We start from the raw sequence: 63,994 nt of genomic DNA, 5'->3' as shown, positions 1-63,994 counted from the left end.
CCCTCCCGCCCCCCGTCTCCCGCAACCTCAATGCCCCCCCCCCCTTTTGTTCGAACATCTTTGGGAAAAATTCTGGCTTTCAACTAAATTATTTACCCAGCCCCCTCCTTTTATCAAACCACCTTCCTAACAAATAAGGAGGGGGGCGTCTCCTCAAAAGGGTGCAACCTCCTTTTTAACTTTCCCTCCCAAATTACCCCCCGGAGGGGGGGGGGGGGCCCCTTCGTCCGCTGTGGGCGCTGGTCCTGGCGGCTCCCCGGGGACGGCAGGCGGTCCCTTCTGGAGGCAATAAAACTTAATTTCCAGGCCACAGCACTTGACACTCTGAGCTGGGGAGCCCCACTCCCCATGAACTCCCCACAAGTTGCACAGCGTGAAAGCGCATCTGTGAAAATAACATGGACATTTAAATCCCTGGTTGTCGAGGAGGCGCTCTCATTCCTGCCTGAAACGTGGGGGTGGTATGTTGGTCTTTGCTCCCCTACCACTCATGGCCTCCTGGACCCCCCCCCCCCATCTTGGTAGAACGATAGTTTAGAACAGTTATATTCTCCTGCCCCTCCCTTTTTGGAGGCTTGCTTTAGATTTCAGTTTGCGAAGCCCGTTGTTGGAAATGAGCTTCTACTTGTTGTAATAAATTTTTCCAGTGTAATTGTGCCTCCGAAGGTGGTGGGATGGTTAACGAGGAGGCCAGCTGAGCCTGGACTGGGACTAGAAAGGCGGGGACAGAGGTGATCTCAGCCAAGGGCTCTCTAGCCGCTTCGTGGTCGCGCCCATGCAGATCTTGACAACTGACCCAAGGTCTGGGCGGTCACTTCCCACTGTCCTAGTTTTCACTTCTGTTTCTTTTGAATAGAGGTTCTTAAGCCTGGTGGAATTTGGGAGAGTTTTACACAGAGTCTCTGTACTCTTAAATCAGATTAGGTTTTAAGACCAGGTCGAGTAAACCTTTCCCTGCTGCCTAGCCTTATCAAATGTCTTTATCTTTAGATCTTTTTGAAACGACTTTTTCAGTTTGGAATACAGCTTTTCCCACTTAGGAATCTCCCTACAGCAAGTGGTCACTGCTCTCCATTTAGATTTCTGTGCAGATGGCAGGTGTGTATGGTGAAAGGTCTACTTCTCCACGAAAGTTCAGTTTCCACCCTCACTGTTCACTAATCTTGATTCTGTCCGGTACTGTTCAGTGACCCTGGGCAAGTTTAGCATCCCTGCCTCATTTTCCATATCTGGTTTTGGGGATGGTAATGTCTGCTCTACCAGGTAGTTTTTGAGAGCAAATAGTTTGCCTAACTTTGCATCATGGCAGTTAAGAAGTGCTTAATGAGTGGTGGACATTGTGTCATCAGTAGAAGTTCCTCCATGCATCAACTTCCCCTTGAAGGAAAAACAGAAACTGTTGTGGAAACCGTTTGGATTTGTCTGACTGAACGATACTAAAGTTGCTAAAAATAGGAAAGTGAAACTTGATAATTTATGGTTGATTTTTTCCCTGTACATTTTGTTTAAATGGGTGGCTTTTTTTTTAAAATAAAAGAGTTACATTAGGAAATTAATGTGTCTAAAAATTCTTAATCATTTTGCTTTACATGAGGCACCGCTGGAACAAAGCTAAGATATTCTCTTTTTTTATTGTGTTTTATTGCTTCAAGTATTACAAAGAGTATTACATGTCTCCTTTTCCCCCCCTTGACATTCCCCCAGCCTCCCCTACCCCCCAGTGTCTTGTGTCCATTAAGCTAAGATATTCTTGATAGAAATATGTGGGTCTTTTCCAACTGATTAAGGGATAAGAGAAAAGGTGGTGACTCTTTAGTTTCACAAAGAAACTTTGAAACTTTAAGTTTTAGTTTTCTGGTAATGCTGGTTTAAAAAAGCAACGAAAAGAAACATAATTTGGGGATACTGACCCAGAGCTGTGAAAGTGCCTGAAGCACTTTCTGTTCTTAACATACTGGGTCAGTGCTTTTAATTCTTTCTGATTTGCTTAATAGCTACAATATTTGACTCAGAGGTTTTTTGGGACAGTTTTATTGGGCATTTTATGAAAGACTAAACATTAATAAATGCAAATAGTTACTTTTATAAACATTGAGATTTTTGCATCTGGGATAACATTTGGTTATGTAATCTATTACAACACATCAATTGTGGTATATAAATTACCAGTACTGAAAAATTTTCATAAAAGGCCTTTTGATCTTCGATATGCAGATAGATGCCCAGGGGAAACAAAAATCATTTCAGTCCATTGCCTGCCATTTCTAGTGTGCACAGAAGGCTAAAATGTGAATTAAATTGGACTCTGACAATTTGCAAGTTGGGTTTCCTGAAAGCACCTAGGAAAGACCACAGCACATAACCCCAACAGGTGTGGATCCAGCTGCCTTCTCCCTAACCCCCAAGGTGTGATAACTGTTCCTAGGTGCTTGCCAAATATGTCTCCACTTTGTAGGGAGAATAAATTCCTCTCTCTGGGGAGGCAATTACTGTAAGAGGTGTGCGCGTATGTGTGGGATAAAGCTTTTGAGAGAATTGATGTAATAATTTCATCATCAAAGGCCGGTGATGAGGCTTTGCTAGTCTGAACAAAACTTCTGTGGGAAGAGCTTGTTACCCGGTGAAGAATTTGTTATTAGAGCATAGGTTTCACAATTACCTTACTGCTGGGAAAAGTTATTTGTATGAGTTTTCTGTTTGTTACAACTCTTAGTTGAGATTTTGCACTCACTGTGAGTTTTATCCTCCTTGCCCATTAGCTTTGTCTTCTTGTCTTGTTTTAATTCTTGTAACAAAAAAATAAAACTTCTTTTGAGAGTTAGCATTGTTGATAAAGTTATAACATAGGTCTTGAAATATTTGCTGTAATTTTAGGTTTAGGTATTTGCATAGGTAGCTCTACGAATATTGTTACAAATTATTCTGTGCACCCATGAACATTCCCTTGGAGCAGGGTTTAAAATTGTTTTTATTCAGCCTGGCTGCTGTTGGTTCAGTGGTTGAGCGTAGGCCTTTGCACCAGGAGATCACCCTTGGATTCCAGCTCAGGGCACATGCCTGGGTTTCTGACTGGATCCCCAGTAGGGGGCGTGCAGGAGGCAGCTGATCAATGATTCTCTCTCATCGATATTTCTCTCTCTCCCTCTCCCTTCCTCTCTGAAATCAATAAAAAATATATTAGAATAAAATCAATAAAAAATTGTTTTTATTCTGATGTGGCTACAGAGGGGAAATTCCCAGTAGCCAGGAAATTGATACTGTCTACTTTTCATCTTGTGGCATTTAAAAATACACTTATTATTCTAATTTCTTCACTCTGGCATGGTTAGGATGTATGTTGCTTACCAGAATGTTTTAAAAAACTGATTATCTAAGAGAATCAATTTTAGATTGTGGCTATGTTCCGTCAGTGTGGCTATGTGGTGATTTAGTGGTTAAGAGCTTGGAGTCGATCAAATGAGGATTTTTTTTTTAGCTGGAGGTAGAGCAAACAGTAAAGTGTGTGAAGTGCACTAACATTAAGTGTGAAACTCATGGATGTGTGTCCACCACCCCTCACCAAGTAAGTGTTTTCAGTAGCCCAGAATGTGCCTGTGCTCCTTCTGGTCAGTGTTCATTCACAGGGGGAACTGATATTCTGACATATCATCTTAGGTGTGACTCACGTCATCACAGATTGGTTTTGTCTGTTCTTGAACTTCAAATAAGTGGAATCACAGAATCATACAGTGTGTAGTCTTTTGTGGAACAAACCTGGATTTGAGTTCCATTTTGCAACTTACCGTGTGACTGTGGTTATGGTGTGACTAAGTTACTTACCCTCTCTGAATCTCAGTTTCTCATTTGTGAAATGAAGAATTAAAGCCCTATCGTAGATTTCCTAAGAATGTTAACGTGATGAAACATCTAAAATACCTAGCACTGTACCTGACATGCAGTTTCCTCATTCCCCTTTTATTTCTTTAAAAAGGTGATAACTAAAGCAGCTATACAATTTGTTTTGATATGCTGTTTCATTTTAAAGTTATAAAGGTTTCTTATTGAAACTTAGAGGCCAAATCTTGATTCAACACTTTGTTGATCTAGCATTTAGCTTACTAGTAAATAAGGCATATTATTTCTTAATAGTTGATCCCTTATTCTTTTTAATTGACATTTCCTCTGTAAGTCATGAGATGACAGTCATTGAAATGTCCCATTCAGAGCTGGTGGGTCACCTGTGTGATATGATCTGGGGTGGAGGAGGGTGCAGCGATGACAGCTAGTTTACGCTCTACTAAGAGGCCCATGGAAGAGTTTAGTGTCAGTGAGAGGCATCAGTAAGTGCCCAGGATGCCCGGAACAAAATTTACAGCTTTATGTTTTGTGAAATAATTATTTCAGAAGTGAAAGCACCGGGCCAGTTGTTAATGTGTGCTTCAGACAAGCCACTTAAAACGTTTTCAGCTTTTATAATCTTACTCTATAAGTGGTATATATTCAGTGGGCTCATGTCCCCAGTGTTCTGATGGTTTTATTGGATACTTTTTTGGGAGTCCTTTTACAAATTTTTAATTGAATTTATTGGGGTGACATTGATTAATAAAATTATATAGGTTTCAGGTGTACAGTTCTATAATACATCACCTGTATATTGCGTTGTGTGTTCACCACCCCAAATCAAGTCTCTTTGTGTCATCAACTATCCCCTCTTCTACCTACACCCTCCCACCCCACCCCTCTCATTTTCTCTGGTAATCACCATACTGTTGTCTGTGTATATGAGTATCTTTTTTTTTTTCCTGCTTAATTCCTTCACCTATTTCACCCAACTTCCCAATCCCCCTCTCCTCCAACAGCTGTCAGTCTGTTTCTATATTGAATCTGTTGTTTGTTATTTTGTTCATTAGGTTCCACATGTAATTAAAATCATGGTATTTGCCTTTCTCTGTCTTATTTCACTTAGCATAATACTTCTCCATGTCCATCCATGTTGTTGCAAATGGTAAGATTTCCTTTTTTTTTTTTTATGGCCAAGTAGTATTCCATTGTGTAAATGTACCACAGCTTTTTTATCCACTCATCTACTGATAGGCACTTGCACTGCTTCCAAATCTTGGTTATTGTAAATAATGCTGCAATGAACATAGGGATGCATATATTCTTTTAGATCAGTGTTTTGGGTTTCTTCGGATATATTCCCAGAAGTGGAATCTCTGGGTCACATGGCAGTTCCATTTTTAAATGTTTGGGGAAACTCCATACTGTTTTCCACAGTGTCTGCACCAATCTGCATTCCCACCAACAGTGCACAAGGGTTCCCCTCTCTCCACATCCTCACCAACACTTATTATTTGTTGATTTATTGATGATAGCCATTCTGACAGATATGAGGTGATATCTTATTGTGGTTGGTTTTAGTTTGCATTTCTCTGATGATTACTGATGTTGAGCATCTTTTCATATGTCTACTGGCCATCTGTATGTCTTCTTTGGAGAAATGTCTGTTCAGGTCCTTTGTCCATTTTTAAATTGGACTGCTTGTATGTCCAAGATTTCACCTCCTGTTTTTCATCTAGGATTTTTATAGTTTTGATTCTTACATTTAAGTCTTTAATACATTTTGAGTTTATTCTGTATGGTGTAAGAAGGTGGCCTAATTTCATTTTTTTTGTATATATCTGTTCCATTTTCCCAACATCATTTATTGAATGGACTATCTTTATCCTATATGTTCTTGTCTCTTTTGTTGAACATTAATTGACTATAAAAGCATGGATTTATTTCTGGGCTCTTCATTTTGTTTCATTAATCAATATGTCTGTTTTTATGCCAGTACCATGCTGTTTTGATGTCCTTGTTGTTATATCAGGTAGCGTGATTCCTCCAATCTTGTTCTTTCTCAAGATTGCTGTGGTTATTTGGGTTTTGTGTGGTTCCATATAAATTTTTGGAATATTTGTTCTAGTTCTGTGAAATATCATGATAGGAATTGCATTTAATCTATAAATTGCTTTGGGTAGCATTGACATTTTAATAGTGTTGACTTTTCCTATCTATGAACACAGTATGTGTTTTCACTTATTTGTATTTCATTTTCTTTCTTCAGTGTCTTATAATTTTTCAAGTACAGGTCTTTTGGTATTTTAAATGTTTAAATGCAATTGTAAATGGGATGGTTTTTTTAGTTTCCCTTTCTGGTAGTTCATTATTGGTGTATAAAAATGCAACTGATTTCTGGATATTTATTTTGTATCCTGCTACTTTACTGAATATATTTATCAGTCCTAGTAGTTTTTTGGTGGAATCTTTAGGATTCTCTATACAGTATCATGTCATCTGCAAATAATGACAGTTTTACTTCTTCCTTTCCAATTTGGATGCCTTTTTATTTCTTCTTGTTTGATTGCTGTGCTTAGAACTCCCAGTACTATGTTGAATCAGTGGTGAAAGCAGACATCCCTGTTTGTTCCTGATCTTAAGGGAAATGCTTTTACTTTTTGCCCGTTGAGTATGATGTTGTCTGTGAGTTTGTCATACATTTTATTACATTGAGGTATGTTCCCTCTATTTCCACTTTGCTGAGAATTTTTAATATAAATGAGTGCTAGATTTTAACAGATGCTTTTCCCGCATCTATGGATATGATCATGTGTTTTTTATTCTTCATTTTGTTTATGTGGTGTATCACATCTATTGATTTGCGAATAAATGTACCATCCTTGCATCCCCAGGATAAATCCCACTTGATCATAGTGTATGATCTTTAAAAAAAAAACATATATAAATTTTAACTTCAGAGAGGAAGAGAGAAGGAGAGAGATAGAAACATCAATGATGAAAGAGAATCATTGATCGGCTGCCTCCTGTACGCCCCCTACTGGGGATTGAACCCGTCACCTGGGCATGTGCCCTTGACCGGAATTGAACCCGAGCCCTTCAGTCCACAGGCCACGCTCTATACACGGAGTGAAACCAGCTAGGGCTGCATCTGTACACTTCTTAAATGAGCTTAGGAAAGACACATTGCCACCACTTGAGACAAATTGAAAACAGATTGTGTGGCCCTGTGTAGAGAAACCTGGCAGAGAGGGCAGGAGGCTCTGAAGGCCTAGGTTCAAGTCTATCCTCACCCTGGCTCCTACTTATGGCTATATCATTGTCAGGAGTGCTGGGCCGCAGTCCCTCAGAGGGACCCTGGCTTCAGATTGCAGTAGCTGAGGTGGAAAGCCTGTTCTTGGAGCGCCCCGCCCCATAAGACCTCAAGTTGATATATAATGAAATGGCAGTTCCTTCGCTTAGAGCATGCATTGATTGAGTACTTAGTGTATGCTTAGCACAGTGCTTCGCCCCATGTGTATTCCTAGGTGGGTCAGGCACAGTTCTTGCGCTCAAGGAATTAGCAGTCTGGTAGAAACTAACCAGAAACTGATGAAATCCTGCATACTAGAGGGAGAAGCAAAGTGCCATCCATGTTGGGGCAGCTATGAAAGGCTTCCCGAGGAAGTGGTGTTTGGGCTTAGCCTTCAAGGGGTGAATACTCCTCAGGGGCAGAGAAAGGAGGGTGGGGCCCTGGGGATGGCAGGCTTGTGGCAGTGTGTCTGGGGGAAACAGCAGATGTGATCCCCTGGGTTTTGGGGGCAGGGTGCTTAGGAAGGGGTAACAGGACACAGTGCAGCCTCGATGACCCTGCAGAGAAGTGGCACTTGATGGTTATGGAGGTCATGGTGAGCTGGGAAGTTCTCGTGGAGAGGGTGTAGTGACCTGTCATGGTCAGGTGTGTGTTTTGGAAGATGAGCTTGAGGTGAAGGAGAAGCAGGTGTGGCCGTGGGTCTGGGTCATGTGACGGCCTCCTGGTGGGCTCCCTGCTTCCTATTTGCCCCACAACCGTATATTCTCAGAAAGAAGTTGGAGGAATCTTTAAATGTATAAAGTGAAATTACTTCATACATTTCTCTATTCGGAACCACTGCTCTAGTGGTTCCTCATCTCCCTCTGAGTAAAGCCAAAGTTCTTCGGGCCCTTGGCTCAACTCACTGCAGCCACATTGGTCTCCGAGCAGGCCTGCCTCTGGCCTTTGTACTGGCTGTTCCCTCTTCTTGCAATTGCTCTCCCCTGCCCACTCCCCCCGCCCCCCCCATGAGAAGAGAGGTTTTCTCTGACCATCCTTATCCTCATCTCCTCTTCTCTGCTTTGTATTTTGTCTAAGCACTTGTCAACCTTATAAAAATTGACCACATAACTTTATTCTTCATTGTCTGTTTTCAACGCTGCTGCATTTAATTAGGTGCTTGATAATCATTGAATTAAATCACTTTATCAGTCTTACTGGGGGAAAAATGGAGGGCTCAAACCCAGTCAGGGATGATATAGGATTAAAGGGAGTTCAAGTGTAAGTGTGTGTGTGTGTGTGTGTGTGTGTGTGTGTGAGAGAGAGAGAGAGAGAGAGAGAGAGAGAGAGAGAGAGAGAGAGAGATTTATTTGAAGGGGAGTGAGACATAAAAAGACTCTTATGGTGGGTGGGATGGGATTTGGAATCCAAATTCAAGGAGGTGTGGAAGAGGAAGCTACAGATACAGGTAGATTGGGGCATTGTTTAACATTTAGGACATGGAAGGCTGCAGTGCTATCTAAGAGGGCCCAGGGACAGGAGTATGGGGGTAGGGAAGACCCAGCAATAGGCTTGAGCCCAGAACTGTGGAGAGCTCCCATTTGGGGTGATGAGGCCAGGAACAAAGGTGCAAAAGAACAAGGAAGAGGAGAATCAGGATTAGGGGTGGTCTTGGACTTGGGGCGGGAGTAGAGGTGGAGGCCAGCAGTGTTAGGTATCCTGGACAGTCAGGAGAGGCCAAGGACTGCGAAGGTTCTAGAGGGTGAGGGGGACTGAGAAAGTCATGGCACAACATAGGACGTGACTCTTTGAGGAGGTTGGCAGAGAGGGAAAGAGGAGCCTGTGCCTGAGCCCCTGGAGGGAGAGCTGGAGCTGGAGACAGTGGAGGTGGCCACTGAAGCAGGACCCCAGGGAGCAGCCAGAGATGGTAATCTTGGGGCAGTGACTTACTGAAAGGGTGACGACTGGTCCATGTGGAGAACTTAAAGTAGATTTTGGTCCCAGAGCTGACCTCAAGTAGTTTTGTAACCATGACAACCACTTAGTAGCTTCTGTTCCCTCCTTCCACCCCACCCCTGAAGAAAAAGCCTGCATTGCCAACCTCACCTACTGATTGTTTGAATCCAGTGCAGTCGTGAATACGAAAGTATTAGCGCTCCAGCAAGGTTATCTCTATGAACCATAAGTTGGCTGTGACTTAAAATTTGTGCTTCAGAATTCTGTTGTTTATTTTCTTTAAAAAGCTCTTAACATCCACCTGCTTCTCTGATCAGGCTATAGCACAATTGTGTTTAAAAAAAACAAAACACAAAACAAAAACCTTCAAGTCGCTCAGATTGTTCATTGGGAAGCCTGGTGATGTTTCAGAATAAAATATATTTGTTTAGAATTGAAAGAGTCAAAGTGGGTTTGTTATAACTACCATTTTTTTCTAAATATTTAACATTTGGAACAAATGGTATATGTTTTTTATGTATTATTTTTATGGTTGAATTTGACACTGCTTTATAAGGAATGTATGTCGCTTTTATTCTTGAAGTACCAGTAAATGAGATGCAGCCATTTAAATTTTCTTCTTCCTCCACCGAGTAAGGAATTATTTTATTCAAATGAACTTAAAATACCTCTCATGAATACTCCTATTTTTAACTGAATGTTTCTCTTTTGATTTTTTTCCTTCACGGTTCTGATAGATTCTCTCTCTTTTTTAAAAAAAAAATCTTAATAATGAAAAGTTTCAAACAAGTACAGACACAGAGAGTGATATAATGAGGCCCTAGGTGGCCATCACTGGTTTCAGCATGATGGCCTCTTTTCTTGTCCCCCTTTTCTTGTCCCTCCCCCACACAGACTAGGAGGTTGTGTAAGCACCACCCAGAGCGGGAGAGCAGGTCCATGCTGGACTCCAGGTGAGGGAGTCATCAATGTAGAGACAGTAGAAGCTATGGGAGTGAATGGACCCCCAGGGGGAAGTGGGCAGAAGGTGGAAACTCAATACAAGGAAACGCCAGGATTGTTACCCCTGTGATATGTGAAGGTGACATTCACAGACATACTTAAAATTAGGTGACTTAAACTGCACTTAAACCTGGTAATTTCTAAGGCCCAATTTCTAAGCTGCTCAGTAGTGTGTCCATATATATTAAGCAAACAACATGTTCTCTTTTATTTTGGCAAGTAAATTTTTCTTGGCAGGTGACCACAGAGAGCGATGTTACTGTTTTATCTCTCCTTTAAATATGCAGTCAGAGGTCTTGGTTGAACAAACCAACACCCCGCCCCCCCCCCCAAACCCCCATTGGACATTTGGATAAAAGGCCACTGTTTTGAGGATATGTATTTTTAATCCATATGACTTTGATATTTTAAAAAACAAGCACCTGTCAGTAACTTGTTGAAATTTAACAACACTTGAGAAAGGGAAAAGGGTCAGGAACGGAATCTGGGATCTGGGCAGAGGGGACACCATTTTGCTTGTTTGGTACCCCATTCTGAAGTTGCCACCCCAGGGCCGTTTGTCACTAGAAAGGTTGTCTCCTGGGCGGAGGATGGTCCCTGACTCAGGAGCAGGAGTGGCTTCCCAAGGGAGCCCAATTTATTTATTATTTATTTATTTATTATTGTTATTTTTAAATACGTTTTTATTGATTTCAGAGAGGAACGAAGAGGGGGAGAGAGATAGAAACATCAATGACGTGAGAGAATCATTGATCGGCTGCCTCCTGCACACCCCACACTGGGGATCGAGCCCACAACCTGGGCATGTGACCTGACCGGGAATTGAACCGTGACCTCCTGGTTCATAGGTCAATCACTGAGCCATGCCGGCTGGGCAGGGGAGCCCAATTTAATTGGGTACTCACTGTGTGTAGGGAGCAGTGCCTGGTGCTCATTTCATGGTTACAGCACGTGTAGGGTGGGGCGCCTCGGTCCTGCATCCCTCAGAGTTGAGGAGAGTGGATCTTGGCTCACCTGGAACCAGTTGGGCTGGGAAGCATTGATGGGGTTGGGGGTGAGTTCTAGGTAATGGGCTCTTGGTATTCCTTTTGAGAGGCTTATTTGGAGGGAGGGCTAAATGTAATGCACTGAGGGAATTGAGGCGGAGGCAGTGGGATTTGAACCTGGACCTTCAAGAATGGGGATGGGATTGAGAAGCAAGAAAATGGACGTTTTAGGCTGGGAGGAGCTACATAAGCAAAGGTGTGGGTGGGGAGGACAGCAGTTCTTAGGGGTGCTGAGGCCTCTGGAAGGGGACTTGCAGGTGGCTCACCTGGATCTAGGATCAGGTCTTTGTGAGAATGCTTAGGGGAGATGCAGATGCTGACCTCCCCTCCACCCTGGCTGTGCCAGCCATTCAGTTCATGCCTGGCTTCAGGTTTGACAGCAGCTGGGATGGACTTGCTGGCTGGGGCGGCCCATCTGGGCCCCAGATCCTGCCCCCTCCACCCACTCTGTCTTGGGAACCTCAGACAAGTTTTTGGGAACAGTTCACTTATCTGTAAAATGAAGATACCTCAGTAACCACTTCACAGAACTGTATATCCAGTGAGATCCTTGACGTACTTTCTGGCACATGGACAAGCCCTCTGTGGATGGTGGGGGCTGGTGTGCTGTTGTTAATTTGTCTTGTTATAAAAAGTGCCCCTGGCCCTAACCGGTTTGGCTCAGCGGATAGAGAGTTGGCCTGCGGACTGAAGGGTCCCGGGTTCGATTCTGGTCAAGGGCATGTACCTGGGTTGCGGACACATCCCCAGTAGGGGGTGTGCAGGAGGCAGCTGATCGAAGTTTCTCTCTCATCGATGTTTCTAACTCTCTATCCCTCTTCCTTCCTCTCTGTAAAAAATCAATAATATATATGTATTTTTTAAAAGTGCCCCTGATAGCGCCATCCCATTTTTTCATTCCTTGTCTTTTTTCTTCCTCCCCCAAAGCATTAGACCTGTTGATTCCTTTTAGTTTAATACAACATTATTATTATTTTTTTAAAAATATATTTTATTGATTTTTTACAGAGAGGAAGGGAGAGAGATAGATAGTTAGAAACATCGATGGGAGAGAAACATCGACCAGCTGCCTCCTGCACATCTCCCACGGGGGATGTGCCCGCAACCCAGGTACATGCCCTTGACCGGAATCGAACCGGGGACCTTTCAGTCCGCAGGCCGACGCTCTATCCACTGAGCCAAACCGGTTTTGGCAATACAACATTATTTAAGTCTCTGCACATGCAAGTTCTGCACAGTGTTCTGTGATTTTCGTGCATGGTGTTAAAGAGCGAGTCAGGCAGTAATCTCAAGGCTGCTTCTCTAAGGCACTCAGCTTGGGGTCCTGGAGCCTGAGGGCGTGGTGCCTGTTGCTCCTTGGTGTCCCCGTCATTGTAACCAAAGGCAAGTGCTCACTAAGAAAACATGTTACTGGAAGCCTTCATTCTAACAGCCGAGGAATTGAGACTTCCCAAAGCAGTTATTAAATTATGTAAAATATATACAGTGAATGTCATTGGTAGTAATTTAAGTATTTGTTGAAGTTATAAAAGAAGGCTAACTTTAATATGCTATATGCAATCCTAACTTGCAGCATGTTTTCTTGATTTGGGGAGGTTATATTTTGGAAGGAAGACACATGTGAACTTTTATTTATTTGATGAAGATGCTCTCAAACTCTACATTTGATTTGTGACAAGAATTGCCAAATGTAATTTAATAGGATTGGGCTGGTCGGTGGTTGATTTGAGAGTCTGTAGGATACCTGTTGGAAATGACATAAGTGAATCTCTGTGCCAGGGGAAATGGCAGCTTGAATTTGGCTGCTCAAGTGCTGAACATTTGGTGATTGTTTTAAAATCTGAAGTTTCGACTTCTGTTTGTGGTCATTCATCACAACCCATGGAATTAAGTGGTGGGGAATGATGTAATTTTTTAAAGCCAATTTTAAAACTTTGAGGAAGTCGCCCTAACCGGTTTGGCTCAGTGGATAGAGCGTCGGCCTGTGGACTCAAGGGTCCCAGGTTCAATTCCAGTCAAGGGCATGTACCTTGGTTTCGGGCACATACCCAGTAGGGAGTGTGCAGGAGGCAGCTGATCGATGTTTCTAACTCTCTATCCCTCTCCCTTCCTCTCTGTAAAAAATCAATAAAATATATTAAAAAAAAAACAAACTTTGAGGAAGTCAACTTTGTATTTAATTCAATTAGTCTTTTTTAAGTTTTTAATTTTTATATAGTTGACTTTATCAATTTATTTTTATTGCTTTTAGAGAGAGGAAGGGAGAGAGAAACATCAATGATGAGAGAGAATCATCAATCGGCTGCCTCCTGCATGCCCCCTACTGGGGATCAAGCCCGAAACCCAGGCATATGCCCTGACCAGGAATCGAACCGTGACCTCCTGGTTCATGGGTCCAGGATGGACCACTGAGTCACACAGACCAGGCTCAATAGTCTTTAATTGAAATTTGCATGTATTTACTATGTAAAATGATACTAATCTCTTTTCCAATACCTGTATGAAAATATTCTTTCTTAATCTATTTTCACCAGCTTTTCTATGTATCTATAGGATACAACTGCCCACATAGCAGGCACCAGATAACCCCTCCCCCTCTTCCTGCATCAAGATTGCAAACCATGGCCGAGGGCCTACGTATTTCCAGAAGCATTTATACAAGGTCACTTTGATAACTTGGTTTATATAATGGAACTTTGTTTCTAGTCCAGCCCTGTAATTTATGCTCATGGGTTTTTATTAATTTTTAAATTTTTATTCATTTTTAATTGCCTTCTTCCTCCCCTCCACCACTCCTTGGGCCTAAGTTTATTTACAGATTTAATTGTATGGGACTGTTTCCTGCGATGTTGTTGTAATGTACCCCGAGAATCACAGAAGGACGCCTCAAGAAGTCGAATTAAAGAGTCACATTTATTGCAATCCGGGACTATGAGGGGCCATTCCCCAAATCTCATAGTAACAAGATGGTCGCAGCTCCAAGGTTATATAGGCAAAAAATCACAAAGGTATTGATTACATCCCAGGGTTTGTAATGAGGAACTTGGCTCGCAAAAAGCAGTTTACAGAAGCAGAAGCAGCATGTTAATTATAGTTTTGGGTCTGGGGGTCACTGAATTGACAGAAATACATTATCTAGAGCCCTCGGGTCTGGAATGAGGAACCTGGGTTAAACTTAGGCATGTTATCTAAATTACAGTTTTGGGTCTAGAGCCCTCTGACCTTGGGATAACTGTGCTGTCCTTCCCAGGTGGAGGAAAAATGTGCTTTCTAAGACCAGTTTGACCACAACCCATGGGATATTCACATTACAATCAATAAGGCATTTAATCGAATGGGATGATTTATGTAATTCAGAAAATCAAAATAACCTGTCCATTGTTAAACAAAGCAAATAGGTACCATACTTCAATGTGACCTCAGGTAATGCTGTCCCAGTGGGTGAGGGATGAGGCATTGAGGGGAAAGCACAGACTTGGAAAAGGCTGATGACCCTTATGGTGAGAGGTGGTGGGGACCAAGGAGGGGTGGAGGGGAATGAGGGATCGGCAACTAGACAGCCAGGGGTCTGGCGGGGCCTGGAAATGTAGGGCCTGTGTGTGAAATTATTCAGCAATGATTTGTCTAGAGCAGTGTATCAAAAAGATCAAAGAATAAAAGTTGGTATTCCTTCCTTTACTGCTCCACCCCTTTTATGTCCTTTTGTCCTCAGATTTATTGCCTGATTGTCTGAGAGGCAGACACCAGAGACGTAGAAATGAACATGGCCCAGCCCCCCTCCTGGAGGCCCACACTCCCTGTAGGTGTGTCAGACTTAACAGCAAGGTGTGATAAGTCAGGTGAATGTGAGTGTGAGGTGGAACAGCTGAGGGGAAGTAATAAAAACACACCCACCTGGTGGGAGAGATCCAGGAAGGTGCCATAGAGGCAATGCTGGGCAATTGAGCTTTTTGTTTTTTTATGTTGGGTGGCTTAGAATTGAATCTGTAGACGGTGACAGAACAGACTTTGTCACTAATAATTCTCCCCACCCTGGTTCTCCTTCCTGTGGGTGAATCTTGGTTTCCTCTTCTGTAAATGAAGTGGTTGGAGTAGAGGAGCTTATACTTAAAAGAAGCTCATCTGCTGGTAAAGATATTCTTGTAGCTTCTTTCTGGTAATGAAACTGGATTACGCTCTGAGTGTGGATTGTTGTGTGCATGTTACAGAGAAAACAAAGGGTGAGATGGTTCGGTTTGTGGCCAACACGTGTTTTTTTGCACAGGTGACAACCTTTCTCTCCGAGGCAGGAGAGCTGGGCTCCAGACCACTTCTGCACTAACCTGCAGCAGGCCGAGGGACTGCTGGGTGCCCTTCACTTCAGGCTGTGGTGCTGGAAGGGAGGGGAATGAAAAGGCAGCATTTTCTCTGTGTAAACAGCTCTGCCAAAGGGTTTGCCTGGACTTGTTTGTGATTAGCCAGTTTGAGCCCTGCCAATCTGTCATTCTTGAGTGTGGATAAATACCTAACACCTCTGTAGGGATGTCACCCGTGGTAAGGAAGGCACTGCGTTACCAACCAGGACCTCTGGGTGCCTGAAAGCAGGGAACAGTTCTCAACCTGCAATTTTATCTCTATTACTAGAGGCCCGGTGCATGAAATTCGTGCAAGGGCCCTGGCCCTGGCCCCCAGCCGCTGTGGCTTTGTCTGGAAGGAAGGATGTCCGGAAGGACGTCCAGTCTAATTAGCATATTATGCTTTTATTATTATAGATTCCCTTCACATGCTGATTAAGCTTTAGAATTGTCTATATCTTCTGGGTATCCACAAATGTAATGATTTTAGCTCCTAAATTATTTTTTTAAGTGCAACTTCTTGAAATCCTCTTTGAGTGACATTGTGTGGAAGAAAGAGTAAGAGCTTAGACTTGGGGTCGGGGCCCAAGGTTGAAGTGCTGGCTCCACAGGGATTAGCTCTGTGACCCCAGACTGGTTGCTTCACATTTTGAAGCTTGTGAAGATTAAATGAGATGGAAACATCCCAACGTAGAAAAATTGGCAAAGGGCATGGGGAGTAGGAAAATCAGGAAGGAAGCATATAAAGAGAGGGTGCAAATTAAAGTAGAAGATGCCTTTTTTGTAAAGATTATAAAGGACAATGTCCACAGTCAATGTGGACAGCTCCATGCTCATGGGTGTACAGTGTGAGGACAAATCAGTCTGGCCTTTCTTTTTGCTTGGGGGATGGCAGGGGAAGGAAGGGGAGCTATTTGATTATATTCTAAATGACTTTAAAAAATTGTGTTCTCTTTGTAATTTTTCCAAAGGAAATATAAGACAGGAAAAAGATACACGTGAGGTTGTTCATTGTTTGTTGTGTTTTTTTTTAATTATAGGGAAAATTAGAGGCCTGGTGCACAAAATTCATGTGCCGATAGGGTCCCTAGTCCTGGGAAAATCCCTTCTTCCTGCAGCACCCTCTCCAGAGCCCTCAACTTACAGAGGGCAAAAGAAAAGGATTTGAAGGGTTCCTATCCCTCCTGCTTCCTGGTGTATTGAGTGCGTGTCTTTAGGCTCCCAGAGAGCCTGCTGCTTTTCCTGCACTCCAAGGTGCCTGCCAGACACAGCTTTTTCTAGCATTTGGCTGCTCTGGCAGCAGCAGTGGCATGGGGAGCCTGCACCCAGCCCAGGTCACTGCTTCTCTGCACCCTCTCCTAGCCCCATGTGTGTGCACATTGTGAACCCCATGGTCCCAGCCATCTAGTGAGCTGGCCACCCAATATTTGTCCTGAGCAGCGGCCCTGAGCTGCTCCTGGACAAGCCATGCATTGATGTGCTGAGCTCCTGCAGAGAGAGGCCCCTCCAGGTCCAGTTCCAGCAGCACCTTGACTCCCTCTGTGTGCATGATTCCCTCTGCACCCTCATTCTGTCTGCACACCCACACAGCAGTCTAGGCTCACCTGCATCCCCAAGGTTTGTTTCCTGTAGCCCTCTGATGGGATGCTGTGTTCCAGGCTTTCTGCCTGCATCCCAGAGGGATGCTTTCCTAGTGAGTGGACCATCTCTGGCCTGTGCCAGGGACTTTATGCCATCCTACCTACTTCAGCAAGCTCCGAATGCCCCTTCTACATTTGTCTTTTTCGTGTACTTTTCATCTGTAGGCCTAGAGTTTTAGTGTGTCTTTACCGTTACTCAATTATATTCTTTTTTTTAAAAAATATATTTTATTGATTTTCCACAGAGAGGAAGGGAGAGGGACAGAGAGCCAGAAACATCGATGAGAGAGAAACATCGATCAGCTGCCTCCCGCACGCCCCCCACTGGGGATGTGCCCGCAACCAAGGCACATGCCCTTGACCAGAATCGAACCTGGGACCCTTGAGTCCGCAGGCCGACGCTCCATCCACTGAGCCAAACCGGTTCGGCTCAATTATATTCTTTATACTTGCCCCGACCTGTAGGGCACGCATCGTGGGTACTCCACACCAAATCCTGCAAAGGAATGAGAGGATAGGAGACGCGAAGAAATGGAGGCAAGACAAAGTTCTGATCAAGCCTCAATTTTATTTTTACAGCGGGTAGTATTTATGTTGTTCTAGAGGGAGGGGGTGGGCAAGGGGGTAGCCTATCACTAGGGATGTAGGAGGCTCTGGAATGTCGCAGCTGTGAGCTTATCAGCGGAGATGTAGCAGCTTTGTGCTTAGGGTGAGGGTATGTTATCTTTTAACTCCAGGCCAAACCGGGAGTTGGCTTGGAGGAGCCATAAACCTATTATGCTATAAACTGGAGCTGTATATGTGATTTATAATGGCTCCCAACATATACTAAACTTCCCCTGCTTAAATTACTGTTGGTTTTTTTTGCCTCCTGGTTGGACTCAAATTGAAATGCAACCCATATGAACTAACTGAGCAAACAGAAGAATGAATCAGAAATCTTTTAGGGCAGCGATTTTCAACTGGTGTGCTGCAAGAATTTTAAAAACATGCAATACCTGACTATTTAGTCAGGGCACTGACTTCTTTTCCCGTACATTGTCAAATTAAAAAAAATGACAATAGCCAACACAACAGTAGCCATCTGGTATGAAGGAATCAAAATTGTACCTCATTTTCTTGTCAAATCGGCAAAAAATCAATATATTTTCTGATGTGCCACGGAATTTTAGTAATTTGTTTATGTGTGCGAAGAGATTAAGAAGATTGAAAATTGCTGTTCTAGAGATTTCTCTGAGGGCTCATCGAAAGCCTGACAGATTACACTTGTTGATACATCAGTCCTGGCGCTTGGAGTAGGAACTACCAAGCCATAGCCAGAAGTGACAACCTGTATTGCAGCATTTCTTCCTTAAAATGATTTCCCACCTTAGGTGAGTAGATGTCCCCAAGTTTTACATCTCTATTAGGGGCCTTCCTTCCTTTAGGCATGTTCACCCTGCCCCTGAACTGTCATGGCCTTGGTGGGAGTAACAATTACTGGAGGTCCTCCCCTCTCCTATTTTGGGAGAGGGTGGAGGAGGGGTTGGCTTGGACCTGCTGCCGGAGCATGATGGAGCCCTCACCTGGAAGCACTGCTGAATCCCTCGCACCTCCATTCCCACACACAGGGTCTGTGCAGTCAACACATCCGCATGTGTGTTGGCTTTGGTGGATCTGAGGCTGACTGTGGGAGATGAGGGACTGGGCTGTACTTCCCACCCCAGTTTACCTCTTCAAATCTTATCCCCACCCTCTTCGTCTAGGTGGACTCCCTACGTGTGGAAACTCTTATCTCCCTTCACTCGAGAAAATTCTTTAAATTATTCTATTGTACTTTAGTACTCAAAATAGGCGAGACAGATTTTTATAAATATATGTATATCATTTACCAACACACATATAAGTGCTTTTGCAGTGTCATCTCTTTGAAGAAAGGTGTGTATATTTAATTAATCCCGTTTCTACTGAGCACCTCTCTATATTCAATGAACTTGACCAGATGACCAAAATGTTGGTTCAGCAAATGCTGAATGAGTTTCAGGGCTGTGTGCTGGGGTAATGGTGGTACAATGTGGAGACCTTGCTTGTGGAAGGAGCCCAGGAGTGGATGCCCTAACTCCTGGGAGGTGAGTGCTTCAGCCAGGAGGTGACACGAGCTAATTTGGAAGGAGTAGCAGCTCTCCAAGAAGGTACAGCAGCCGAAACCGGTTTGGCTCAGTGGATAGAGCATCCGCCTGCGGACTGAAGGGTCCCAGGTTCGATTCCGGTCAAGGGCATGTACCTGGGTTGCGGGCACATCCCCCGTGGGAGATGTGCAGGAGGCAGCTGATCGATGTTTCTCTCCCATCGATGTTTCTAACTATCTATCTCTCTCCCTTCCTCTCTGTAAAAAATCAATAAAATATATTAAAAAATAAAATAGTTTAAAAAAAAAAAAAGAAGGCACAGCAGAAGGCAGAGAGAAGCTGGGATTTTCTGGAACAGAAACATGTCTGCTCTGGTTAGAGTCTAAAGTGTGTCTTGTGGAAATGGGAGGCGTTGGCAGGAGGTGATGTGAAGGGAAGCATACAGATCATCATAAAGGGTCCTGGCTGGGACCAGATGGGCATATGAGTTGAGATAATTGGAGGAATAAGGCTGGTCCTCAGGCTGGGACATATCCTTGGGCAGGAGATCTCTTAGAGGGGAAGAAGGGTGAAGCTCTGAGCTCCAGCTCTAGAAGTGGAAAAGAAGAGAGGAGCTCTAGCAGACAACACTCACTTCCAGCTGAGAATAGCGCGTTGTGGTGGTCTGACCAAACCGGGGGAGCAGTGTGAGTAGGGATTGTACACACAGGGGACTGAAGACTGAGGGGTTGGGGAGTCGGGCATATTTGGGAGCATGGCAGGAAATGAGGCATTAGGCTTCTGCAGTAGTCAGCAGCAGAGCCTGAATGGAATAGAGGAGAGGTGAGGAGAGGGTGCAAGTGGCTTTATGGAGGTGGGAGCACTGGTTCCTGGCTGGATGTGGAGAGCAGGGAGAAGAAGCAGATCAAGGTCATGCTGGGGTGTGCACCCAGGTGCTTGGGAAGTTGATTCATTGCAAATAGGGGTCTGGGAAGAGGGTCTCCCCAAAGCATTTAGAAGCTAATGTCTAGAGCAGTGATGGCGAACCTTTTGAGCTCGGTGTGTCAGCATTTTGAAAAACCCTAACTTAACTCTGGTGCCGTGTCACATATAGAAACTTTTTGATATTTGCAACCATAGTAAAACCAATACTTATATTTTTGATATTTATTTTATATATTTAAATGCCATTTAACAAAGAAAAATCAACCAAAAAAATGAGTTCGCCTGTCACCTCTGACACGCGTGTCATAGGTTCGCCATCACTGGTCTAGAGTTAGCCGGATTGACTTGTAAGCCTCCTTTTGGAGGTGATATTTAAGGCAGTGGATATATGGGTTTCTACAAAGAGTAAATTAAAAAAAATTTTTCTTTCATTTACAAAGAGTAAATTTATAAAAGAGGCAGTGAACAACAAAACTTTAGAAACGTACTTTCATTGAGTATTTGGTGGAGAAGTCAAACTTCTGAAGGAGAACTATTGAATGCCCATTGCGAGGCAGACAACAAATTGGTGTGGGAGGTTCTATCATCCCATTTTACAGAGGAGGAAACCGAGGCTCAGAGAGGTCAAACAGTTTGCCTGTAGTCACATAGCTATGTGGGTAGCAGAACCAGAACTTTGGGCTGCCTAACACCAGATGCCAGGCTGACTTTCCAAAGTGAAAAAGGATCTGGGATTGTAATCTTTTTACACTGAAGATCTAAAACTCTTGTTAGTTTTACTACAGGCAGGGGCGAGATGGCCTCTGGTAGGGTTAATTCTCTGTTGTTAGCTAAATGTTCTTCTTCCCCTTTTCTGAAAGTTCTATATGTACTTAGTGATCAATTTTATTTTAAATGATGAATATAACTTGAGGAAAATCAGCCATGCTGGGCTTTGGGGGAATTTAATCAGTGGGCACCAGAATGTGTCCTGCCAGACACTTGGACGTATAATGTTGCCTGTGGGGATGTGTAGGTGAAGAGATTGATTGTATGTGCTTTTCCCTCTTAATTTTGAACATGAAACATACTAGTAATGACTAGGAACCAAATTCCTTGAATTCAGCTAGTTCCAAGACTTACTGACCAGAAAGCAGTCAGACACATGTTCTTGCTTCAGGCCCGTCTCTGGGTGAGGTTGTGAGGGCATTCCTGAGGCTCCCTTGCCCCAGGGCTGGCAAGAACCAAGGCCAGGATTCTTGTTCCTATTAAGAAACAAGCTTTCTAGGTATGGCCCAGCTCTCTGGTCCAGCTGAGTTGCTTCATTCGAACCTTATCATCCACTGCTTGCCTTGCGTGCTAGAAGCTGTTTTCTCCCCCAGAACCATTCAGCTGCAATCTGTCCCTGTCTCTGTTCATCTGGGCAGAACCTAGAAAGGGCTGGCAAGGGCCAGGCAACAGATGGGAGCAGCCTGGGAGGAAAGGATTTGGGAAAGCCACTCTGGCCAGGCTCCTGGAGGGTGGGGAGGGCAGGGGGCAGGCAGAATGATGGACAAGTTCTCCAAACAGTAAACACATTTCTTCCACCTTTCTCTCTTTGAGGGTTTGTATGTCAGGTTTGTGCAAGAGGGTTATCCGGAAGCAGGATCCTGTGGACACGGATGCTACTAGCTCAGTCTCCTGTGGTCGAATTGGCTTGGATTTCAAGTCTCCTTGTCTCAGCCTGATTGGATGGGAGATGGGTGGTCATTTTATTGCATGATTGCAAGAAGGACCTGGTCCTGCCTTTCTCTTATCCTTAATCTTGGTACTTGAGGGCCTGGGTGTGGTTGCTGGCTCTGTGTGACTAGCTATTGGTGGCCACCAACCTCACTTACTGGAGCCCCTTGGGGGATGGGTGTCAATCACTGACTCAGCATTTTGTGAGAATGAGTCCTTGTGGCTGTCGATGGTCACATTAAGGCGTCTCCTGACCAGCACTTTGCCTCAGTGATGATAGGGCTTCCAGAAATGGAGGGGACCTTTTGGGATTGTCCTCTTCAGTGCTTCCCAGTGTAGTAGTGTCCATAATAAAACATTGGGATTGTTTGAACTGCATATTGGGAAACACAATGAGGTATGTGAGGTGTTTTGCCCAGAACTTGGCCTTAGAGCAGGGGTGGGCAAACTTTTTGACTCGAGGGCCACAATGGGTTCTTAAACTGGATCGGAGACCCGGAACAAAAGCATGGATGGAGTGTTTGTGTGAACTAATATAAATTCAAAGTAAACATCATTACATAAAAGGGTACGGTCTTTTTTTTTTTTTTAGTTTTATTCATTTCAAACGGGCCGGATCCGGCAGAGTAATCATTCAATGAATGTTAGTTATGATTACCACTCTGCCTCCCATATCTATTTTTGACTCATGGTAGTTTTTGTCAGTTAAAATGTACAAAGCTTTAAAATATGTAATACTCTTAAAGAAGATCATCCATCGAAAATAAGACTTGCATCCCTGCAGTTCCTTTAGTCGTAATTCTGTGTGGCAGCATTCACTTGCATCACGGTTTAAAACTTGGATTCTGGAGCCCAACTGCTTGGGTTTGAATCCTGGCTCTGCCATTTACCAGACGTGTGACCTTGGGCAAGTGAAATCCCTTCTGAGACCATCTGCCTCATGGGATTGCTAGGTCCAGGCAGGTACCTGAATATTTATTAAAATAAAACAGATGCTCATATTTTACTATTATGTTTAGGAACCCTTTCTAATTGAGGGCTTCAGGCAAATAGCACAGGCCCAAGGAGAGGTGTGTAGGGTCCATACAGTGATGGAGTGTCTGTGGCACGGTGAGGCCATGACACAGGCTAGTGACGTGGGCTGCAGAAATGAGAACCCCATGTCGGGAATTCTGTGTGATGTGCTCCACACCCGCCCCAGGCAGTCTGGATGTGTGTGTGGTAGAGGCTGTTCAAGGAGGGAGGTGGTGTGGTGGCAGTAAAGAATGTTAAAGTAGCCTGTAATCCCAGCATCCTGATTAAACCGGTCTTGTTTTTGTGTGGTGTTTTATCTGGATTTTCACATAATCCGTACTATTTTGTAATCCACTTGCAGCTATAACAAATATGTTTTTCTGCCTCTGCTTTGCCTTTCTAAATATTTTCATTACAAAATAAAGGAGGAAGTTGTTTTTCACGAAACAAATAAAAATCAACTGATGTGTTTTAGAAATTTCAAGACTATTGGGTCCTTGTTGGAAGACTTTATGCCGAAGCACAAGTTGAAAAGCTAAGATTGTTCCTTGTCTGGACGTGGGGTTTCCTCCTATTTCTGTTACTCACAGTAAAAATTCCATGTTTTGCAGTGAGGGTTGTATAAAATCTTCCCCAGGGTTGGGGTAAGTTAAGCAGTGTAACTTCCTGCTCAAAAAAGGACACGGAATTGGTTTTATGTTTGCAGTGGGAATATTTAGTCAGCTATTCATAGAGCTTTTTCCCACAGATACTTTTATGGGAGGTCACTGCTTTATCCTCCTTTCCATGAACTTGGGTTTGTTGTAGAGCTCTCGTGCAAGGGACTGTGCCCGGTTCACAAATGGAAGATGACATTTAAGCCTGATGGATAAGTACAACTGAGAATCTCGGTTTTCCCACCCTTCCTTCTTGAGTTGGTTGGGGGAAAGTGCCATTCAGCGAGTAGTGGTAAGAGTTAGCCCCAGCTGCATGCTTGGCAACTTGGACAAGGAAGACTGGCCCATTCTCAGAAGGGGAGCCGGGAGCTTAATCTAGACCAGTGATGGCGAACCTATGACACGCGTGTCAGAGGTGACACGCGAACTCATTTTTTTGGTTGATTTTTCTTTGTTAAATGGCATTTAAATATATAAAATAAATATCAAGAATATAAGTCTTTGTTTTACTATGGTTGCAAATATCAAAAAATTTCTATATGGGACACGGCACCAGAGTTAAGTTAGGGTTTTTCAAAATGCTGACACGCTGAGCTCAAAAGGTTCGCCATCACTGGCCTAGACGGTCCCATGTCCCTTTCTTTGGAGAGTCTTGGTAACATCACATGTACCATGACCCTGTGCCTTGGGTCTTTTCAGTCTTGAGCCTTCACTGTTGACCTGCGCGTGCCTTGTAGAAAAAGGAGGAGATCCAAAGAGCCCCGGAATGGGAGCCAGGAGGCTGCCATCTCAGCTTTGTCACTTAGCTCTTCTGTAGCATTAGGCAGCCCCAATGAACTCTCCCTTTGAGCCTCCATTTTGCTCACTGGTGAAGGGCTATCCTCTCACCTTCCCGCAGTGGGTGCCAATGAGAAATGGGCAGGGAAATGCTCTGCAGACGAGAATCCTTGAGGAAGCAGAAGGCGAGGGTGGTGCTCCTTTGAGAGCTACACAGGCAGGCCTGTCTTAGTTGAGATGATGGGATGTCTTGGCTGGGTCTTGGTTGAGGAAATAAAAGCCTCAGTTGCAGTGGATGAAGTTGTAAACCTTGCCCAAGGTCAGCGAGCACAGTGTACTCAAAGTATTCCCAAAAGCAGGATCTGTGCTTTCCATGATAGAAACTCCAAACCATCTCTTCAGGTGGTTCTGGCTGGATCTAGATATCCACGCCCTGCCCCATAGCCTGAAAACACAGCTGGCTCATTCATCTATCATCTCACATGTTTTTCACTCTGAATCTTTTCCTACGAAAATTAACTTAGCAAAGTACTGTGCTTCCCTTAACCCCCTTAAACTGTCTTGTTTAAAACTTCCTCTAGAATTTCAGAAACAGTCTACTGATACTCATATTCTTTTTCTGAGTTGAAAACTTCTGCGAAGTAGTTAGCTATTCATAGTGTATGCTGCTTGTTTCTGAGGATCCTTCCAAATCTTTTTCCTCATTGTGGTCTTTCTCTGTTCGATATATCTCTCCTGCATTAATGTTTCTCTCTCTCTCTCCCACCCTCCCTTCCACTCTCTCTAAAAATGAATGGAAAAAATATCCTTGGGTGAGGATTAACCAAAAAAAAAAAATTGCCTATAGAGTGAAATCTGTTTGTGGCCTTTGATATTTCACTAAAATACCATTTTCATTTCTCTTTTCCTTTTTGCTATAAACAGCAGAGATCTTAAGTATACACTTAGGGTTTTGACAAATGTATACACCCATGAAATTCTCATTCCAATCAAGACATACCTTTCCTTGTTGCCATTCTTTCAGCCTGTTCAAACGAAGGGCCTAAGACCTAGAGATTGGAGCTACTGGGTTAAGTGCTACTTTAGCTTTAGGAGATGTATCCCAATTTAGAGAGAATTGTTTGTTTTTGAAAAGTGTTTAGTCTCAAATCTGCAAGCCAAAAATAAAAAAAGCTTAAAACTATCAATGATTCATTTTTCTAAAGAAACGACTAATGCTTTTAACTATGAGAAATGCTCATGCAGATACATTCCAAGTGTCTATTTGAGCTCTCTTGTCCTTTCGAGTAAGACCAGTAGCAAAGCGGTTTAAGTTGCCGAAGGTGGACTGGACTTGGACCTCAGTTTGATCGTAAGGTTTCTCCAGAAGCTTATTTGAAAGGAACTGACCTAAAGAGGGTGTGGACCCTCAGCTTAGGTGTGGACATTTTGAATTATTCAGGTTGTGTGTGACTTGGGTCCTTTAAAACTGTAATTAAGGAGTAAGAAATGTCTTGTGGTTTTTTACTACCTTCCTTGAAGGAAGTTTAAGAAGGCCTTTTTTTGGTAGCTTAAGAGACACAAGATAGCTTGGGAATTCAGATTGATTAATCTGGGCTATCCAACATGTAATGACTTCACAGCATTCTCAACAAGACAAATACTTCTACCTTGGAGCTACTTGTTAGAACCCAGTGAACTTAAAAATCCTCTTACATTAAAAAAGAGTAAACACTGCCCTTGATTAAAGTGTAGTCACACAACTTTGTTAGAGAGGTTGGAGAAGAGTGACTACCATTTGACATACCTCATTGCTTTGGCTGGAATTCCAGCTCTGCCCTTAACACAGTTACCTCTTTAAATCTGTTTCCTCAGGTATAAAATGTAAATAAAAGTAACAATCCCTGCTTCATAGGCTCACCTTATCAAGACAGTGCACAGTGCTTGGGATGCAGTACTACTTTGGGATTCTTCTTTACGGATAAAGTCCCAGTCATAATCTGAAAATAAACATTTTTACAGTGTATTGCCATTCTACTTTTGTGGGTTGTCTTTTAATGTCAAGCTTATCTAAATGGTTGTTCTGGTGTGGGTCATCCATCTCAATAGTGTCAGAACTCTGGAGTTACATCCCCAGCAAACCACGCCATTACTCTTTGTTCTTCTATTGCCCATAGACTGAAATCTGTTTGTGGCCTTTGATATTTCACTAAGATGTCACTTTCATTTCTCTTTTCCTTTATTTGCTATAAACAGCATGAAATTCTCATTCTGATCAAGACATACACAGTAAAAATATTTTTTTTTGGTCAATCCTCACCCGAGGATATTTTTTCCATTCATTTTTAGAGGATGGAAGGGAGGATGGGAAGATTGGGAGGGAGGGAGGGAGGGAGGGAGAGAGAGAGAGAGAGAGAGAGAGAGAGAGAGAGAGAGAGAGAGAGAGAGAGAGATACAAGAGAGACATATTGATTAGCTGCCTCCTGCATGCACCCTGACTGGGGCTGGGATTGAACCCACAACCTTTGGTGCTCGAATTGGAGCGCCAAGCGCTGAGCACACTGGCCAGGGCTCATTTCTATACTCTAGAACATTCCCTCCTGCCCCTCTCCAGACAAAACCTCTACCCCTGTCACTTTCAGACATCTAGGACCTGGGTTAATTTTGCCTTCTTGAACCTAACATAAATGGAATTTGAGGTCTGTCTTTCACTCATATGGTACTCTTGTTACTAGTAGCAATAGTTTCCTTTTTATTGCTGAGGGTTATTCCATTGTATGAACATACTGAAATTTGAAAATCTATTTTTCTGTTGGTGGTATATGAGTTGTTCTCAGTTTTTAGAAATTAGGATAAAGCTGGTATGACTCTTGTCATTTGATTTCTCTGAGCACTCAGTGTGGTTACTGGCTCCTTCACCCCTAGCCCTCCAACTCTGGGCAGGCGTCTTCATCTCTCTGCCTTTGTTTTCTAACCCATGAAATGGTGGGTTGGGAAACAATTCAGACTTGGGACCACCATTAAAAATAATAAAAAATAAAATCTTGGAGTGAATTCCATGAAACTATACACATCGCCACACCTATAAATACATACAGTTATATGTGTGTGCACATATGTGTACTGGATCACAATATAAAATGTATTTGATATTATGAATTGTGGGAAAATCAATTTGTAGCACATTGAGTTGTATGTGTCCTTGTAAGCAAGGAAGTCAAGCACCTGTGAGGTTATTTAGTAAATGCATGTTTCTGCCCTCCGGTGTCTAAAACACCCATAGTGTTAACAGCCACTTATATACTGCTTCCTATGGGCCAGCCACGGTTTTAAAAGCTTTACATATAAAATCATGTAGCCCTCACACCCATCCTGTGAGGTAGAATTCAGTGGTTGGCAAACCGCGGCTCATGAGCCACATGTGGTTCTTTGGCCCCTTGAGTGTGGCTCTTCCACAAAATACCGGCTTATGCGCATGGGCCACGAAGTTTCAATCGCACTGTATGTGCGCGCCCCCACGTGGTATTTTGTGGAAGAGCCACACTCAAGGGGCCAAAGAGCCACATGTGGCTCTCGAGCCGCGGTTTGCCAACCACAGAGGTAGATTATTATCTCCATTTTATAGGTGGAGAAGCTGAGACCAGTTATACCACTGGCCCGAGGTCCCACAGCTAGAACGGTGAGGCCGCGATTGGAACCTAGGCCATCTGCATCTAGAGTCTGTGCTCTGAACCACTCTTCCAGGGGGAGGTAAAGTCCAAGAGGCAAGTGACATATGTGAGCCAACGCAGATGAATAATTATTCAATTAATACAATGCTCCTCCCTTTTGTTCCAGATATGAGAAATGAGTGTTGGACGTCGAAGAATAAAGTTGTTGGGTATCCTGATGATGGTAAATGTCTTCATTTATTTGATTGTGGAAGTCTCCAAAAACAGTAACCAAGACAAAAATGGAAAGGGGGAAGTAATTATACCCAAAGAGAAGTTCTGGAAGATATCCACCCCTCCCGTGGCATATTGGAACCGGGAACAAGAAAAGCTGAACAGGAGGTACAATCCCATTTTGAGCATGCTGGCAAACCAGACGGGGGAAGCAGCCGGGTTTTCCAACATAAGCCATCTGCATTATTGCGAACCTGACCTGAGGGTCACATCTGTAGTCTCAGGTTTCAGCAATTTGCCGGACAGGTTTAAAGACTTTCTGCTGTATTTGAGATGTCGAAATTATTCGCTGCTGATAGATCAACGGGATAAGTGTGCAAAGAAACCCTTCTTACTGCTGGCGATTAAGTCCCTCACTCCACATTTCGCTAGAAGGCAAGCAATTCGGGAATCTTGGGGCAGAGAGACCAGTGTGGGGAACCAAACAGTGGTGCGAGTCTTCTTACTGGGCCAGACCCCCCCGGAGGACAACCACCCCGATCTTTCAGATATGCTGAAATTTGAGAGTGAGAAGCACCAAGACATTCTTATGTGGAACTACAGAGACACCTTCTTCAACTTGTCTCTGAAAGAAGTGCTCTTTCTCAGGTGGGTGAGCACTTCCTGCCCAAATGCCGAGTTCATTTTCAAGGGCGATGACGATGTTTTTGTGAATACCCATCATATCCTGAATTACTTGAATAGCTTATCCAAGAACAAAGCCAAAGATTTGTTTATAGGGGATGTGATCCACAACGCTGGACCTCATCGGGATAAGAAACTGAAGTACTACATCCCAGAAGTTGTTTACACTGGCGTCTACCCGCCTTACGCCGGGGGAGGTGGGTTCCTGTACTCCGGCCACCTGGCTCTGAGGCTGTACAATGTAACTGACCAGGTCCTTCTGTACCCCATTGATGATGTTTATACTGGAATGTGCCTTCAGAAACTCGGCCTCGTTCCAGAGAAACACAAAGGCTTCAAGACATTTGATATAGAAGAGAAAAAAAGAAATAACATTTGTTCCTATATAGATTTGATGTTAGTACATAGCAGAAAACCTCAAGAGATGATTGATATTTGGTCTCGATTGCAAAATGCTCATTTAAATTGCTAAAATGTATACAAACTAAGTTTTGCATAGAACGTCATATCTTGGGTAGTTCCCAGTTGGGTTCTCTCATTAGGGGTAATTTCTATGTTAAACCATCAAAATTGCCTTCGTAAGTAGTAGCTATTTGAGGGCCTCTACACCCTTTGATGTACTTTCTGAAAAAGAAAAGCAGAAGGTCATAATGTTTAAAGGAAGCTACAGCAGGATGATTGGTTCTGATTCTTCCTACTGGCTAGTGGTCATTATTTTCTAATTTACCCCCCTTCTTGTCTGAAATCATGTTTTTGGAATTTGACTATATTTTAAGTTATTTTTTATTTGACCTAATATTGTAATATTCCAACTTTTTGTTATAATGAGTAAATTGTCCGCAATGTAGGTGTTTAAAACCTATTGGCTACAAATGATTTGTTATATATGATTCAATGATTTTTGTGATGATATTTGAATTACATTTATTTTCGTAGAATTTAGACAAATTTTAAAAAATTATCTAGAAAAATTGACCTCTGTTGAAATTTCCTGCCACCCCAACAGTATTTTCTTGCGTTAATATAATCAGTTAATTTTGCAAAACAAAGATCACTGTGTGATCCAGTTTATCTTGCTATGGTCTTATGGTCATAAAGAGATTATGACATAGGAACATAATAACTGTTCTTGTATTTGATTTGCTGGGTGGTATAATAGTTCACTATTTTTAGTATTTGAAAATAATGAGTATGATTCCATAATGACCAACTAAAGATTGAATTGACCCTGGCAGAAATATTATGTTTATGATTTTTTTTTTTTTTGATGTGGACCAGGAAAACATATGTAACTTTTGAACTTTAAGGGAAAAGATTGAAGTTATAGACCTTTTCATGACTGGTTTGTCAGTTTAAAACTCCAGGATTCTGTTCTTGCCATATTTTCACATGTTGCTTAGACAAAATTATTCTGAGTAGTAAGTGAGTAGCTTCCCTGTCTCAGTGTAGAAGTGCCTGTGTTTTTATTTATTGTTCAGATCAATGACCAAAAATTTTCTTAAATATATTTTGTGTAATATTTTATTTGTATACAGTGTTGTTGATGAAATATTTAACTAGAGCATGATATTTTAAATGTAATGTGTAACATATGTAAAATAAAGTTGTTATTTTTGAATTTTAAAGTTCTTTTTTTTTGAGAGATATGAATGCTAGAGTTGAGAAAATTCTGCCAAACTGTTGCTTGTATATACCATCTTGTAACAATGCTTTCTTGAAAAAAATTTTTGTGTTTATAGAGATGAGGCTTCTTACCAGATGTGATACTTGGAACTGTAAGAAGATAGAAATAAAGTCATTGTATTTTTAATTGTCATGTGTAATAATCTATGAACTTTTTTCATTTTCCATATTTGGTTACATTTTCCCTAACGAGGCCATTGTTCTCTTCAGAAACTATATTATAGTGATATTGAGCGATAACCTTTTCTCTGTATCAATGGGTCATCTATCTTCACATTTAAAATTCTTAAAAGTGCTTTCCCACTTGATTCTGTAAAGAGGAATATGAGTATTTATTTATGCTTCCATTTTTAGTAAGTATAAAGAATTTAATTAGGAGATGGAGCAGCATTAAAAAAAACATTGTATTGTCCTAAACCAGGGGTCCTCAAACTTTTTAAACAGGGGGCCAGTTCACTGTCCCTCAGACCGTTGGAGGACCAGACTATAGTTTAAAAAAAAACTATGAATAAATTCCTATGCACACTGCACATATCTTATTTTGAAGTAAAAAAACAAAACGGGAACAAATACAATATTTAAAATGAAGAACAAGTAAAGTTAAATCAACAAACTTACCAGTATTTCAATGGGAACTATGGACCTGCTTTTGGCTAATGAGATGGTCAATGTCCGGTTCCATATTTGTCACTGCTAGTCGTAACAAGTGATGCAAGTGTGCATCAGTTAGTCTAGATCTGGTTGGAGATTTCAGATGTTTCATTCTGGAAAAAGGCTCTCCTAACTTCAAAAAAAAAGGCCCTACTAACTGCAAAATAAAATAAAAAATAGACCTCCTAACTTCAAAAAAAAAAGGTCCTACTAACTGCAAAATAAAAAAAAATAGACCTCCTAACTTCAAAAAAAAAAAAAAATCCTAACTTGTTCTTACCTCGGTCCTCAGGCAGCAGCAGGCTCTGCACAGGCAAGCTCGTGACTCGTCTGATCACACCGGAGACTGAGAGGAGGAGTCGAGAGACAGAGAGAAGGAGGGGAGTCAGAGAGTGCGGCGCACATTCCACACATGTGCACTGCGGCCCGGGAAGAGTCGGCTGCTAAGCAACAGGCAGTGGCGGCAAAAACACCCGGATAAATGTTTTCAGCGGGCTGCAGTTTGAGGACCCCTGTCCTAAACCATGTTCACTTTGGGGTTTGTACCCACAGTGATGCAATGCAGAGGCAGCCTTTACCACTTAAGTTTTGTACTAGACTCATGTTGAGAAGAAATTGCTAATGGTCAATTAAGAACAATAGAGCCCTGGCCAGTTTGGCTCAGTGGATAGAGTGTCAGCCTGCTGACTGAAGAGTACCGGGTTTGATTCTGCTCAAGGGCATGTACCTCAGTTGCAGGCTCCTCCCTGGCCTGGGCCCTGGTCGGGGCACAAGCAGAGGCAACCAATCGATGTTTCTCTCACATCGATATTTCCCTCTGTCTTTCCCTCTCTGTTTCATTCCCTCTAAAAATCAATGGAAAAATATCCGGGGGTGAGGATTAAAAAAAAAGAAGAAGAAGTAGGCATTTGATGAAGCTCAGAAAACAGAAGGGATCAGTGTTGTGAGGACATTTAGCAAACTGTCTTCTCCTACTTGGGAATGTGGAGGCCATATGTGAGCAGTTATGAGGACACAGATACTTAATGTGGGTTTGAAGACTGTAAGCTTGGTCCTTCCAAGGCTTTCATGTGACTGCATCTGACCTTTCTCCTGCAGTGGTTGCTAGCACGCCTCCTAGAGAGCAGCATTGCCACATTAGTTTAGAGAAGAGTAATCAAGCTCTCGAAACATTCACTGGTCATTGGTCCATAATTTGCATGTGTCTGTATAACTTGACCACACATTTTCAAGGAATGCATTTTTCCTCTGAGGGGAATTTCTTTAATTTTTCTTCTAGGGAATTTTCCTTCACTGGTATTTCAAGTCCGCAGAAAAAGAAGAGATGTAGCAGCTTTAGAAATATGTTTCGAGGGCTCCTGAGGGTCTTCTGTGAGCCTCCAGTTGAAGTCCTCGGTGTTGGTGATGTTTGATGGGTGAGATGACCTCTGGCTCTTCTTTATTTGGCAGAAGTTCTTGTGTGGTGGTTACCCGAGCCCACAACACTGGTCATCAGTCTCATGGGCTTTTCAGCAAAGGGATGCTTAGGTTTTAGAGCTCTACACGTGCTTTGGTTCAATCAAGGTAGTGATTGGTTCTTAAATCAATGAAGCCTTCTCTTGGTGCTCCTGAGATGGACTCTCCCCTGAGCCTCCATCTCGTGAATGTCAGCAGCTAGTTTATTCACTCTCTCAGAACTGCTCAATTCTGTGGCCTCAGTGAAACTGGCACTTGGATTTTTTTGTGTGTGTGGCTACTCCCACATCATTTTGATTTTGAGTTTGAAAGTCAAAAGGCTGAATAAACATTGACAGGGTTTGGACTTTTCATAAACCCAACCAGGCCTTAAGAGGAAAAGATGAAAGAGACCCACATGGCTCATTTCCATCCCTGACTCTGCGTGTACCCATCTCTGTTCTTAAGTTAGATGAGGGAGAATGCAAAAGAAGGGCAAGAAGTTGGGAGAATACTTGGAGTCAGACTTGAAAATTGAATCCAGAATTAAAGGCACTCAAAGTGTGACCATCTCCTACTTTAATAGCCCTGATTGATAAAGGTCTGGAATCTTAGATGTTCTAGGTTGTCATGGCCCCCTCATGCAGAAAGTGAGAATTCATTTCTTAAAGCAAAGGATTTTACTTAGGCCAAAAGTTAACTTCTCTGTGATTTACCTTTTTTTTTTCTTTCTTTTTTTGAAATATTTTATTGATTCTCCACAGAGAGGAAGGGAGAGGGACAGAGAGTTAGAAACATCAATGAGAGAGAAACATCAATCAGCTGCCTCCTGCACACCTCCCACTGGGGATGTGCCCGCAACCAAGGTACATGCCCCTGGCTGGAATCGAACCCGGGACCCCTCAGTCCGCAGGCCGACGCTCTATCCACTGAGCCAAACCGGCCAGGGCTGTGATTTACCTTCTTATGAAAAATGTCAAGTGAAGTAAAAATTCTGATTTAGAATGAGAAAACAAATACTTCATGTTCTGGGCTGTACAGATTATTGGATAAATTAAGTTTTTCTTTAATGTTTATTCTATATTGATTTTATTCTCTAAATGCTAGGAACATCTGCCAAATAATCTTGATGAACTTTATTAGCATTAACAATAAATCTGAAAAATTTAACTATTATCCTGATTCATTCAGGTCTCAAAGTAAAATATTAGGAATGGTGGGGGGTGTTTTTTTTGGCCATGATATCATATCTTGAAAGATAGAGGCCATGAATGAGGCACTTTTGTCTTTAGGGAGCCCAAAAAATTTTGTCATATTGCATGTAAATGATCATATTTATTAATTTTAAGATGTGATACTTTTTATATACCACTAAAAAGCTGCCAATTCAGTATGATTTATATCAATTGTATGATGTGTGTCAATTGCAGAGATATTAAAATGTGAAAGGTTATATCTTAGAATACCTGAGATAAGCATTAGTGTGTATATAGACACAAAAATACACCAATAAGTCAAGGCCCGGTGGTGGAACAAAGGTGCCTGTAGCTTCCTGACCGCTGCCCAGCATCTAGGGGATGCGCTTTCATTCTCCAGCAGTAAGCCACATGAACGTACATCCCAAGTGTTAGCAAGGACTCACTCATTGCCCTGGAAACCTACCATCCTCTGACTAGCTTGTCTTCAACTAACATTCTTTTCCTGTTCATCACTGTCCTTCACGCTGCCCACTGTGCACAGAGCTTAGTAGCCAGGGAGGTGGCCTTGGGGCTGTGGGTCTCATTTACAGACACCCAACCCTGCCCAGGCAGCACCCCTGCAGCTGACAAAATATTCCCCGGGCGAGGGTGGGAGGGGAGTGGCCAGGCACTCCCAGCCTCAGTCTGGCCCTACCCGAGGTCTCCCTATAGAGAAAAGACCAACTCACACCTTTGAATCAATGGCCCTCTGGGCTCTTCATCCTCTTGTTCAAGGGTCCCAGGCATTGGGCTTAGAAGGTTTTTTTTTCTCTTGTCTTACTTCATTGCAAAATGTGCAGTCATGAGGTGTTAACTAATCACTGGGTAATTTATTTCCCAGTGTGTGGGGTGGAGAGAAGAAAATGAAAACAACTTTGTTGGAACAGGACAAAGACAGCTGTGGGGCAGGCTTGCAGAGGCCTAGCAGGAAACCTAACCATGCAGACACCCAGGAATCAGACGACAGATGCCAAGGCCCTGCACACTAACAAGGCACATGTCCTGCCTGTTCTGCTTGTTGGAACATTTGAAGAGGAACATACGCCCTCCGCCCTCCCGGTGGTGGGTGCTGCAGTCAACCAGGAGGCCAGAGCTGCAGATTCTGTACCCTCTCATCTGCTGCTGTCCTCCTGGCTGGTGAGATGGGAGAAACTCAGAAACGTACACAGAGAGAAAAACAAAATAATCAAATGTGGGCAAAATAGCAATTATTTTTTTCCTCTTGTGGGATATGAGAAATGAGTGGTGGACATTGAGGGATAAAGTTGAAGGGCTTCATGTTGGTGGGAAATGCCTTTATTTGGTTGCAAAAGCCTCCCCACGTGAGTCACTATGGAAGGAATGTAGCAGGAGGAGTTGTGACACATTGTCATGAAAATTAAGAGCTATCTCAGTCATCAGGTCCTCCTGGATTGAAGAACAAGACAAACGGAAGATGCAGAATAATCCCAGAGAACCCGGAGGCTGGGGAGGAGCATTACATTGTAGGAGGGAGCCTGTCTTGTCAGCCACACCTCCAGACATTGCGGAGCTGCTTATTGAAATGAGTGCTAGCACCCTCCCTGCAACTGGGACCTGCTCAGTAAGGGCAGTGTTAGCGCAAAACCCCCAGCTCTGGCAGACCTTTAACAATATGGCCGACAGTTGAAACCATTTTCTGCTTTATCCCAAATCTGGACATGTTTCATTGCTGGTAGACCAACCCAATAAGTAACTCTTCTGAGATGGGCTTGGTTTGTTTGGAGAATCTTGCACTTACAAAATATATTTTAAAATCATTTGAAATTTTAAAATTTTCGACTTACAGAACAAATATAAGACAGAGAGTACCCGTATACTTCCACCTAACTTTCCTAATGTCAGCATTTTACAGAACCCTATTACAATGTTCAAAATAAACATTGGACAAACCAACAACAGGAAATCAACATTGCTATAATTCTGTTACCTACACCAAGATCTTACTGGAACTTTACCATCACTAATGTCTATTTTCTGTTTCGGGATCCTATACAAGGTCCCACAAAGCATTTAGTTATTTTTCCTTGGTCTTCTCCAATCTGTTGTAGTTTTTCAACCTTTCCTTGCCTCTCTTGACTTGAATACTTTTGAAGAGTGGTGGGCTTGTCTGATGTGTTCCTCACAATTAGAACGAGGTTATGTATGTTTGGCAAGAATGCCACAGACGTGATGTTGTGGCCTCAGTGCAGCTTGTCAGGGCTTCATGATGCCACTGTGTCCCACTCCTGGCACTTTACACCTTGTTCACTGGGCTTCACTGTAAGATATTATCTTCCTCTTTGTAGTTAAGAGACTTAACTACATTTATACATTTAAACTGTATAATAATTCAATGAGTTCATGCATGGAAAGTACTTAGAGCCTGGCGTGTCGTCAGAGCTCAATGAATGGTAGCTGTGGCTTTTTTCATCATCGTTATTGCTGCCCCTGTCTTAGTTCTGTCCCTGGTTTTCCTTCTCTGGTGTTGATTGCTTGTCCTGTTCCTTCATTATTCTCTGCATCCCATGCTGACCCACTCCTGACGGGTCACTTTCTCACATTGGGGTTAGTGCTCTCATTCGAAATATCTGTGGCCTTGAGGAGGGCACAGAAGAGCTGCATGCCTCTCAGCATGTGGGGGTTAGGGTGGGCAAGAGCCTGCTGTAACTCCAGGGTAAGGGCACAGCCATGCTCACAGGAGCAAGGGTACCTCCGTCTTTGCAGGATGTGTTTGCTTCAGAGGTGGCCTTGGTTGGGGGTGTGGGCCCAGCTGGCACATATCTCTCATGGTAGAGTCTGGACCAGAACCCAAGGACCCATAGTCACTCTCCTCTTGGACCTGGAGGGACAGGTTGGGGAAAAGGCCACCTGGCTGAGGCCTTGAAGCAGGACTGAGCCAGAGGTGGACCTCCTCCTGTGGAAGGTAGAGTTCTTTCCAACAAGGGGGTGGGGCTGCTGTACTGAGCAACCTTCAGGAGTCACAGCAGAAAAGGAGTCGGGTCAGGATTGGAGGAAGCATCGAGGTTTGATGTGATAGAGCCCTCCCAACGCGGGCAAGGATGCCCAAGTTAAAGCAACCTTGGTTCCCCCTCCATGAGAGCAGAGATGCCAGTGTGCTCAAGAACAGCCTGCTAGGAATTGCTTTCCGGGAGATTCCTTGTCCTACTCTAGCACACAGAGCTTTATTTACAGAACGGCTGTTCTTGGCAGTTTTCTCAGCCTCCCAGACTCTTGCCCTACTGTTGAGCATTTCGGCTCTATTTTTACTCAGAGATGAGAAGTTTCCCATGTTTGAAAATAGCTGCACGTAGAGGACTGTTAAGTTACTACTTTTGTCTGCTTAGGATGTTTTCAGGAGAAAGTCAAAGTTTTAAAACATACGCATGGGCATTCACCTAGGCCTGAAAATTTCAAAGACAGTGAGGCAGCATTGGGTATATGTGACACTTCAGACAAAGGAGAAAGTGAGGAACGGGGTATTCGATTGCAGAAGGGAGAAAGGGCGATTTACAGATAGTTGAGGAAGAGAGGAGCATATGTGGCAGACAGTGGGGCATAGTGCTACTAGCTAACAGGTCTCTACCTGAAGCCCTCCTATTTACCATACTTCATTCACATTGGGCTAGGGCAGTGGTCGGCAAACTCCTTAGTCAACAGAGTCAAATATCAACAGTACAACGATTGAAATTTCTTTTGAGAGCCAAATTTTTTAAACTTAAACTATATAGGTAGGTATATTGTTATTAACTTAATTAGGGTATTCCTAAGGCTTAGGAAGAGCCACATGCAAGGGGCCAAAGAGCCGCGTGTGGCTCGAGAGCCGCAGTTTGCCGACCACGGGGCTAGGGTGACATCTTAAACTCTCCTCCCTGAAGTAGGTTTCTCAGGGAGTGTCAAATGTTCTTTCTGAGTCTTTTGTTTCTTAATAAATAGTTTAAAATCAGCACCCAAAAAGCAGCTCCAGTGCTGTGTGGGTCTATGGTCATGGGAGGGAGAGCCTGGTATAGCTCTGGCGGCTACAGTGGTGAATGAACACCCTGGCCCGGCTGTGAAGGGGAAGGAGGGTGTCTGCTCAAAGAAAGTTCTGTGCTCCAAGCTGCGTGGGATTCTACTGGACTAGAGCAAGCTAGGACCCGGCGGCACAGCTGCTGAGGTGGGAAGAGCTACCTGACAATGCCCTGCTTTCATAATCAATGTGATGGTCATTCCTGAAAACGTGCTTGGTGGGTGTCGGTAGACATGGGGAGACAGGACCTCTGCCCCCACTGGGGGAAGGTCAAGGCTGGCCGTGTGGCAGGCACTCTGGCCCCAGGGGAAACGGTCAGTGTGCCTGTGATCCACCGGCCCAGCCAGTCCTGGTTTCCTCCTTCAGTTTACAGATGAGGAAAGTGAGGCTTAAAAAGTTACATCAACCCGGGTTCACAGAATGAGCAAGCGGGGAGCCAGGATTTATTCCTGAGGGCTCTGACTCCACGGCCCTAAGGCTTTACCCTGGTGAGGGACTGTCTCCTTGGGCCGTCCAGAGGAGGTCCTTAAAAGGTCATCATGGTTCAAGGAAGTGCCAGTGCTGGGTCATCTCGGCCAAAGTCCACAGCCATGAATTTGGACTTGCCCTTCCGCCTTTGATCCAGCTGTCTAGAAATTTTTGGCTCCATCCGCCGCCTTACTCAGGCTTTGTCATCTCAGGCGTTGTCACTGTGCAAAGCCTGGTGTTGTACTCCAACCTGTCTCAGTGTTTATTAATGAAGGTTGTGGCCACTGAGAAGATACGTTATTAGGTGAGAAAACTGAGGCTCATGAAGGATGTGACCTTTGAATTTTAAATAGTCAGTAATTGCTTAGGGCTTGGAGATGATAGTGGAAGGAAATGGGGAGGGACTATTAAGGGGTTAAACAGTTTCGTTTTGTGATGATAAAAATGCTCTAAAACTCATTGTGGCGATGGCTGAACAACTCTGAACATACTAAAAACTATTGAATTGTACACAGATGAGTGAATTACGTGATATGTGAGTTATATCTTAATGAAGTTGCTGTGAAAAATAAAATTTCACTGAATCTAACAAAAAAGAAAAGGTACGGCAGGGCTCCAAGTCTTGCCCGAAACAGACAAAATTAATCGATTCACACTGTTCCCTCGATGCTGGTAACATACAGGACCTTCCCATTGGGCTCTATGTGGTTTACTGCCCACTAGAAGAGTCCTTTCAATGCTTCCCCCAGGATGGGAGCTTTCCCTGGAAGACGTCCATACACTCCTCAAGCTCTGGAGACGTTCTGATGCTGAGATTCTAGAATTCCGATTCTGTGATGCCATGAGACCCCTGCCCGCCTGTGAGCTGGTTGCTTCGAATGAGGTGTGTAGTCTGGGCAAAAGGCTGTAAGTCACTGGGCACAGTCACTGCTCTGCCTTCCCATCTGTTGTCCTATTAAACTAGGAGTTCACACAGAGTAGAGGCTGGTTCTGTCTTGTTTGTCCCTGAGTCCCTAGTGCCTGCTGACTGAGTCTTCTGCTTTATTGTCTTCAAATTGCTGGTTCCTTTGCTTGCATATTGTCTCCCACCCACTAAAATAAAAGTTCCACAGGGCAAAGATGTGCTGTCCTGTTCACCTGTAAACCTGCCCATGATGGGTGTTCAAGAGGTAGCTGTTGAAGGAATGAATAAATGAACATAGTAATATTTGTTGAAGGGAGAAGTATGTGAGGGCATAGATAATAGTTTGAGATTTTCAAAGTGTTTTTCCTAAGATTTTGAACTTACTGGATTGAGTGATTTAATTTGAATTTAATCTTTGTTTCCTTCCACTCGGTTTTCATATGAAAGTAGGAGAGACGTTCCAGAAGGGCAGGTGTCCATTGTGTTTACTTCTATACCTTGTCCATAATAGGAGCTCAATAGAGAATTGACTGAATGAATAGATGAACATGGTAATATCTGTTGAGAAAAAGAAAAGTTAGAGTGGCACTCAGAAGTTCTCCAGAGAGGAGAGGAAGAAAGAGCAGGCAAGTGTTTGTTCCACATAGTGGCTAACTCTTAATTATGTCCTTTGATCTGTCCTGCCCTGACCGATTACTTGGACTCAAACTGCCTGTGCAAAGATGACCTGAGGATAAGTAAACACCGGCCACAGGTGTCATTCACCTACCTCAAGGACTACCAGAATCTCCACTTGACCAGTCTTCCAAATCCCATTTGCTTCTGATCTTAGCTTTGATATCTGTCCTTGCATCTGTCTTTGATATCAATCTGGCATGTGAGGACTCATTTTGAGACCTGAATCTCAGCATGAGCCATTGGACTGGAGTCTGGCATTTGGTCCCAGCCCTGCCTATGGCCACAGTGGCTAAGAGACACTCCTACTTCCTGCCCCTGGAGGCCAAACTGCCAGATTGTGTCTTGCCCAGTGTCCCTGCCAGTATACGGAGCCTGAAAATTGTTCTAGATATCAACGTGCTCCTTAGAATCTCTGAGTGTCTAAACTTAGTGACTTGCTTCTAACCAGCAGAATACAACAGATACCGCGATGTCACTTCCATGGTTAGGCTATAAATGTGGCTTTTATCTTGTTAGCAAAGTCTCTCTTTTGCTAGTTTGAATGAAGCAAGCTGCCATGTTGAAGAGGCTATGTGGCAAAGGAACTGCGGGTGGCCACCTGCCAACCAGGATGTGAGGTCTTTAGTCTAACATTCCTCAAGGAACTGAATCTTGCCACAATCACATCAATAAACTTAGCAGTCACTTCTCCCCCAGCTGAGCCTTCAGCTGGCTGACACTAGGCCACCACACCTTGCTTGCAGCCTGTGACAGACATGAAGCAGAAGACCCAACTAAGCTGTGCCTACATTCCTGACCCTCAGAAACTGAGATAGTAAATGTATGTCGTTTGAAAGAACTAAGTTTTGCTATAATTTGTTACTCAACAGGAGATAATACATCACATATGTGTTTTGTTTTAAATTCATAGAGATTAATTTACTGTGAAGCTGGTGAAACGTTAAGTTTCTGGGCCCTTCACTTGCATAAGCCCCTTGCCTGGCCCTGGGAGTGTCCCTAGCAATGTGTTCACATAGTCCGTAAAAATTTACAGAAAATATTTCAACTGCAGTCAGAGCTGGTGCCTCTTATACTTCTCCTCCCTCATACTTCCTCTTGTGTCTGGTGGTGTGAGAATGGCTGGGGATGTTTTGCTAAGGGAAAGTTGATTAAGAGATACATTTACAGGGATTTAGGGGAACACATCATGTGGCTTGCAGTCACTTCTGTGTAGAATCATGTTGTTACTGGTGAAGTTTCACACCTGGTACTTGGCAGAGTTAGGTTTCAAGCCAAGGTTCATCGCATGGATTTAACACTAGACTAGATTGGCTTTCATATCTCCATGATCCATCAATGGCTTTGATTCCTAACTTCTAAGCATGAGAGTCTATCTTCAGATATTTGCTGCATTTGACACTAGTTTCCACCATTGTACTTGGTCTAACACCCTTGTCACTCATTGCTACCACTCGTACCTTTTGCTTGATCCATGGAACTCCTATCTTTGCGGGGCCTGCCTCTGTTCTACACATGCTTCATCCTCAGCCTGAAATGACCTCTCCCAAGCACATCAATATAGATTCTTACTAAGTTTTTTCTGTCTTAAGATGAAATGTTGACATAACACAAAACTTATCATAAGCCACTATGGGGATATCGATGGCAAACTGGATGATGAATGTAATCAATTCCAAGAACACAAGGAGTCACTGAACAAGCAAACTTGAAAGTCCCTGAAATTATATATTGCTCCTGTATGAAAGGAACTTGAGAGTTTTACCCAAATTTTGGGGAAAATTGTAACAGCATACATGACATTTACAAACAATCCATTGTTAGGCTGAAAGAGATTTTTCTGAACTGTCAATGAAAAGTTTTGATCAAACATACCAGAGGAAAGACTGAATTATCCTTCTGTTTCCTCTGTAAAAATTCCACAAAATTGCTGTTGTATAAAGTAGTGATCAGAGAGTGTGCAGACCAAAAAGAAAGGTTTTATAGAGGTATGCCTGGTGGTTTATGAAAATATGTAATTTTTTGGAGGTTTTATGATTTTTGTATTTCTAGGCTTTATACAATTTTTAAAAAATATATTTTATTGATTTTTTTACAGAGAGAAAGGGAGAGGGATAGAGAGTTAGAAACATCGATGAGAGAGAAACATCAATCAGCTGCCTCCTGCACACCCCCGACTGGGGATATGCCCGCAACCAAGGTACATGCCCTTGACCGGGATCGAACCTGGGTCCCTTCAGTCCACAGGCCGACACTCTATCCACTGAGCCAAACTGGTCAGGGCTTTATACAATTTTTAATTTTTTGTGATTTTCTTCCTTATTTTAAGAAAAAAAAAAAAAAGAGTGTGTGTATTTGGAGTTTTGTGTTCTTTCTCAAAAGAGAGCCACTATATTGCATAAGCTTCCCGATCCAAAGCTGGGATCTACTCCAGTTTCCATCAAGCAGGAGAGAACATTCCTTGACTGAGATTCCTTCTTTCTACTTTCCCACCTCAAAGTCCAGCAGCGTCTTACATAGCCTTAAAAGGGCTCAATAATAATAATAATAATTTTTAAAAAATATTTTTATTGATTTCAGAAGGAAGGGAGAGAGAGATAGAAACGTTAGTGATAAGATAGAATCATTGATCAGCTGCCTCCTGCATGCCCCACATTGGGGATGGAGCCCACAACCCGGGCATATGTCCTGATTGGGAATCAAACCATGACCTCCTGGTTCATAGGTCAACGCTCAACCATTGAGCCACACCGGCCAGGCTCAATAATGATTATTTTTTAAAATTGAATTAAACTGAAAGTGCTTTGGTTTTGAGGAGAGGAAACAAAAGGAACACTTGTCCAAAGGTGTCTCTGTCTATAAGGTGGTCGGGTGGAAAGGGAAGGAGGGAAGTCTTGTGTAAACTAAGGAGACAACAGAATCAGCACCTTGGGTGGAAGTTATATTCGGAGATGCTTCAGTTAATTGAGAGAGATAACCTTTTTAATAGTTGACCATCCATCGAGGACCCTGCCTGGACAAGCAGATGGATTCCATGGCATCAAAGTCTCCTCTCTCTTTCAACACTTGGATGCTGAGGGTAGCATTTCAGGCCTGACCAGAGGGGCTGGTACCTGTAGATTGGACTTATAATTAGGGGAAAGGGTGAGCCTGGAGGCAGACCCAGTTTAGCTCAGCAGGCATGCCCTGGGCCCATGAACGGTGTCCCGCAGACCTTGTTAGGAGTGGTAGATGGGTATTCGGAGCTTTGGAACAGGAATCTGGTGGGGGAACTATGAGGAAATACTGAGCAGGTCAGTATGACAGATATGGGCTCCGGGCAAAACAGAAGGCCAGCCTGGAGAAGGGGATAGTGCTGAAGGAAGCAAAGTCAAATGCCAGACTCTGGGGGAACTAGATGGAATCCCCCTGGTTTAAGACCAGCTTACAGGCCTGACTTGTGGTCTTGTTGGCAGTACAAGTCCTGCTTGCACTTAAGAGACTCTCCAGCTATTTGCCTCTTGTCAGCTATATGAGTGAGTCATCACAGCCGGATATCTCATTTAAACAAGCTCAACGTTCTGAAATCTCAGTTTGCTAGTTGCTCTGCTCAGCAGTTCTCTCTTAACATAAGGGCAGCTACTTGAGGCCATCAGGCTTCAAGAGGAAGGCAGTTTCCTGAATCTGATCTTTATCATTATGCTGGCTGCCATGCTTCTTGTGCTGGCTGAGAAATATTAATAGGAAGCTCTTGAGAAAGGCTTGGGGCCTCAGTCATTTTCTGACTCAGTCTCAATTTAGATCTCAGACCACAGGCTGATAAAGCCTCTTAGTAGGGCCAAGAATACAAGACTGCATTCCTTAATATCTCAAAAGATAATCGGCTGTTTAAACAAAAATAATAATGTATCGTGGGTTTTATAACACATGTAAAAGTAAAATGCATGAAAACAACAGCATAAAGGCTAGGAGGGGAGAAATGGAAGTATACTATTGTAAAGTTCTTATATGATATGTAAAATGGTATAATATCACTTGAAAGTAGATTGTGATAAGTTAAAAGATATATACAGGGTGTGCCCAAAAATGTAGACACACTTTGAATTATTATTAATTCCAATGGGTTAAATCTGAAAAGAAAGAAACATCAGCTAGAAAATTTGTATACATTTTTGGGGAACACCCTATATTATATACCCTAAAGTAACTATTAAAGTAAAGAAACAGAGTTATCGCTAATAAGCGATAAAAAAGATAAAATAGAATCATATAGTATGGTCAATTAATCTATAAGTAGGCAGAAAAAGAAGAAAAAGGCAACAAAGGACATATAGAACCACTAGAAAACAAATAAGATGATATATTTAAAACCTAATTTATGACAATAATTATATGAAAATGACCTAAATATCTTCAATCAAAAGATAAAGAATGTCAGGTAGGTTTATCAAAACAAGACTGAACGATATGCTGCCTACATGAAACACACATAAATATAAAGATACATAGAGTAAAAGTAAAAGGATGGAAAGAGATATACATGCATACTCTAGTCAAAAGAAAGGTAGGGTGACTATATTAACATTAGACAAAGTTGATTTCATAGAGATAAAGAAAGTCATTTCATAGTGAGAATAGGGTCAATTCATCAAGAAGATATAAAAATCCTAAATGTTTATGTACTTAACAGATTTTCTGAACATATAAAGCAAAAACTGACAGAATAGCAAGGAGAAATAAATCCACAATTATGGTTGGAAATTTCAATACTATCTATATACTGGTATATAAAAGTCTAAGTGACAGTTTGGCTGTTTGACCGGTAGCTATGACATGCACTGACCACCAGGGGGCAGACGCTCAATGCACAGGCATGGAAACATGGAACAGACTGATGAATCTCAGAGGGAAGGGGAAGGGGGAGGGCAGGAAGAGATTAACCAAAGATTTTATATGCATACTAGAGGCCCAGTACATGGATTCGTGCAACAGTAGGGTCCCTCAGTCTGGCCTGCACCTTCTTGCAATCTGGGACCCCTTGGGAGATGTCGGACTGCCGGTTTCGGCCTGATCCCCGCAGTAAATTTTATAAGATTAAAGTCATGCTAAGTATTTTCTGTGGCCATAATGAATTAAATTGGAAATGGATAACAGACCTCTGGAAAAATCTCCAAATACTTATAAATGAAACAACACACTTCTAACTATGTCATGGATAACAGAAGAAACCAAAAGGGACATTAGAAAGTCTTCTTTGAACTGAATAAAAATACAACATAGAATTTGTGGGATGTTGTGAAAGTAGTGTTTAGGGGGACATTTATAGCACTAAATTCCTGTATTAGAAAAAAAAGAGAGGTCTCAAATGACCTCAACTTTTACCTTAAGAAACTAGAGAGAGAGAGAGAGAGAGACCAAATTAAACTAAAGTAAGCAGAAAACAGGAAATAACGAAGATAAAGCAGACATCAATGAAACAGAAAACTAGAGAAAAATCAATAAAACTAAAATCTGGTTATTTGAAAAAAATCAATGAAATTAAGAAAAGACACAAATTGCCAATCAGGAAAGAAAGAGGTGACATTACTATATATTCTACAGATATTTCCAGGAATATAGAGAATATTCTGAAAAACTTTATGCCAACCAGCTTAAAACTCAGATGAAAATGACAAATTCCTTAAAAGACACAAACTACTGAAGTTCTCTCAAGAAAAAAATAGGTTTACCTTAGTAGCTCTATATCTATTAAAGAAATAGAATTTGTAGTTAAAATCTAGCCCACAAAAAAAGATCCAGTTCCAGACGGCTTTACTGGTGAATTATACCAAACATTTAAGGAAAAAATAATAGCAATTCAATACAAACTCTTCAAGAAAATTGAAGAGGAGGACACATTTCCCAACTCATTTTATAAAACCAGTATTACTCATACATCAAAACTGGGCAAAAACATGACAAGAAAATGATAGACCAATATTCATCATGATTATAGGTGAAAAAGTTCTAAACAAAATTTTAACAAATGAAATCCAATAGTATCTAGAAAGGATAATCATGACCAAGTAGGGCTTACTAACCAAGATTGTAAGGTTGGTTCAACATTCAAAACTGAATTAGTGTAAGTCACCATTTTAACAAATTAAAACAGAAAAACGCTATGATTATTTTAATAGATATCTCTCAAAGCAAAAATAATTAACAAAGATAGAATCAGTCCCAGCTCTGCCCCAGATCTTTCACAGGGTGAGTCCTCAGAGTGCCTTGTTTGGCCCCGGGGGCGGGAAGGTGGGGGAGGGGGGAGTTGGGGGAGTTGGGAGTGGCTTATCATTGGTTTGAGAGTAGTCTAGATTGGTGAACTATTCTCCAAATTGTATTGCTAAGAGGTTAAAGGTATTGAGGAATTTCAGGAATCAAGAAACACCGACCCATTTAAATGAAATGGGTACCCTCCAAGCCTGACTGAAGAAGAAGTCTTTGTTTAAAATGTGAAAGAATCTGTTGCCAACAGGTGCCCTCTTGTACTCTCTCAAAGCTGCTAGTGATAGGTGGGGCAGGGGGACAGTTCTGTGTCTTTTACCTCTGTAGCCAGATGAGATGACTTCTCAGACGTCCTCGAGCTGTTCCTGGGAATGTCCAGGCTCCAGTCTCAGCTTTCTCCTGAGCTCGTCTGTTCACATTCTTCCACTTAATTTAAAGGAGCCTCTGTGGGTGGCGCCCTTGTGATAACAGCGAGGACTACATACAGACCATTACAGACCATTGCTCCGGAGAGGGGGGCGCCACGAGGGGCTTCTGCCCATCTCTGCCAGAGCTAGCACCAGTTTTCTTTCTTTTAAAAATTTTTTAATTAAATTTATTGGGGTGCCGTTGGTTAATGAAGTGATATAGGTTCAGGCATACAGTTCTATAATATATCATCTGTGTATTGTATTGTGTGTTTATCACCCAAAGTCAAGTTTCCTTCCGTCACCATTTATTACACATTTACCCTTTTCTTCTCCCTCTCTAACCGCCCCTTTCCCTCTGGTAATCACCATACTATTGTCTGCCTGTGAGTTGTTTTTTATTTTGCTTAATCCCTTCACCTTTTTTCACCCAGCCCTTCCCCCCTCTCTGACAGCTGTCACTCTGTTCTTTGTATCTATGAGTCTGTTTCTATTTTGTTTGTTTTGCTCATTAGATTCTAAATATACTGGTAAGTGAAATCATATGGTATTTGTCTTTCTCTAATTGGCTTATTTCACTTAGTATAATACTCTCCAGGTCCATCCATGCTGTTGCAAAAAGTAAAATTTCCTTTATTTTTATGGCCAAGTAATAGTCCATTGTATAAATGTACTACAGTTTTTAAACATTCATCTTCATTATTGAAAGTATTATAGATGTCCTCCTTTCACCCCCTCCCCATGTACAACAGTGGTTTTTTTGTTTGTTTGTTTGTTTGTTTTATCCATGCATCCACTTATGGGCACTTGAGCTGTTTTCAAATATTGGCTATTGTAAATAATGCTGCAATGAATCTTCTTTCGTATCAGTGTTTCTGGTTTCTTCAGATATATTCCTAGAAGTCAGTGGCTGCACCAGTCTGCATTCCCACCAACAGTGCACAAGGGTTCCCTTTTCTCCACATCCTCGCCAGCACTTGTTGTTTGTTGCTTCATTGATGATAACCATTCTGACAGGTATGAGGTGATATGTCATTGTGGTTGGTTTTAGTTTGCATCTCTCTGATGATTACTGATGTTGAACATCTTTTCATATGTCTATTGGCCATCTGTATGTCTTTGAAAAAGTGTCTATTCAGGTCCTATGCCATTTTTAAATTGGATTGCTTGTGGGGTTTTTTTTGTTTTGTTTTGAGTTGTGTAAGTTCTTTTGAATTTTGGGTGTTAACCTCTTATCAGATTTATCATTGGCGAATATGTTTCCCATTCAGTGGGTTGTCTTTTCATTTTGTAGATGGTTTCCTTTGCTGTGCAAAAACCTTTTAGTTTGATGTAGTTCCACTTGTTTGTTTGTTTCCCTTGCCCAAGAAAAAATATTGCTATGAGAAATGTCCAAAATTTTACTGTATGTTTTCTTCTAGCATTTTAATGATTTCTAGTCTTAGGGTTAAATATTTAATCCATTTTGAGTTTATTCCTGTGTATAGTGTAAGAAGGTTGTCTAATTTCATTTTTTTGCATGTATCTGTCCAATTTTCCTAACACCATTTATTAAATGGACTATCTTTACCCCATTGTATGTTCTTGCCTTCTTTGTTGAATATTAATTGACCATAAAGTCATGGGTTTATTTTTTGGCCTCTATTCTGTTTCATGTCAGTTTTATGCCAGTACTATGCTATTTTGATTACTATGGCCTTGTAGTAAAGTTTGATATCAGGTGGCATGATTCCTCTAACTTTTTAGAGTAAAAGAAATTTGGGGGACAGTTGGGGAAAATTTGAATTTGAACTGGATATTAGATAATGTTAGGACATTATTATTACTATGGGTAATATTATTATGATTATGTAGGTCAATGTCCTTATTTTTAGGAGATGCAAGCTGAAATAATTAGTAGTGCAGTGTCCTGATATACAATTTATTTTAAAATTTTTCAACAAAAACAAAGACTAACATGTTAACTGATATTGAATATAGATGAAATTTATTCCATTATCCATGTCAATTTTTAAAAAGTAGATTTTTTATTGATTTCTGAGAGGGAGAGAGAGATAGAAACATCAATGATGAGAATCATGGATTGGTTGCCTTCTACAAGTGAAGTATGGTAGCAGTCATCTCAGGTAGAAACTGTAGTTTAACTTTAACCCTGCTGTTTGGCTTCTGTACTTATTTGCTTTGTTTAACAATAGAAAAGTTACTTTGATTTTCTGAATTGTATAAATCATCCCATTTGATTGAATGCCTTATTGATTGTAACGTGACCATCCCATTGATTGTGATCTTACTGGTTTTAGAAAGCAAGTTTCTCTGTACCTGGGAACCAGGACAACACAATTATCCCAAGACCTGAGGGTTCTAGATAATGTTTCCCTGTCAACTCAGTGGTTCCAAGACCCAAGGGCTCTAGATCAGGGGTCCTCAAACTACGGCCCGCGGGCCACATGCAAATACAAACATTGTATTTGTTCCCGTTTTGTTTTTTTACTTCAAAATAAGATATGTGCAGTGTGCATAGGAATTTATTCATAGTTTTTTTTTTTTTAAACTATAGTCCGGCCCTCCAATGGTCTGAGGGACAGTGAACTGGCCCCCTGTTTAAAAAGTTTGAGGACCCCTGCTCTAGATAATGTGTTTCTGTCAACTCAGTGGTCCAAAGACCCAAAACTATAATTAATCTTAGTTTTGTAGATAACTAATTGGCTCAATCTCGCTTCTGTAACTGCTTTGTGCAAACCAGGGTCCTCATTCCAAACCCTGGGATGTAATCAATACCTTTGTGATTTTTGCCTATATAAGTCTGGTGTTTCGGCCATCTTATCACTATGCAATTTGGGAGAGCAAGATGCCCCCTCACAGTCCCGGATTTGCAATAAATATGACTCCTTAATTCGACTTCTTGAGGCGTCCTTCTGTGATTCGCAGGGTACATCATAACACAAGTCCCCTACTGGGGATTGAGCTGCAACCAGAGCATGTGCCCTAACCAGGATTCGAACTGTGATCTCCTGGTTCATAGGTTGGCACTCAACCACTGAGCCACACCAGTGGGGCTCCATGTCAATTGTTGATTCAACAGTTTGACAATTTCCATAATAATGTTTGAAGGAAGAAAAGAAATAGAACACTATCCCTTCAAAGTTTCCTTTATTCTAAGTTTTTGTGTGTTTTTTAATGATTTGTTTGTTGTTTTTGTTATTGCTATAAAGAATAGCTCTTGGAGCACCTAAGGGGGCAGCAGCAGGAAACAGGGTTTTATTGAACACCGGGGTTACAGTTCTCAGCTCCAGCTGGCTCTAACATTAACAATACCATTAATTATTGTCTTTTTACCCTTCTAGATTCTCGGCTGGGTCCTCTGTTATAAAAGACAGATTTATAAGAGCAAAAAAACAAAAACAAAAAACACAGTGGTTTATTAATATGTTATACCTCATATATGTGGGAGAAACTGAGAAGAATAACTCAAAGAGGTGGCTAGAACTTGAGCTTAATTGCCACCTTCAGCTAAAACAAAGAAAAGTGCGGGGGAGGCAAGTTATGGGGAAGTGACCAGGAAAAATAAGATCAAAAGGGTAAAGTTTGTTATGCAGATTTAAGTCAGTGCCTTTTGCATTAATAAGTCTCTCGTGGCCTAGAGTCAGGCTTTCTTTATCTGGTACTGAGAGGGAAACACCCTTACAAATGGAGATTTCCCTTTATAAATGTCAATTTCCCTTACTAAAGGGTAACTTCTATTCTGTTTTCAGAGCTTCTCCTGTGTCTGCTGTTTCACAAAATAATGAGGTCAAAATGCTCCCGAAACTAAAGAGGCATATTTGGGGTGGCATATTCTGGTCTTTTTGTGTGGCCCTTCTTCTGGGTCTCAGTCAGCTCCCCTATTACATACCAGTCATTGTGCTCAAGCTTTACAAACATGATTTCATTAAAAACACACCAACAAACAAGCAAATAATGCCTCGAGCCTGTCTTCAGACAGCCAATAATGTCTGAGAGACAGGTCTTCGAACTCCCTATAAAAAACAAAGAGGAAGAGCCCTGGCCCGTGTGGCTCAGTTGTTTGGGTGTTGTGGGCGATTCCCAGACAGTGCACATGCCAGGGTTGTGGGCTTGGTCCCTGGTAGGGGGCATGCACGAGGCAGCTGATTGATGTTTCTCTCTCTCTCTCTCTCTCTCTCTCTCTCTCTCTCTTTCTTTCTCTCTCTCTCTCCCTTCCCCTCCCCTCCCCTCCTTTACTCTCTCTCTAAAATCAATAAAAACATATTTAAAAAACAAAGAGGAAGAAAAGAGAAATTGTGAAAAGAAATTTCAGAAAGAGCCATTTATTCTGTCAGGATTTGGGAGGGATTCACAGGAAAGGAGTTTCTGATCCCACCTTGAAGGATTTTGATAAACAAGGTGAGGGCATTCTAGGAGAGAGGATCAGTGTGAGCAGAAAGCCACAGATTGTGAAAAGTGCCAGTTCCTGACGGAAAACAATGTTGTCAGGGGCCTGCTATTGAACTGGAGAGTCCAGGATTATGGTAATGATTTGTGAGGTTGAACAGTTTTTCCCATGTTCATGGTCTGCTCATTCGTTTACGTTTTATATATTTGATCTTGGTCTTAGATATGGTCCCCAGAGGTTGGTCCTAGAGCTTGATGTTCTTCTATTTCTGTGAATCACAATGTTATGCCCAGATTTCAAGATCCCCAATAGACCACACCAGGGAGCCAGCCGTGTCCAATGCAAAAGCAAAGAGTCTTTTATTCAAATCCGGGCTTGGCTCCCCTACCCTCCTTACTGACACAGCAGCAAGTGGCAGAGAGAGAGCCAGCCCTGTGGGGAGAGAGGTTTTATAGTAAGGGGAGGAGAGAGAACTGTGGGCCCTGCCGATTGGCCAGGCTCAAGTTGGTATCTCATTACACAGGATGTGGTCGTACCTATGGCGCGCACTTCCCTTGATTGTCATTGGTTAGTTTAAAGAAGTCCTGGGTGTGGCTAGCAGAGGCTTGGGCTTCCGGGAAGAAGCCTTGCCGAACACATGCTGCCCAAAAATGGAGGACTCAGGGTAAGATGGAGGGCGTAGTCCTCGCCCTTTCACACAAAAAGGCTTCCCTTTTGTTGCATCAGAAAGTAAAGGCTTGCTTAGTAGAGTTGGAGAATCTGCTTTGATTTTAGACCCTCCCGATGGATATTTGGGCATTTCACCATCCTACCCTTATTTGATTAAGATAAATTGAAAAGGAGAGAAAGGCATTCTTGAACCACAAAGCCCAAATCACAGTTTCCTTCAATTTGCTCTAGATGGGGTAGGAGGTTCTAATCACAACGACATGTAAGAGATGTAAAATCATCTGTTATTTTTTAATTCTAAAGTTATTTTTGCTACTAACTACAAATTTAATAACTGGCCAACTATTGAATGTGTCCTAATAAAAATGGAGAGTACAGTTGGAATATTGGCTCTCCATTAACTAGTGTGAGCCCAGAGGTAAGTAACGTAAGCTTCTCCGAGGCTCAATTTTCTCACCTGTAAAATGGGTGTAACTAAATATAACCAAGCTTTCCCGGGAAGCTCAGATCAGACCTCACAAATAATGATGTACTACTAAACGAAGAAGAAAAGCCACATAGCTGGTTGCAAAAAGATTAAAGAATAATCTCTGTTTCTTTGAAATCAGAATATATTTTCAATTGATGAGGACTTATTCAGTCATACATAGCTTAATGACAGAAATGTGTTCTTAGATGATTTTGTTGTTGTATGAATATCGTAGAATATACTTACACAAACCTACATGTATAGCTTTTTGCTCACCTAGGTTATATGATGTAGCACTGTCATGTATGTGGTATATCACAGACTGAAACGTTATGTGGCGCATGATTAATTTTTGTCCTTCTTTCCTTCCTTCTTTTTTTCTTTCTCTTTCTTCCTTCTTCCCTCCTCCTTCCCTCCTTCTTTCTGTCCCTCCTTTCTTTCTTTCTGGCACATAAAAATAATGATGTATCTTGAAATGATTATATTTCACAGTCAGTGGTATCTTAGATTAAATGAAATATAGAAGATTTTGTATGAGGTTTTCCTGGAGCTATGAAAGAAGTAAGTTATACTTCCCCTACTAGAACTTTGAAAATCCTCTCCAAGTATCCCACTCTTTCCCAAAATTCTCCTCCACTCTGTAGTGACACATTCCTTTTTTTCTCTGTTGGCATCTCTTGCACCCTGCCCGCCCTTGCCAGGCAACTCCTAACCCCTCATCTCCACCCTCATTTTCTCCTTACTCTCCCCTTCCACCTCTTAATCTGTCCAGATCACTCCTGCCCCTCACAATCTCCATCTCTTTATTCCCATCCAGCCATCTCTCTAGGCTGCTCCATTTCCTGTCCCCAACAGCACCCCAACAGCATCCCACAAGCCTCCAAGAAATTTACCTGCTTAGAAAGTAAAGAGCAGGAAGGCAACTATACATACTTAATGTTTAATTTTTGTGCGTGGTTTTATGGATAATAATAATATCTACCTCATGAGGCTTTGGTGAATATTAAAAGACATAGGGAATGTAAACACATGGCAAGTTGCTGGCACATGTTAAGAATTCAATCAATGTTAGCTATTATTCTTTACTATCCTATATAATAAAGAGCTGATATGCTAATTAGACCAAACAGCAGAACGACCATCGGACATCCTTCCGGACAAAGCTGGGGCTGCGAGGGCCAGTTGAGGCTGCGAGGGGCTGTGAGGGCCGAGCCCCTTGCACAAATTTTGTGCATCGGGCCTCTAGTTGTTCATAAAAGATTATACAATCAACACTGTTACAACACAGGAAAGACTACAACAAACAAAAAACCAAAGGAAAAAGAATCACTCAAAATCTTAAAACACTATGTCTTTTCTTGGTAGTAATCATAAATATGCCATGAAGAAATTTGATTTTTATACTTTTCCAGTGACAGAGCATTCTTATGAATCAAAGTCCATAAATGGAAATATAAAAAAAGTGGAAAGAGAGTCATTGTGCATTTTTAATGTGTTTTAACTGGTAGCAGTCTGTGATATTTTTAGATCACCCCAGAGAGGAACTTCTTCCTGTATCTAGCATGAATTTCTTTTTCTCCAAAAGCCCTTTGGCAGAAACTTTTTGAGAGAGAGAGAACAGCTGCCTACTAAACAGTCTGGTATCCTTCCATATTCAGTCACCAAGAAGGTTAACATTGAGTTTTCTTAGGCCAGCCTCTTCATGCAAAGGGAAATTTCCTAAAAGTGTGTGAAAGTTGAGACAGTGTAAGAAGTAAAGAACATATGTATAATATTGTAAAACCAAATTAAGTCTTAGACACTTAAATTTAGGACATTTATTTTAAGAAATTACAATGTGCAATTTAACTCTACCTTGATTTTTTTGCTGGCCAAAGTGTGGAGGTTGTGAGTTGATAATCAATACAGGACTATTTTGCTGCCTCAGGGTTGCAGGCTGTTGCTTTGGTATTGACCAAATGGTATTGTCCCATCTATGGAACAGCTAAGAGCCCTCAGACTATATGCCTGGAGCAGGACACCACTGACCTATGCTCAAAAGATTTCCTTTGCCTTAAGGAAACCTGGGTTTCTCCCTAAAGGGAAATTATTATTCCAACTCTTTTGTGGGCTCTAAGAAAGGGAATATAAATATGGTAAATTTAGGGACCATTTCCCTGGGAGCCATGTGACAAAAAATTCCCTCTTCCTTACCTCCATTTTGCTATATATTTACATTATCCTCTCCCAAGGGGGTGGGAGAAGAAACTTTTGCTTTTTAAAACAAGAACCAACTGCCAAGTTCCCATTGTAGACAAATGTCGTGTTTTGTCCGAGGGGAAATGGCTGTTAGTCCAGGAGAATACCTTTGTGGGGAGGAAGAAACTTTGCTCTGCCCTCTGGGTTCTTTTAGCTGTCTCATCATTCAAGCGACAGGAGACAGATCAGATCAACAAGAGGAAATAATGAAATTCAATTACGTACAGACATATGGGAACCCACACGCATGAGCAAGTAAGAGACCTGAGGGGGCAGCGGGGAAATGAGGTCTAAATGACACTGTGAGCTAAATATGAGGTGAGGCACTGTGGGCTTCGAGGGGGAGGAAGGTCATTTTCAGGATGATAAGAAGAGCAGAGATATTCAGTAAAGAGAAGCTTGCCCCCTATAGATAGGTCATACCAAGTTATTTCCGGTGATCATTTTTATTATGGGCAAGGCCCCCAATTTACATTCTTTAAGGGAGGGGTAAAAGCTTTTTCCTTGGGCTGGCAGGGTCTCGATGACCATCAGCTCAAAATAATTTTCATGCCAAAGTGGCACATTGTGAAGACCTGTCGGAACCCTTTCGCCTGCTGGCCTCAGTGTTAAAGGTGAATACTCAAATCCAAGGCCAAATGGGCTGGGGCTACCCTTTCCCCAGGAAGGTGAGAAGACTTTTGAATTCCTAGAGACAGTCCTAGAGTGAGGAGCAGAGGGGCAAGGAAGAGAAGGGGGGAGAGGGAATGGAGGGGTTTAGAAAAAGGAGAATGGACCTGGCCGGCATGGCTCAGTGATTGAGTGTCAACCTATGAACCAGGAGGTCACGGTTCGATTCCCAGTCAGGGCACATGCCTGGGTTGTGGGCTCTATCCCTAGTGTGGGGCATGCAGGAGGCAGCTGATCAGTGATTCTCTTTCATCATTGATCTCTCTCTCTCTCTCTCTCTCTCTCTCTCTCTCTCTCTCCCTCTCTCTCCCTTCCTCTCTGAAATCAATAAAAAATATATATTTAAAAAAGAAAAAGGAGAATGGAGGGACTTAATGTCCGGATAGTACAGTGTGAGGCCTGAGAAGGGGGAGCCAGCAAAACACTCGAAAAGACAGGAATGCTTGCAGGTTCTAACAGTAAGTGTGAAAATGGTGGTAACTCCCCCCAAACCTTCGTAAGATCTGCTGTTCACAGCTGCTTTGGGCAAGTGATGGCTCTGGGAAATCTGGAGGGAGCTGAGTTCAGGCCTGGGACCAAAAGAAGGAAACAGCTAGGTTGCATGACACAGGCCTGTGGTAGGAATTGGGTAGTCTGGAGGGAAGGATAACCCCAGGAATGTCTGTCTCCCAAGCCATTAAAATGCCAAAGTTAAGGGACAGGGCAAGTCCCTGAGGCTGAGGACTTCCAGGCCACATCTGAGTCATGCCTCCTCAGGGCCAATTGTACGCTGGGTGCTGGAAGAGCCCAAGTCTGATCCAACTGGTGGTAGGTGAGGGGAGTCCAGAGGAGGGAGAACACAGCCATGGCCAGTCCCAAATCACAAAACAAGGGCCAAACCTGAGTCATAGATTTTGATTCATTTGTGGTCTAACTTTGGAGGTGCCAGAGGGCCTGGAGTTGGCAGCTGGTCAGATGAGGATGTTAAAGAAAAGTGACCCCTCTGGGGAAGGAAAGTCAGAGAAGTCACCGTGAGCTTTTATAGCAGCCACTTGTTATATTTGGGGACAAGGTATGAAATAGAAAACACTTTAACTATGATAGTATCAGAAACCTGACTGTTTAGGCTTCTTAAATTATTCCCTTTCTTTCATAGTTAGCAGAGTCATTTGGAAAGCCTGCTAGAGTTAAGAGTGTCCAAGAATAATTTTCAAAAAGTTAAAAACATAGCTCTCTCTCTCTCTCTCTCTCTCTCTCTCTCTCTCTCACACACACACACACACACACACACACACACACACACACACACACACACACAGTGAGCCCTTTCATGTAGTTAGTTCACTAAGAGAACCAGCGTAAGGACAAAGCTAGTTCAAGGCTGAAGCGTATTCTCAGAGAAAAGAGGAACGCTGAAACCAGACGTCTGTGAGAGACAGGACAGGTTAATGTCCTTGGCAATCACACTTCAACCTTCGGGCTCTTCTTTCCTGCCAGGCAGAAACCATTTACATCTTTACCGGGAAAAAGTCATTGGCAAATGTATGTCTCTTTTATACATTAAGTGTAGCTTCATCGAGCCTGGCCTAATCAGTTGTAAACGAGGTCAAAGTTACATCCCTTAAAGATCAGATGACTTGTCTTGAGGTTGTTGCAGACTCAGTCATGTGGTGTCAAAAGGACACGCAGTAATCTTTTTGCTGAATTTCCAAACTGGGCATAATTTTTCTTCACAAAGGGAAACCAGGGCGTAGACCATTGTCCTCATGTAGGTCAGAGAACTAGAGCAGGAGCAGCATCTTGGAGCAGCTGCGATGGGGTTGAAGGGCTCTTGGAAAGGAAGCACAGAGGCGATAACAAGCTCCAGGAAGACAAGGGAACGCCCGCTCAGCCCTCCCCTCCCGGGGATTCTTCCTTTACTTCTGAAGCCAGACCTTTCTGTTACTGATCATAGAAAGGCACTGCTGGTCCCTCATATCCACCAGATTTCACTTGGGGACTCTCAATCTAACACTGGGCTCAAAAATTTATGAGGAACCCAACCGGGGCCTGGGATTGAACCTGGCCCTGGACTGGGAATCGAACCCGAGACCCTTTGGTGTGTGGGCAGACGCTCTAACCACTGAGTCACACTGGCCAGGGCATTTTTATACCAAGATCATGTGTTACTTTTTCAATGGAAAAAAACTGAAAACCAATGGTTCAAAAACACCATCACCATAACATTAATAGCAGCTCAGTATGTAAGTGGACAACTTCCAGGCACTGTCTTTGGAGTTGAATCAGCCACTGATACATTTCAGCTGATAAAAGGCTTGGCTTCAAAAGGTAGAGCCAGAGGCACATTGTGGGCAGAATCTGGTCCCATTAATTCATCCCCAAGCATAGGTTTAATTGAGTCTCCTGATTTGCTGTAACTACTGGGATAATCTATTATTTATGGCTGGTGTCCATTCTGACTGGGCCAGTGTTCTTTCGGATTGTTTTGTGTCCGTGATGGACCAGTTGTTAAATATTTTGAATATCATTCTGACCTGTCCTACTCAACATGGCTTTTCCCTAGCACTTCAAGTGGCTTCAACTGTCTGAATATATCCTCCACTCCTGGTTTCTGACCTTGTCTCCTGATAGTGAATACTATTTAGGATGTATTTGGCAGCAGATAATAAAATATCAACTAAAATAGGTTCAACACTACAGACTTAATTATTTTATATACCAGGTCTGACAGTGGGCAGTTTCAGGGTGAATTTGGTGGCTCAAGGATGTCACGGAAGACCTGGAGGCTTCTCCTTTTTTCGTTCTGCCATCTCAGCAAGTTGGCAGTGTCTCCCCTCTTGGTCACAAGATAGCTGCTGTAGTACCAAGTATTGACATCATAGAACAGCATCTGACCCTGAAGGTGAACGAGGATATAGAGGGTTTTTTTGGCCTCTTGTGAGTCTCTGTCTCTCTTGTTTTTAACCAAAGAGTAAAATGTTCCCTAAAAACCACCAGTGGACTTCCACATGTTTTATTGGCCAGAACTCAGTCATGTACATACCCATAGGCCAATTACTGACAAAGAGGAAGAGCTTTGGACCAATTAGAATTAATCTTCTTCAATTGGACGTAGACCCTGACTCAAATCAGATTAACAAGAAAGAAGAGGAACTGGCAGGCGAGTAAGCACTTAGCTGTAACTGCTACCCATAGCTCTTTAGCTGGTGCTCTTGGTAGGTTAGAATTCTATCAGTAGTCTGTTTCTCCTTTTTCTTGTTTGAAAATAATGTCTATATGTTTCTTATTATAAAAGCCATGTATGCTGTTTGCTCAAGGGGTAGAATATAGAATACATACAAAAAATAAAAATCAATACATGAGGGTATTCCATAAAGTTGGGACTGTATTACATATAATCTAGGTTAGTAGCCTATCTATTTTCACTTAACATTTTATGATGAACTTGCTGTTTCCCTCTTGGACCCAGCTCCTCTTCACACACGTCCAAAGGAAAGAAAAGGAAGCACAGACTATATCATGGGTCTCCATGAAATAATCAATGAGATAAACCTCACTTTGATTTGGGAAGGCCCTGATTTCCTACCTCCTAACTGCTCTCTGCATCTTAGCACTCTCCTCTGACGAGCTCCCTCTCAGACTCCCAGGATATCAGGACACCTGGGTTGAGAGTCTGGAGTTGGGGTTGGAGTGGGGGTGGGGAAAGGACATGTATGAATGCATTCTTCTCCAGACTGATTAGGACTTGGACTTGACACTGGGAGTAATCTCGCCCTCTCGGAGAGTCCCAGCCTCACCCTTTCAGGCCTCAACAGGACACAATATCTCGATATGATCTGATAGCACCAACTGTTGTGCAAGGAATAAACACACCTGGTGTTGCTGAGAGGTGGTAATCTCTGTCTGCACAGAGCAGTGCTTATACCTTCATCCTGCATGTCATTACGTTGGCTATAGGGGGCGTGCACAGGGAACCTCTCCTGCCCAGCTGGACTTTGGGAGCTCCAGATGGGGAGCCATTTGTTCCTAACAGACGTTTTGTGATTACTCAATGTGTTCACCTCAGGCAGCCGTTTGCAAAAACATTGTCTACAATGGTGCTATGGAGTATCTGTTATTATACTTGTAACTTTGGTCATGGTGTAGGCAGAGAAGAATGCCTATTGTCAATAGGGCTTAGAGCTACTCTCTGGGAACAGTGGGCCCCAAAGCTCGGACTGAAAGGGAAAACAGATAAAAGAGGGTCCTTCCTCCCAATTCTATCCAGCCAGGCCACGAAACTTGAATGAGGACCCACCTGGCAGCATGTGGCAGATTGTGTTTTCCAAGGATGCCCACAGTACCTCCTATCCCACATGCTCTCTGCAACGTCACCTTGTCATGCCTTCCTTAAGAAGTGGGTCTTGCCCTGGCTGGTTTGGCTCAGTGGCTAGAGCGTCGGCCTGTGAACTGAAGGGTCCCTGGTTTGATTCCGGCCAAGGGCACATGCCTGGGTTGTAGGCTCAATCACCAGTAGGGGGCGTGCAGGAGGCAGCCAATCAATGGTTCTCTCTCATCATTGATATTTCTATCTCTCTTTCTCCTTCTCCCTTCCTCTCTGAAATCAACAAAGATATATTTAAAAAAGAAAGAATTCAACAATAAAGAACTGTTAAAAAAAAAAGAATAAGAAGAAAAAGAAGTGGGTCTAAATCTCCTCCCCTGGACTCTGGCTGGCTTTGGTAACTCCCGTGTAATGTTGCCAAGTTTAGCAAATAAAACTACAGGGTGCCCAGTTAAATCTGAATTTCAGATAAGTAAAGAACAATTAAAAAATATATAAGTATGTTCCACAAAATATTTGTATGTTACCTGGCAACCCTACTCTCATGTACCTGATAGAATGTGACAGAAGGGACGCATGTGACTTCCATGGCCTGGCTAGAGGAAGCCTTGCAGCTTCTGCCTTGGTCTCTTAGAATACCTGCTCTGTGGATGCGGCCCCTCAGGACACACCCTCTTGGAAACCAGCAGTCATGCTGTGAGAAGCCCAAGCCTCTCCTAGCTGATCCACTCAAAGATCCCAGGCCTGTGAATGAAGAGCCTCCGATGGGGCCTCCCACAGAACTATGATGATGGAAATGTCCTCTATCTGACTGTCCATCATAGAAGCCACTAGTTACATATGGCCATTGAGTCTTAAAATGTGGCTAATGCCACCAGGTAACTGAATTCTTAATTTTATTTAATGCTAATTAATTTAAATGAACATGTAAATAGCCACATGTAGCTACTATATTGGACACTGCAGTTCTAGATGATTCAGTACCAGCCCTTGGAGTCACCCCTACCTGTTCGAGTCTTCCTAGAGGAGGCCCCAGGCAAGATGGTGCAGAGAAAAGGCACCCCAACATGCCCTCTCCAAATCCTAACCCACAGAATCCGGAAGCATAATAAAGGTTGTTTTCTGTTGATACATATGGGGTGGATGGTTATGCGGCAAGAAGAGACTCTAGCAGAGGGTTCCAAACCCAAAGGCCCAGTGCCAGGAAGTAAGTCAGTGAAGAGAACAGCCTCCAGGGACAGTAGCCAAGGCCCATGAAGAGGGCAGAGGGTCAGCAGTCTGCAGTTAGAGTGTCCCCAGTTCCTGGTGTCCCAGAAAGGACTCAGGCCTGGCAGGTAGAGATCTGCTGCTGTCCAGGCTCTGCCTCTTACCAGCAGCGACACCTCAAGTCACTTTTAACTTTGAGCCTCACTTGCTTAATCTGTAAAGTGGGACTAAAATGACCTACCCAGATTGGCTTAGTGCGTTGTGGGAGGGTCAGGTGAGCCTGTGGAATGAGGGCACACTGTTTGTTCCTCCCACCGGAAGCTGTTTCTTAGAACTTGCTCAGTCCTCTGCTCTGCAACAGCTTTGCAAACTGACTACAGCAGCTCTCATTTCACTTCCAGGAACTCTGCCATCTTAGGAGCCAAATTCTTATTAAACACAGGCTGGTCTTGAATTGAGTTGCTCTAAAAAGTTATCAATTGCACCAGAAAAGTCAACATTTTGGGGCACAATTTAGATGAAATCTCACTGTTAAAGGAAACCTTATTGTTTTTCTAAGTATCCTGTGGGGCTCAGTGTCGGTGGGGGCCTTTAGCTCTGAGTTGCACACTTTGCTAAAGCTGATTTCCCATGGTGATCATCCAGGTAGACTTGGGGTGGAAGGCCCCGCTTGCCTGAATGGACGTGCTCCAGGGCCTGGGCCTCGGAGAGCGGGCTCTCAAGGCTCTCTCAGATGTAGGGGACATGGAATTCTGGCCAACAAGGAGCAGCCAGCTTGTACATGATTTCTAGCAAAGAGCATGTGACAAGTGTATAGTCAATGCACCCTAAACCTTGGGAAGGGAGGTTGCAGCAGTTTAGGAGAAGGATGGGCCTGGTCCCATGTCCTGAGTGGAAACAGCAGAGACTTTGGAGTGAGGCAGCTGTGGGTTTGAATCTTGGCTCTATCACTGAAGGATCAATGATCTCTGAGACTCATTTTATCTGGGAAAGGGGTGTAATACCTACCTCCCAGGGTGTTGTGAAGAGTACACTAGGATACAGACATTTAGTCAATATTGAAATTAATATCAAAATATACAATAAGTAATAAAATAAATCCAATAGGGTTGTGGGGCTTTAGAAAATGAAATGTGGCAACTTAGCAGCAAATTGACTTGGTGCCAAAGGAAAAGATAGGCAGCAGAGGTAGCTAGAAATCAAGCAGGAATGTGGTACCACTTTCCCACCTACACAGATGAGAGTGAGTCGAAGTGCCTAGTGTTGGAGAAGATTTCAGGGCTTGGATTCCCTCACCTTTCTGGGTGGGCAGGTAAATCACACAAACTTCTGGGTGGCAAGTTAATAATTTCTCAACATATTAAAAAATCTAGCAGTCTTCCTTCTTGAAATTTATCTTAAAAGAATAATTAGAAATGTTAAGTCAAGAGGTATATTCAAGGGTGCTGTTGGTAAATAATAAAAAAACTGGCAACAGCCTAAATATCTCACATTAAGAGACAATGTATAAAAGTGGATCTGTATTTATTGACATGAGCAGATATTAAAAAATGTTATGTGACAAATACATGTTAACAAATAATGTAAATATTGTGGTGTCTTTTTTTAAAAAGTACCTATATATGCACTATAAGCCCGGAATGCATATATATGGTAGGTTGATAGGATGTGTGTGTGTTTTTAAATGTGCATACATTGCGTTTATTAGGATGTGCTTTTGACTGAGATATAATTCACATATCATAAACTTTACCATTCACTTATAAACATCTACCATCATAAAAATACGAGTCAGTGGTTTTTAGTAGATTCACAGAGTTAATTGTGTAACCATCACCAGTACCTAATTCCAGAACACTTTTATTACCTGCAAAAGAAACCTCATATCTATTAGCAGTCACTCTGCTCCCCAGCCCTCAGCAACCACTACCCTTTTCTGTCTCTATGGATTTGCCCATTCTGGACATTTTATATAAATGGAATCATACAATATGTGGCCTTTTGTGTCTGGCTCCTTTTAGCCTGCTATCTTCAAGGGTCAGCCGCATTGCAGCGTGTGTCAGTACTTCATTCCTTCTGAACTGACGAATAACATTATGTTGTGTGGATACACCACATTTTGTTTATCCATTATTCAGTTGGTGGACAGTTGGGTTGTTCTTGCTTTTGGCTATCATGAATAAGCCTGGGATGAATATTTGAGTACCATTTTTGTGCAAGCATATATTTTTAATTCTTTTGGGTGTATACTTTGGAGTGGAATTGCTGGATCATATGGTAATTTTGTATTTAAATTTTTGAGTAACCACCAAACTGGCTTCCACAGCAGTTTCACCATTCACATTCCCACCAGCAACGTATGAGCTTTTTCACTTCTCCACATTTTCGCCAACACTTGTTTTTTCTGTTTTTTTTTTGTTGTTGTTGTTTTGTTTTGTTAATAACCATTCTAATGGGTGTGAAGTTGTATCTCACTGTGGCTTTGAATTGTACTCCCCTAATGACTAATGATGTTGAGCATCTTTCCATGTGCTTATTGGTTATTTATATATCTTCTTTGAGAAATCTCTGTTCAAATCCTGTGCCAGTTGGTGGAATTTTGGTTGCTTTCTTTTTGTTTTCCCACATTTCTGACTTGTGTGCAATGACAAGAGTTGCTGTGTAATAATGAATGAAAGAGTCAGGATAAAGGCTGGATGTGGCCGCACAGTAGACCCTTCCGGAGCCCCTCGAAGGCAGAGGCACTGACCTGGGCCTCACTCCCCGCAGGATTTATCCCACTTGGCCAGGTGTGACTGTCCCGGAGGAGTAGAGGCCCCTCTGGCCTTGGCTGAGGGGCACATTCCAGGAAGAAGACTATAATCGGAGGTGGGTCCTGATTATAGAGACAATTTAGAGTCTGACGGAGGGTTCTGGTAGCAGGGGGAACAGAGTCAGGTCTAGGAGCCTCTCAGTGGCTGGACTGGGCACAGCCGTGGAGGAGAGGTTGTCCTGAGGCTCAGGGTCCCTGTCCCAACTGTGCAGAGCTCTGGCCTAATGTGGGCCTGATGTGGGCCACGCTCTCCACAACAGGGAAGGCGTCCTTCCTTCCGGTAGAATTCACGTTTTGAAGACGTCCCCACAGTAATTCTATTAATTTTACCTGCACCGGTTTCCCCTCCTTTTCCGATGTGATCTGGCCTACGCTGATTTGGCCATTAAGCAATCAATCCTCAGGTTCTTTTGGTTAGTTTGGGATCCTTAAGGTCACATGAACCTCCTATTGATGTGTGCTCCACTGAAAGCAAGCCTGGGACCAAAGGCCACCTAATACATGAATGCTTTGCAGTGAAAAGTCACAAAAATGGCGCTACAGCCTATCCGAAGTCTTGCTCTCTGTCCCGAGAACCCACCCGGCCCCTTTACTGAAAGGTCCTCTCTGCGGTGATGTCACACTCTCTGAGCTGCAGTGTCAGCTAACCTTGTGGTTGAGGCCTTTCAGGGAAGTGGGTGGACTCAGGACTATGCCTCAAATGCTTAAGGAAGGTTTTAGACCACAGAGGCCTGCCCGAT

At 42.6% G+C, this 63,994-nt stretch overlaps 1 protein-coding gene and 1 long non-coding RNA gene across 3 annotated transcripts; both read left to right on the top strand.

The window, feature by feature from the left end:
• The first annotated feature begins 14,907 nt into the window (after positions 1–14,907).
• B3GNT2 (UDP-GlcNAc:betaGal beta-1,3-N-acetylglucosaminyltransferase 2) lies at positions 14,908–30,606 on the top strand. Of its 2 annotated transcripts, none has more exons than XM_023746459.1 (2): positions 14,908–14,933; positions 28,062–30,606. In XM_023746459.1, exon 2 carries the CDS (start codon positions 28,071–28,073, stop codon positions 29,262–29,264), a length of 1,194 nt encoding a protein of 397 aa, XP_023602227.1. In that variant the 5' UTR covers positions 14,908–14,933; positions 28,062–28,070; the 3' UTR covers positions 29,265–30,606. The 2 variants fall into 2 exon arrangements, with proteins under 2 accessions (XP_023602227.1, XP_014302412.1); XM_014446926.2 differs by lacking the exon at positions 14,908–14,933 and adding an exon at positions 27,804–27,974.
• Positions 30,607–31,921: 1,315 nt separating this feature from the next.
• LOC106694709 lies at positions 31,922–35,726 on the top strand. Its single transcript, XR_001345761.2, has 2 exons — positions 31,922–32,541; positions 34,640–35,726. It is a non-coding gene; the product is annotated as an uncharacterized LOC106694709 (long non-coding RNA).
• Positions 35,727–63,994: the final 28,268 nt, after the last annotated feature.

This window comes from Myotis lucifugus, unplaced genomic scaffold (assembly GCF_000147115.1).
Source record: "Myotis lucifugus unplaced genomic scaffold, Myoluc2.0 scaffold_6, whole genome shotgun sequence".
NCBI lineage: Eukaryota > Metazoa > Chordata > Mammalia > Chiroptera > Vespertilionidae > Myotis > Myotis lucifugus.
This window is presented reverse-complemented; position numbering and strand designations above follow the sequence as displayed.

Bases quoted from the DNA above. Each gene is read 5' to 3' on its own strand.
- B3GNT2 (XM_023746459.1), top strand. From the start codon at position 28,071: ATGAGTGTTGGACGTCGAAGAATAAAGTTGTTGGGTATCCTGATGATG.